This window comes from Bombyx mandarina, chromosome 04 (genome assembly GCF_030267445.1).
Source record: "Bombyx mandarina strain Sakado chromosome 04, ASM3026744v2".
Taxonomy (NCBI): domain Eukaryota; kingdom Metazoa; phylum Arthropoda; class Insecta; order Lepidoptera; family Bombycidae; genus Bombyx; species Bombyx mandarina.
The window spans coordinates 1,097,384-1,158,331 of record NC_143211.1 but is presented as its reverse complement, the minus strand read 5'-3'; the positions used below and the strand labels follow the sequence as shown (position 1 = coordinate 1,158,331).

The 60,948-nt window shown below is 37.0% G+C and overlaps 7 protein-coding genes and 1 long non-coding RNA gene across 15 annotated transcripts in view; 4 read left to right on the top strand and 4 right to left on the bottom strand.

Moving 5' to 3' along the window:
* Nucleotides 1–605: 605 nt before the first annotated feature.
* ncm (pre-mRNA-splicing factor nucampholin) lies at nucleotides 606–6,492 on the top strand. The gene is made up of 5 exons (XM_028183678.2): nucleotides 606–1,891; nucleotides 2,355–3,012; nucleotides 3,974–4,112; nucleotides 4,725–4,821; nucleotides 5,483–6,492. The coding sequence occupies exons 1-5, from the start codon at nucleotides 847–849 to the stop codon at nucleotides 6,382–6,384; spliced, it is 2,841 nt and encodes a 946-aa protein (XP_028039479.2). The 5' UTR covers nucleotides 606–846; the 3' UTR covers nucleotides 6,385–6,492.
* A 1,024-nt stretch (nucleotides 6,493–7,516) lies between these two features.
* LOC114249941 (uncharacterized) lies at nucleotides 7,517–13,350 on the top strand. The gene is made up of 3 exons (XM_089740181.1): nucleotides 7,517–7,904; nucleotides 8,558–8,799; nucleotides 13,195–13,350. Exons 1-3 carry the CDS (start codon nucleotides 7,610–7,612, stop codon nucleotides 13,348–13,350), a joined length of 693 nt encoding a protein of 230 aa, XP_089596307.1. The 5' UTR covers nucleotides 7,517–7,609.
* Nucleotides 13,351–13,376: 26 nt separating this feature from the next.
* On the bottom strand, nucleotides 13,377–15,258 carry LOC149503063 (rRNA-processing protein UTP23 homolog). Its single transcript, XM_089740178.1, has 2 exons — nucleotides 15,124–15,258; nucleotides 13,377–14,124 (listed from the first exon to the last, which is right to left on the bottom strand). The coding sequence occupies exons 1-2, from the start codon at nucleotides 15,241–15,243 to the stop codon at nucleotides 13,480–13,482; spliced, it is 765 nt and encodes a 254-aa protein (XP_089596304.1). The 5' UTR covers nucleotides 15,244–15,258; the 3' UTR covers nucleotides 13,377–13,479.
* On the bottom strand, nucleotides 13,377–15,393 carry LOC149503062 (anaphase-promoting complex subunit 13-like). Of its 2 annotated transcripts, none has more exons than XM_089740179.1 (3): nucleotides 15,258–15,393; nucleotides 14,752–14,965; nucleotides 13,377–14,124 (listed from the first exon to the last, which is right to left on the bottom strand). In XM_089740179.1, exon 2 carries the CDS (start codon nucleotides 14,962–14,964, stop codon nucleotides 14,752–14,754), a length of 213 nt encoding a protein of 70 aa, XP_089596305.1. In that variant the 5' UTR covers nucleotide 14,965; nucleotides 15,258–15,393; the 3' UTR covers nucleotides 13,377–14,124. The 2 variants fall into 2 exon arrangements, with proteins under 2 accessions (XP_089596305.1, XP_089596306.1); XM_089740180.1 differs by having other exon boundaries at nucleotides 15,220–15,359.
* A 1,566-nt stretch (nucleotides 15,394–16,959) lies between these two features.
* Rab5 (RAS oncogene family member Rab5) lies at nucleotides 16,960–42,224 on the top strand. 6 transcript variants are annotated; one of them, XM_089740176.1, is made up of 6 exons: nucleotides 16,960–17,168; nucleotides 21,520–21,780; nucleotides 24,208–24,280; nucleotides 36,127–36,343; nucleotides 37,353–37,473; nucleotides 38,350–42,224. In XM_089740176.1, the coding sequence occupies exons 2-5, from the start codon at nucleotides 21,533–21,535 to the stop codon at nucleotides 37,454–37,456; spliced, it is 642 nt and encodes a 213-aa protein (XP_089596302.1). In that variant the 5' UTR covers nucleotides 16,960–17,168; nucleotides 21,520–21,532; the 3' UTR covers nucleotides 37,457–37,473; nucleotides 38,350–42,224. The 6 variants fall into 6 exon arrangements, with proteins under 6 accessions (XP_089596302.1, XP_089596300.1, XP_089596303.1 ...); XM_089740174.1 differs by having other exon boundaries at nucleotides 16,961–17,168; nucleotides 21,530–21,780; XM_089740177.1 differs by lacking the exon at nucleotides 16,960–17,168 and adding an exon at nucleotides 17,247–17,443 and having other exon boundaries at nucleotides 21,530–21,780.
* Nucleotides 42,225–42,833: 609 nt separating this feature from the next.
* On the bottom strand, nucleotides 42,834–55,015 carry LOC149503060 (reticulocalbin-2). 2 transcript variants are annotated; one of them, XM_089740171.1, is made up of 7 exons: nucleotides 54,109–55,015; nucleotides 53,791–53,938; nucleotides 51,154–51,304; nucleotides 49,900–49,977; nucleotides 48,177–48,297; nucleotides 47,524–47,647; nucleotides 42,834–46,691 (listed from the first exon to the last, which is right to left on the bottom strand). In XM_089740171.1, exons 1-7 carry the CDS (start codon nucleotides 54,302–54,304, stop codon nucleotides 46,523–46,525), a joined length of 987 nt encoding a protein of 328 aa, XP_089596297.1. In that variant the 5' UTR covers nucleotides 54,305–55,015; the 3' UTR covers nucleotides 42,834–46,522. The 2 variants fall into 2 exon arrangements, with proteins under 2 accessions (XP_089596297.1, XP_089596296.1); XM_089740170.1 differs by having other exon boundaries at nucleotides 51,148–51,304; nucleotides 54,109–54,816.
* Nucleotides 54,930–60,948, bottom strand: part of LOC149503058 (enhancer of mRNA-decapping protein 4) — a 6,397-nt gene continuing 378 nt past the window's right edge. Inside the window, exons 2-8 of the mRNA XM_089740169.1 lie at nucleotides 60,084–60,219; nucleotides 59,149–59,302; nucleotides 57,712–57,877; nucleotides 56,977–57,124; nucleotides 56,267–56,438; nucleotides 55,779–56,002; nucleotides 54,930–55,126 (exon numbers count right to left, since the gene is read on the bottom strand). Coding sequence (XP_089596295.1) covers nucleotides 54,946–55,126; nucleotides 55,779–56,002; nucleotides 56,267–56,438; nucleotides 56,977–57,124; nucleotides 57,712–57,877; nucleotides 59,149–59,302; nucleotides 60,084–60,219 — 1,181 coding nt within the window. The 3' untranslated portion in view covers nucleotides 54,930–54,945. The remainder of the gene's footprint in view (nucleotides 55,127–55,778; nucleotides 56,003–56,266; nucleotides 56,439–56,976; nucleotides 57,125–57,711; nucleotides 57,878–59,148; nucleotides 59,303–60,083; nucleotides 60,220–60,948) is intronic.
* On the top strand, nucleotides 55,683–57,410 carry LOC149503059 (uncharacterized). The gene is made up of 2 exons (XR_016325750.1): nucleotides 55,683–56,466; nucleotides 56,551–57,410. It is a non-coding gene; the product is annotated as an uncharacterized LOC149503059 (long non-coding RNA).

Sequence of the window (60,948 nt, the reverse complement as noted above, 5' to 3'; positions counted from 1 at the left end):
GTTCATAGATTTAAGAAAACTGTCAAGGAACGTTTGTGCAACAAGGCATATTATAAAGTTAAGGATTTTTTACTAGATGGCACTACGTGGGAATGAGGCGTTCGCTCCTGGCCTTTTCATTTTTCATTATTATTATTATTTATTTGAATTGTATTTTTTTGACTTGTTTTTTTGTATACTGTAAATATGTTTTCTTGTTTAAAAAAAAAGAAAATAGTTGAGAAAATACAAAAAAAAAAAAAGCCCGCTGAGTTTGTTTCGCCGGTTCTTCTCAGGACTGTGGCTTTTTTTGGAACCGGTGGTAGAGTTAACATTTTCTTTTACATTTTGACATTCAACAAGTGTGTTTTTGATGACATCCAAGTTGAAATAAATGATTTTGAATTTGAATTTGAATTTGAATTTGATAATGCTTCCAGAATAGCTATGGACTCACCAGAGAAGACTGAAGCTTGAGGGGGGCATTTAAAATTGAGAATCATATTGTATTTGGGAATCCAGACAGCGGAGCCAACACAACCCTGATCTGACAACTTAGAAGCATCAGTGTAAATGATGAGCCAATCGGGCCAATGCCAAAACTCCTACTACCGCCCTACTACTACATACTACTGACACTGACATGACAGTAAAATATAAATGTCAAAACAAAATGGCTGTTGTAATAAGGTCAAGCTGGGTGGAACTTAATGCACGTTCTACTTAATCATCGAAATAAATTTCATGATTTTATATAAAATAATAAAAATGAATAGTTTTAATAGTATTGAGCTCTAGAACATTATTAAGTTCTTTTACAAAAAGTTCAATTGTAGGTCTAGTAGTGCCAAAACAAAAATCATAAGAATGGATACTAACACCAAGCAGAAGAAGAATAAATACGAGGAAGATGATGAAAGGCGTAGATCAAAAAGGTCGAGACGGGCTAGATCTAGATCTAAGTCACTTGAGGAACAGCAGAATAGGGAGTATAGAAGTAAACGCCGGCGTTCCAAATCACGCTCACCCCATTACAAGGCTAGGGAAGATAAACGAGTTAAAGATACACAAAAAGAGCCAGAAACAAAAAAAGATGCCCCTACAAAGCCAGAAAGACGCGCAAAAGATACTGACATGTTGAATACTAGAACGGGAGGTGCATACATTCCACCAGCCAGACTGAGGATGATGCAGGCGCAGATCACGGATAAGTCCTCGATAGCTTACCAAAGACTTGCCTGGGAAGCTCTCAAAAAGTCAATTCACGGTCACATCAACAAAATTAATGTCGGTAACATAGGTATCATTATAAAGGAATTATTGAAAGAAAACATTGTCAGAGGTCGAGGTTTGTTATGCCGTTCTGTTATTCAAGCCCAGGCAGCCTCGCCAACATTCACTAATGTATACGCGGCTCTAGTATCAGCAGTCAATTCACGTTTTCCTAACATCGGGGAGTTGCTGCTGAAAAGATTAGTGATTCAATTCAAAAGAGGTTTTAAACGCAATGATAAGTCAATTTGCATTTCCTCTGCATCTTTCATTGCACATTTAGTGAATCAGAGAGTGGCACATGAGATTCTGGCTTTAGAACTTCTCACTTTACTAGTTGAATCACCAACAGATGATTCAGTTGAAGTTGCCATAGCATTCTTAAAGGAATGTGGCCAAAAATTGACTGAGGTATCATCTAAAGGTGTAAATGCAATTTTCGAGATGCTAAGGAACATTTTGCACGAAGGTCAGTTAGACAAGAGAGTTCAGTACATGATAGAAGTAATGTTCCAAGTTTGGAAGGATGGGTTCAAAGACCACCCGGCGCTGATTGAAGAGTTGGAGCTTGTGCCTGAAGAAGAACAGTTCACACATCTATTGATGCTGGATGACGCTACAGATCCTCAAGATATCCTGAGTATGTTATATTCTATTAAACTATCCATAAAAAATAAACCATAAAACACTTACGTAGATTATCTGTACAGTCTGTCAATTGAATTATTTGTTCCCCTAAGTTATTTAATAGCTATTGAGGGTATGCACAAGAGTTATTGTAACACTTAAAATGCTAAAAGTTTTGAGTGTATGTAACACACTAAACGAGTAAAGTTATAATTTTTAATTATCCAAAAATGTAACTTGAACAATCTCAATTTTTATTCATATACATTTTGCTTTAAGTTTTAAGATAGTAGTAGTACACTGTATTAGTGAATTCAATATGCATTATTTTAGCCTATTTTTATTTTCCAGTGCATGTATTAACTCATTTATTTGAATGTTATAAACAATTAATCTTAATGCTCCATTTAAAATAAATGTAAAATGAGAAAATTAGTATAAAGGAACAAAAATAACAATTTTTCCAAATGCTTCAGATGTTTTCAAATTTGATGAAAAGTATGAAGAGAATGAACAGAAGTACAAGAATCTTTGCAAGGAAATACTCGGTTCTGATGCTGAGTCCGGTGATGAAGATGGTTCAGGAGAAAGCGGCAGTGAGGAATCTGATGAAGAAGATGAAGAACAACCAAAAAAAGAAATGACTATTATTGATAACACAGAAACAAATTTAGTGGCCCTCAGACGCACTATATATCTGACAATTAACTCCAGTTTAGATTTTGAAGAATGTGCTCATAAACTAATGAAGATGCAGCTAAAACCAGGACAAGAAGTGGAACTATGCCACATGTTCTTAGACTGCTGTGCTGAACAGAGAACATATGAGAAATTCTATGGCTTATTGGCCCAAAGGTTTTGCAACATCAACAGAATATACATAGGACCTTTTGAGGAAATTTTCAAAGATTCATATGCAACAGCACACAGGTTGGACACGAATAGACTCAGAAATGTCAGCAAGTTTTTTGCCCATCTGCTGTTTACAGATTCCATTAGTTGGGAATCTTTGGAATGTGTTAAATTGAACGAAGAAGACACAACTAGTTCTAGTCGGATATACATAAAGATTCTGTTTCAAGAACTGGCTGAATACATGGGACTAAAGAAACTGAATGACCGTCTACAAGATCCGTTTGTATTAATTTGTTTTAGCATTTTTTTTGTTTTAAATAACAAATAAACCCTCAATTTGAAATGAAAACATGACAAATGACAGTGGAAACTCTTTGAGAGGATAGCTAAAAGCACAGACAAGTGATTTCATATTGCTGAGAGCAGTGACAGTTGTTATGAGAGGTTCACATTAATGATTGTTTATTTTAACAACAATTGCTACATTGCTATGCTCATGGGTGTGATTTAATACTAGCTTTACCCCGTCTTTTGAGTTAGGAGATGGTTTCGGAACCAGTGAACAAAGTTTACGGCTTACCAAAAACTATCTTTATGGTTTAATCTTGCGAACTTTATTTAATACTAGCGAACCGCCCTCGCTTTGCTTCGGAAACATTAAATTTTATTATTGATAGCTGAGTCCCGCGATGTTAACCGCGGTTATTGTCGTACCGCGGATGAAGCCGCGGGGCGAAGCTAGTCTAAAAAAAGTAGCATAAGTTACTCCTTATATCATCAGCTACCTATCAGTAAAAGTCCCGGCAAAATCGGTCCAGCCGTTCCAGAGATAAGCTGGAACAAACATACAGACAAAAATTTAAAAAAAAAATTATTTTTACCGTATATATATTCATATGCATGTAGTAAAAAGAGGCTATTTCAATATTACAAACAGACACTCCAATTTTATTTATATGTATAGATTATTTTCGAATACTTAAGTTTTCGTGGTTACGGACGACAGAGTTGTTATTCGTGAACATTTTAGTAGCTCACAGCCCATCTGGTGTTAAGTGGTTACCGGAGTCTATATCTAAAACGTAAATGCGCCACCCACCTTGAGATATAAGTTCTAAGGTCTCAGTATAGTTACAACGGCTGCCCACCCTTCAAACCGAAACGCATTACTGCTTCGCGGCAGTGCTTACTTAGCTATTTTATTCGAGTCCACTACGTAATTTATGCAGTTTTGTTTCAGGACGTTACAAGAGGCGTTTGCCGGACTGTTTCCCCGCGACAACCCGAGAAACACGCGGTTCTCTATAAACTTCTTCACGTCCATCGGACTTGGCGGATTGACTGATGAGTTACGCGAGCACCTCAAACAAATGCCCAAGGTATACCGTTCTATTTTATACTGTACTTTATACTGAGTCGGAATCGTGCTAAGAACAATTTTAAGTAATTCAATGATAAAAACATTCAATAAATTTAAAAATACAGTAGGAGTTGTTAGGCTCGTACGACCTCTTCATTACAAGCTTAGGTAGGCAGCATTACTATATTGTGTATTATAACCATATTTACATTGCTCGCGTTGAGCAGTGAGATCGCAGTCTAACTATGAGCATGTGATAAAATGAAACAATTTAAAACCACGAAAACGGATATAATTTTTTATACAATTTTTTTATGTAATAACACTAGGTGCTAGTTAACCAATGAAATGTTTTGATTTTTAAAGTAACAAAGTTTGAATATATGTACTTGAATGGATACATTGATTTTATTAACCATGGATGAAATATAATACATTGATGCCTAAAGTTACAACATCTGTATGTACTGCCATCGACATATAGATGGTAACAACCTTAGTACGACCCGACAACTGAAACTGAATTTATTACAATATTATCTACTGTTTGAGATGACTTCACTTTTGGACCTTCAATTAAACAAAAAATTGTCACATATACTAAATAGAGTATTTATTACTTCCGTTACAGAATACACCAGCGCCACCAACAGAGATCAAAATAGACAGTGACTCCAGCTCTGACTCCAGCTCAGACTCGTCTTCTTCAAGTGATTCCAGCTCAAGCGGTAATATTGTGTTGTATAATGCATCTATATATACATAATCAAAGTACTATAATATACTAGGATACCTATTACATATAAGACATGTTGGATAAATTTTTCTTGATAAAATATATCCTGAACTTAACGCACAATTGTTTTGTTTTATGGCAGAAAATATTTGTTTAAATATACCTAGAGAACAAAAACAGGATAAAAGTCTCAGAATGTGACATATTTCAAATAATTTTGCAATAGTTTTAATGCAAATTTTTACTAGTCGAACACATTTCCTACTGTGTGCTTGGTTTTTTTTATTTTTTATTGCCTTTGTAGGCAGACGAGCATACAGCCCACATGATGGTAAGTGGTCACCGTCGCTCATGGACGTCAGCAATGCCAGGGGCAGAGCCAAGCCGCTGCTGGTGCGAGTTTTTGAACGTTCTCGATAGCGTAAAAGTTAACTTAAATTCGTATGGAATTGGAACGTTTGCCGCTAGGGGCGCTGTTTCAACGAAGTTAACTATTACGCTATCGAGAACGTTCAAAAACTCGCACTAAGCACATTGCTCTCTGTTCATATTAATTTGTATCTTAATTATTGTTTACCATTGCAACTCTGTAGATGATAACACCTCAATGTCGGTGGACTAAATTAAAAATATAGCATTTACAATATTTACAGAATCTGAGGAAGAAACACAGAAAAATAAGAAAGAAAAGAATAAAAACAAGGAAAAATCACCAGAACCAGAAAAACCCCAAGACAATAATGTCGAGCGGTGGGGACATGAGGGGTTCTACGATACTTACGGGAGGGACGCGCGGCGACACGACCCTCGTGACCGCGGCGACGGGGGGCGGGGGGGCGCCCACCGGGATACAGACCAACAAGGAAGACGCGCCAGGGACGAGAACGGGAGAGGTCTGAGAAGACGAGATGAAGATCACGAGCAAGACCCAAGAGATAGAAGAGCTCCAGAAAATAATGACAGGAGGAATCGAAAGGATGGTGAAAAGAGTCGTGATGGGAACAGTCGTAATTATTTTGATAGAGACAGTGAGAGAGAAAAAGATAAGAGAAGTCGAAAAGATGATGACAGAGTAAATGACAGGGAAAAGGATAAGAGACAGACCAGGAATAGTGAAGAAGATAGTAGAAGACGGGACTCTGAATACAACAGAAAAGGTGAAAAAGAGAAGGAGAAGAAACGAAAGAACGCCCGGGACGACGAACACAAAAAGGAAACATATCACAATGATGAATATTCAGCTCGAGACGAGACCGAGTCCAGGAGAACTAAGGACAAGAGAAGTAGGAATGCGGGAAGTGACGACGACAGGAAACAGAGAGGGCACAGTAGTGACGAGGGCCGCCGCGAGCGTCGCACTAGGAAAGACAAACACAAGAGAGGCGGCAGGAGGAAGAGTGATGCTTCTGACGACGACGACGGCTGGGATATCAAATGCAGGCAGAATGCACCGAATGAGGTCTCCGGGAGGTACTGGGACTGCTCAACGAATAAGCGATTGGAGTCGCCGCAACGAAGCCAGAAAAAGCGGGAACGGTCCAGGCAGCGCTCCTGACCCTCCCCTTAGAACGATTGCGATCAAGACAAATGATGTATATAAACTGTCATGTTAAAATTGTCTCCAGCCGGTGTAGACTATTAAGTACTATGTTTTGATATAAGATTTTGTTGTTTTATTGTTCACTAGTAAAACCAGGCTGCTTCCTCTGTAATTATCACCAAATATGAGGAGTACAATTTTTTTAAACTTGTGCGCCACCTGTGTTAGTAGATGGTACTATGACAGAAACTCCCACCACACCAAGCTTAATTACAATTGGATGAATTAATGATGAACGAATCAGTGTATGATGCAGCGGGAGTCGCGATATGTGGAGAGCGAGGCAAGGAGGAGGATGACCAATGTGTCGTTGCGGCGTAGGCAGCTGTATTCACATTTCATTGCGCGTTCACGAAATGCGAATATAGTAAAACAAGTTTTATTTATTTCTTTAGTAAATAATTATTGTTTTGTTTAGGAGACCTCTTGTTGGATGGTTAAGTTTGAGGGAACTGGGTTCTGTAGGAGATGAGGGGCTATTTAAAAAGCACTCTGCTTCATCTATACTAATATTATAAAGAGGAAAGATTTGTTTGTTTGTTTGTTTCGAATGGGCTCCGAAACTACTGGACCGATTTGAAAAATTCTTTTTCCATTAGAAGCCGACATTGTCCCTGATGAACATAGGCTACTTTTTTTTAATTTATTTTTTATTTTATTTTTTTGGTTTCATGTGTGTTTTAATGTTTCCGAAGCGAAGCGAGGGCGGGTCGCTAGTGGTTAATATAATTATATTGGAAATACTTTGAACACTATTACACCATGATAATATTTTATTTTTACAAACCTCTTAGATGTGTCAAGTGTTGCCGGCCATTACTTTCATATTCAAACTCCAACACCTCTGTACGATTAAAATAAAGCTAATATACATTTCATATTATTAGATTCTCCAACTGAATATGTTAATTAATATTAATACCTTATTTGTAGTTTTATCATTGATCATAGATACTTAGTCATTAGCTTTCAACTCAGTCTGACACTGAATTGTTATCAATTTTATTTTTAACTAATAACGATTACTAGTGAAAAGGTATAGAAAGGAAATATAAAGGCCACATGACTTGCGAAAACCCAAAGTATTATATGGAATTTTATGTTTTTACAAAGTTCGTCCATAAATCTTAGATCTTAGACTGAACTTACTTCTTGTGATTGCAGCAAGTGCTATGCCGCGATGCTCGATTCTAAAAGTAACTCTGGGTCAGTGAGCTCGGCGGCTCTCAGGGACAAGGCCGCGTCGGATCCGTCTTGTGCCCCTCAGAATGTAACCGAGGCTCAGATAAAGCCACAGATCTCTGCACCCTCGTATTTTTATTCTTTGAAGGAGAACGAAGCGTTGCCCTTCAAGAGGCCCGAGAAAGAACCGCGACCAAAACTACTGCTGAATAGCGTCGTGAACGAAAACGATGTTGTGGCCATGATCGCCGCGCATGACGCGGACAGAACTGAAGGTCTGAAGAAACACATAGGTTTGTTCATGACTATAGTAAAATTATAACGTTTTTGTCCGGGTGTGGCCAACAGATATCCTGGGCTGGTAATACGTAGATGTTTATTTAGATATTTCGATAGAGCAGACCTGTTGAGTGAATGATGACCGTGATTTGAAATAATTCAGATTTTTTTTCAAAAGGCCTCGGCTTGACCCACATCGATCATTACCGTATAATATCGCAAATTCACCGAGATAACAATTAATTACTGGTTATAAATATACCAAATATATAATATACCAAATATTGGAAGCAGTTGAGCGATCCATTTCGGAGGTTGGGACAATTTTATAGGACTTTACAATACAAACAACCCACTGAGTTTCTCGCGGGATCTTCTCAGTGGGTCGCGTTTCCGATCCGATAATAGAATCGGCGAAGCAATGCTCTTTCTAGGGCCAGTGTTAGTAATTCTCTCAGGTTGAGCCCGTGAGCTCACCTACCGGTCCGCGCGAACTTGGAATAGCCCCTTAGGCTACCAACCATTAGGTAGGAAAATAAATTGAAACCACACGTTACGTTGAGGCATCCATTTAACATCAAGTGGGCTCATCTGCCAACCTACAGAATAAATATTGTAGTATTAGATTCATAATATGGCTGCCATTTCATTATTATCTGTATTACAGGTAAACTTTTAGTCGAAAAGCAAATCGTGGTCAATTATAATTTGTCAGAAAGAAAATTTGTCACGAATCTGCTGTGCGAAACGATAGACTATGCAGCCCAGCGCGACTTCTCGGCGTTTAAGCTAGCTTGTTTACTTACAACCTACGTCACTGTTCATAGTTACTTCAAGTGGTATTATTGGCAAGCCCCAGTCTCTGTTTGGATGTATTTCAAAGAACTTATGATACGGCTTACAATTGAGGTGATGAACAAATTTATTTTAAAACACTTTCTTTTCGAAGTCATATTTTCTTGAGCGCGATATTGAGTGATTTCTGCTGCCCATTAAATACGCCACTTACAAAGTATCACCTCTATCACAATAAGTTCTTAAGGTTTTCTTTAATTCTAGTAGATCTAGTAGCCTACCGCCAACTCAGTCTTGTGTCTACCGTTTCTCTTATAATAAGCGATCTCTGTTTTTATCTCAAAGAAATCAATTTTTTTTTCCTACCTTAGCTGGTAGCCTAGAGAGGCTATTCCAGCGGATCCTTAACAAGTAGGTGAGCTCACGGGGCTCAAGCCTGACGACGATGCTAACACGAACCCTAGCAAGGGTCGTGCTTCGCAGAATCTACCACCGGATCGGAAATGCGACCCACTGAGAAGATCTGGCGAGAAACTCAGTGGGCTGTGTCTGAGAGTTAATTTACTCGTCGAGCCCTTCGTCGCAAGCGACGGTTTCGACGAGAACGGTGACCGGTGCTTGAAGTACCTAGAAGCACCGTTAGAGAGAAAGAGAGAGAATACACTTTATTGCACACCAAAACACAATTTACATTCAAAAAAACAATCAAAAAACAGATAAATTTGTACAATAGGCGGTCTTATCGCTAAAAGCGATCTTTTCCAGACAACCGTATAATTTATAGAAATTCTGGAAAATATAAAAAAATATAGCAGGTATGTTGCGGTGTACTATAGATAATACGTTATAGAAAATATATACATACAATAAACAAAATATATACCGTTTACATATAATATGAAATATATACTTATTATTATATACCAATATACATACTTACATACAATACATACTAATATACTTACATACACATAATACATCAACAGTATGGAAATAATAAATGATGATGCAAACAAACAGCACTAAGAAGATAAGTAGTGTTCCTTCACCATTCTTTTAAAACAGTTTAAAGTTTGAGCACTTCTCACTGCATCCGGCAGAGCATTCCACAATCGAACCGCCTGGACGGTGAATGAATGATCAAAGAATGATGATGAATGCGCCGGCATTTTCAGTCTCAGGCTATCCGATGATCTCAGGGAAAAATTATGCGTATCACGTAGGAACTCGAAACGTTCTTTGAGATATATGGGGGCATGGGGGTTAAAGAGAGTACAGTATAGTAATGAAAGGATATGAGTATTGCGGCGAAGGCGAATTGGTAACCACTTGAGTTTAGTGCGAAATTCAGATACATGATCATATTTCCGTAAACCAAATATGAATCTTATGCAGAAATTTTGTAGCCGCTCAAGTTTATCAAGTTGTGTTTCAGTTAAATCAGTATAGCTGGCATCGGCGTAGTCAAGAATTGGAAGAAGGAGAGATTGTGCAAGCGCAGTTTTAGTGGCAGTTGGAAGAAAATTTCGTAACCGTCTCAAAGATCCAGCTGTTGCAAACACCTTCCGGCTAACCTCTTTTATCTGAGCGTTCCATGAAAGGTTTTTATCAATTAAGATTCCTAAATTTTTCACAGTATCGCTGATAGGAATTGGTACGCCATCAAATAAAATAGCCGGAAGCTGCGACCATTTCACTTTCGAGCACAATCTTGAACTGCCGACAACAATGACCTGTGTCTTCGACGGGTTCACCCTCAATCCATGCGAATTACTCCAACGGGATAATATTGATAAGTCATTATTCAGCGTCTTCATCGCGTTGGTCAGTTCTGACAAAGAAGTTTGTGTATAGATCTGTAGATCATCTGCATACAGGTGGTAGGAAGAAGTCAGTTGTATAGAAATAGAATTTATAAAAATTGAAAAAAGTAAAGGGGATAAAACGCCACCCTGCGGTACACCTACGTGCGTTTCACACCATGAAGAATAGGCATTCTCACAGTGAATACGCTGTCGGCGACCAGACAGGTAACTTCGAAACCAATCAACCACGGTCGGAGATATGTTAATGGAGCTAAGGATGGCTAGAAGTATGTCGAAATCAACGGTGCCAAATGCATTACTGAAATCCAGCAATGCCAACACCGTCAGTTTCCCACTCTCCATGCCAAGTCTGATGGCATCCGTAATATTCACCAGGGCTGTGACTGTGCTATGACCAGGACGAAAGCCGGATTGGTAAGGGTTTAAAAGCTGATTCCTTGTAAGAAACTCATTGAGCTGGTTGTGAATCAAGCGTTCTAAAACCTTTGAAAGGAACGGTAAAATGGAAATTGGACGGTATTCTGAAAAGGATATAGGATTCGACTTTTTTGGCAGTGGTGTAATTTGTGCTTCTTTCCAAGCCTTTGGAAAGATGCCGCTAGATAATGAGTGATTGAGGATATGACAGATAACGGGAAGGATTTGGTCCAGGATAGGAAGGATCATATTACGGGCGACACAGTCACTTCCAACTGCATTGGAAGTTATAGATAATATGCTCCGCTTAACATCACAAGCCGTTAGGTGATTAAAAACAAATGGAGAGCAATTTGGGACTGGAAGAGATGAAATATGATTTAATGTTTTTGATTTAGTTGTCCCATCAAAATCGGACGACGCACAGAAATGTTGATTTAATAAATCAATACTCGAATGAGATAAATGAGTGTTATGTTGTGATTTTCCAATCCCCAGTGATCTAAGAAATTTCCAGACTTTAGCTGGATCTCCATTTTCGACAGCACTATGGATATGTTGGCGTTGTGCATCCCTACACACCCTGTTGCAGTGATTACGGATGCGGTGATAATTTGTGCCATTTTCGAGGGTAGGTCTTTTCTTATATTTTAATTTAGCAGCCGCCTTCTTGATTAAGATACTTTTAATTTCATTAGTAAGCCACGGCGCTGGCAAATGTTTTATTCTTACTGGTCGACATGGTGCGTGCTTGTCATATAGACCAGTTAATTTTGCATTGAACTGATCAACTTTCTCATTGATTGAGGTAGAACACGTCAAAGCAGTCCAGTCAATGCTGCCTGCATCTTCTCGAAGACTTTCAATATCCATACCGTTAAAACTGCGCAGCAGAAGAATTTTTGACTTAGCCTTAGGAGGTCGTACTTTGTATGAGACGAAAATGAGATCATGATATGAGAAAGCGTCAGCTGAACATTGTCCATGGTCAGCCACGTAATCAAGAGAAGTAACGAAAATAAGATCAAGAAGTGAAGGAGCACAGTTTGGAAAATGATGTGTCGAGTTCAACGGTAGAATAGTTAAATTTACCGATTCGATCATCGAGTGAAATAAAGTACTGCGAGAATTATTTTTAAGGAGGCATGTGTTAAAGTCACCCATGATAATGGTATGAGTATATGAAGGCATTATGTTTTCTAGCAAAGTTTCAAAAGAAGTAAAAAAATCTATACTTGACGAAGGACAATAATAAACACCAAGTAGCATCTTCGTGTGTTGAAGTTCTATTTCAAGAAATAAATCCACCGTTAGTGGATCGGGAGGATCCGAGATGACGTGTTTTGGGCGACGTCGACTGCTTTCCGTTCTTTCCGCAGGATCGGGAATGTAGTTACCGGCGGCCACGAAGAGAGGGTTCTCGTGTCGTGCCGCTTTATCGAAGTGGTGCCGCTTTATTGAAGTGGACCAAGAAATCACAGTACTTCCGTATACTTAATGTAAACACGTGTCGAAGACGAACCGACTAACCAGTGGCTTAACAACTCGCGTCCAAACCTCGGATGAGAGAGAACTTAACTAAAACGGTGGTGCAAGGCGAACTCGTACCCGCCGGACACGTCACTGGGCCATGACTGATGTGGGTGGGAGGGTGCGTTCATCCATTCCGAAAGGGTTGGCGGTGATAAGCCCGCCGTGGCTGGTACAATATCCTGCATATTTCCGCCACGAATAATAATAATATAACTCTTTATTTGACACCACATGTACAGAATAAGCATATACCTAACACAAATAATAGACGGTGACAATAATTGGGGAATTATCGCTGAAAGCGATCTCTTCCAGGAAACCTTGCAGGGAGAGGAATACCTAAGCAAATTAGCATGGACGGTGCTATATCTTAATAAACTTACATAATTTAAACTTATATACACACATGAAAAATAAATACAATATAAGATAGACTTAAATAGACATTAAATACTAAAAATATGCAAGTAAATACAAAATAAGTAGCAACTTATACAGTTATATTGTAGGAGCCATATTATTGTGCAAGGTAGTGTGATTTTATTCTGAACTTGAAAATTTTCGGGCGAGGACAATTGAAGATATAGATCTTTTAGTATTAATCAGTTCCGGTAGGCGTCAACACTAAACGTCTTTGGCAAATCAATGGCGTTCTATCTATATAATCTAAGACGTCGGAGACAGGAGTTAACAAAAAAAAATATTTGATCTTATTATTTTACTGAATTCCCAGGATTCACCAGATGGAGAAGCAATATTTGAGCCAGACGAATGCTACGACATACTGTCACACTTCCACACCATGTACATTAAGAATCTACCACTGATACATGTTCTTACTTTTGGTGTTCGAAGACTCAAGTTTTTGTGGCCTTTCAAACGGAAATAAGTTTGTTTGAAAATTAAAAACTTCAGTTCTCTTGGTAGATTCTGATTTATTAAAGCTCTTTTATTTAAATCAGCAAATATCAAATCAAATCAAAGAAATAAAGAATAATTTTAGTTCTTAAATAATACATTACTGACTAATAACACTTTTAAGTTCATTTTTTAAGTGCTTCGGAAGCTTATTTTTCTTCCTTTTCCGGACTTTTCCTTCAGTCACATTTTCTTTTTTTGTTCCTTGTCTGCTTGGTTTATTTTTCTTTTTCTTACAAGACAAAGGATTAGGGTTATGGGGCTTTTTCTTCTTAATAGGGACATTCAGTTCTTCAACCTTTTCTTCAACACCTAATTTCTTTTTCATCTTCTTCAAAGTTTCACTCTGATTCTCAGTGATAAAAATATGTTCATTGGTTTCCAGAGCTTGACCTGCTTTTTCAAAGCTCACACTACTTGGTTTCTCTAATGTTGGTGACTTATTATGTAGATATAGAAGAGGAACTCCAGGTTTTTCCCTTAATTTGGATTGCAGATCTCGATCCTGGGTAGCTAAGATATAATGCTTTTCATTTTTCTTACCAATCATCGACATTATGCATTTAAATCCAGCCACTGGTTCTTTGTGCCCACATTCATGAATACCAAACTGTTTTAATATTGTGAGAGCTCCATGTGTTTTCTTTGCTAATTTTTCTGTTTCTATAATTATACATCTCGTTGTCAGTAGTTTAGCCTGGCTGTTTAGGTACTTGGGAATTTGTTCTCTGATGTTAATATGTTCCTGAAATGAATAATTGAAAATATTTTAATAGGCTTAATCATACCCCTCTGTAAAATGTTTAAAAGTGCTTTTTATGCAATTTTTATTGATGGGCAGGATAGGTACTTGAGGGGCAACTTTAGTTAATTGGTAACAAAACTTTAAACACAGCAATATGTACAGCACCCGCACTGACTTTTACCGGTGGTAGGACCTCTTGTGAATCCGCACGGGTAGGTACCACCGCCCTGCCTATTTCTGCTGTGAAGCAGTAATACATTTCGGTCTGAAGGGTAGGGCAGCCATTATAACTATACTGAGATCTTAGAACTTATATCTCAAGGTGGGTGGGGCATCTGCATTGTAGATGTCTATGGGCTCCAGTAACTGCTTAACACCAGGTGGGCTGTGAGCTCGTCCACCCATCTAAGCAATAAAAAATAAATAAATAAAACTGAGAAATGAGGCAGAAATAGGTAAAATATCTACTGAGTATACCTGCTCAATTACCAATTTATTTCATTTTCATTTTCATTCCACCATATTATTCAAACTATGTCATTCATAGACAAATACAAGTATTACCAGCTATAGCAATGATACAATCATTCAATTGCTACAAATGTCATTTTATTTGAGGTATTTTACCTAGTTTTGATTACTGCTCGCTGGTTCGGGGAAATTCTCCTGCCAACGCATGCTCTGCTCTTTTAAAGTGAGATGAGAGTCGGCGCTGTCTGCCTCAGGGTCCGGGAGCTCATCCAGCGGAACTTGAATGTCCTCGTGAGGAAGTTGTTCCGCACGCCAGTCCTCGTCAACTATGTCTATTAGGCGACCGTTACGGCGACACTTACTGTCCATACTGTATAACATTTATGCAATATTAAATAATAATTAGGAGAAATCGTGAGCATTTTCGGAGCAGTAATCAAAACAAGTCTTCTCTTTTACGAATTTCAATAGCCTAAAGGGTTATCAAATATACAATTATCGGTAGACAAATTAATCGAGAAGACTTACTTTGAATGCAGCGAAACAAAATGTACCATCGATAAGGACTTGGTACGGCTGATGAAATCCATAATTGTTGTAATAAAACTTTAGATATTTCTGTACCTTTTTGTAACGTGTTATTTTCATTTTTTATTACGAACCTCGCTTTCGTGAATTGTCTTTTTTTAGGTTTTTACTTTAGTGTTCAATCTATGATTAAGTTATGATCTTGTAATGTAAATATATTTACTGCATCCACTTTGACAATTGGGTTGTTTTGTTATAATTATATTAATCTAACTAATTTATATGTAAAGCTGTGATTGTGCCGCCGTCAGTGTGACCAGATTTTATTTGACGAATCTACTGCTTGTGGAGGTTAAAATCTACTGAATTCTACCAAAAGAGAACCAGAAATACTAAAAATCCATTATACTTTTATTTTGCTGTCGTCTTACAATGTAAAAACATGAATGTTTCCTTGATTAAACAATAAAATAATAAAAAGAAACCACAATTAATTAAATAGACCAATGCTTTTTTTTTTAAATTAAATTCGAAAAAAAAAAAGTTATACTTAAACTTCTTTATCTTTATGTTGGGTAACATTTTCTTAAAGTTGTTTTGAGCCCATTAACTTGATAATACTTTTGTCAGGATCAAATATGTGACACCAACTGTCTTAACCCCTCTTTTCCATGCATGATTGCAGCAACATCCTTCGTATTAAATCGATTTCGATCTTGATATTTAATCCTATTAATATCAGAAATTATTCTTTCTACTTTGACCTTCGACAAAGGTAGTATCGTCATTTGCTTCACAAATCGGGACAAATCGCCATACATTGGTTTGCTATTTGCATCACAGATTTGGCCGACTTCACCCCAAAACCTATCCACCATAAAAGTTTGAGACGTCGAACTAGAAGTTGACCATAAATTAGACACAGAAACATCTAATTTTGATACCCTATATTCTTTGTCATTATTTTGCATGTTTTCTGTTGCAACTACAAGGATATCGTGATGAATGGGACATCGCGATATCCTTGTGTATATTTATATTTCACTTTAAGCTCCATTATAAAAATTCTCAATGAAGGAATTCCCACTGGTCTATCACACTATGCTTAAAGAATGAAAATTAAATAGTTACAATTCATTCGATGAAAGGGCGAATACCCCGAATTTATCTGTTAAGCCAAAAAAGGTATTGGAATAACTGAAAAGCGTGGATTCTACTAAAATATACCAAATAATTTTTACCTATAAATTCTGTTGCCAGTGCCTCAAAATCTACCAAAAAAGTAGAAATCTACTAAGTCTGGCTTAATTTATGGCCGTACCTACCTACGCAAGTTTTTCTTAAAGGGTTTTATGACCTGGTGACTAAGACCTTTAGGTCAAGTCGTATTTTAATTTATATTCTTATTTTTATGAAAAATGATAATATGGAGTGAAATGAAATGAAAATGATTAATTTGAGAAATTAATCAACTGAGATGAAATTAACTAAAATGAGGTGAGATGACTGAGACAGACTTTTTCAGTGGACTTTTTATAGGATCCCGAGAAGTTACGTCCAGTGGCTTTGTTTTATTTTCCCACATTTGTGCACTTTCACACATATTAAATAACACACCGTTAACAAACCACCGTTATTACACATTTAAACTTGAAGAAACACTAAATAGACAAAATAAAACAAATCACACAACTTCACTCCTTGCCTTCGAAATTGTGTTTAAATTTTCAGAGAAAAAGAAAATCTCATTAGTTAATGGGCTGCAAATGTCTTGTTTCCTTTATAAAAGTATGAAAAAGTGACATTGATTGAATGTCATAGTGTGCCATAGACAATTTCTTGTGAAACATCTTGCTCGCTCTCTCGCTTCCATGTTTGTTCGTGGTCATTTTGGATTTCTGTTCTAGATTTTCCAGTTTTTCATTTACGATTAATGATTATATTTGTTTAAGTGTGTAATTAATGATAATTTCGGTGTCACGGCGACTTCGTGAAGATCTGTCGCCCAAGAAAAAGTTCAGAACGGAGCTACAATAACAGGGAGGGTACGTCTTTCACATCCTTTTAATCAAGTAAATGCGTCATTTTATCGAATATTGTTGAAAGTGTGCACGAAACTTAAAGTCTTCGGGTAATTGTCTGGTGGTAAAGTCGGTCATAATTGCATTGTCTCGGTGATGATCCCATTTGAGTGATTTCGTGACGTTCAGCTGATTTTAGGAGGGCGTTGATTTAATAATTTTGTTAACTGTTAATAGGAAACACTGTGATACGAACAGAGACAGTTAGTGGTTAGTCATAACAACAGACACGTTACGGGGTTCGTATCCGATAAAAATATTAAAATGTACACATTTTTCGTAATACGTGAAATGTGCCGAGCGCCTTACTGATAAGTGTCAGTGTAGGATCTTTTGTTTCTTTGTGATTTTGCGACGATTAAATGTTCGAGATAACGTTGTTTACCGTTTTCATCCGATTTTCAACTTCGCCGTCATTGTGGCAAAGAGGTTTTATTGAATTGAAGAAAAAAATACAATGGCACATTAATTCCTTGTTCATGATCAGTGAATGCTTTTTTTCTCGCTCATTAGTTGTCGATGGTCTCGAATTGTGTTTTTGTTGGTTTGTTAGTTGGTGAGTTTTTAACTGTTTTATTTTCTTTGTTAATGCTTAGGCTATCATCACTATTATGTCTATTAAGAAAGAGAAAGTGAGGCCTTCATTATCTGTAATTCAATTAACTCAGTCATATTAGCAAATTGATAAAGATATGAATGGATAGTAGAAATGTAAAATTGCATTGTTCAAAATGAAAATAATTTTCCATTAAGTAATTACAAGTATTAGTCTGAAAAATAGTTAATTTACTAAATTTATATTTATGTACAAAGAAAAGTCAACGCACAAAGTGTAAGGGAAGTATTCTCAAAAACAAAGACATTTTATAGTGTTGATGTTTCCCAAGGAGGCAAAGTAACTGATTTTTTTGTGCAATGTTGCAATATTAACAATCAATAAAAAAATCAGCTGATGTGTGTGGTCCATTGTTTTGTGTCATGAGGGTCAGGGGAATTTCTGACTTTGCTGTCGATTTATGCTACCATAATCACAAGTTACATTTTATTCAGTTAGATTGGTCTTACGAGTAGAATGCTTAATGATCTCAACATCACTCAGATTTGATTCCTGGGTGGTACAAGTTATGTTTGTTAAAAATATTTAATATAATCTCGTCTTTCATCAATAAATACATTTTTTCTGTGATCACCTTTTGTGTATGGTCTAAGAAGCTCTTTTGATTTAACTACTCTATTTATTTAAAATTATGGGTTAATGATCAGCATGAGTAGGTGGTTCTGTAATAGAAAAAGCACTATTGAGTTGACAACTTGTGTGAATTTATCTATATTTGTAGTGTAAAACTGCTATGTTGCATTTCTAAGTGGACAGGGATGACGACACCAGCCAATACTTGTAGCTACTCTTTACTGATTGTTCTTTATCTCTCATAGAGACATATCAATGACTAGACATTGATTATACAGTAATTTTCACCTTGTAGCATAGATTGTGGAATTATGGACCTAGACTGGTGCACCATAGCAAAATTTAAATTTAATGTTAAGCTATTTTATTGTTATTGTTATTGTTACAGCAGTGACAGTGTGATTGTATAATTATTATTACATTTACTGTGATTTGTAGATAGATCTGCTTGGCTGTGTCCATGATTAAGGGTGACTACTTATTATTTATGAAATGTAAATATCAGCAATTACATATTATTTAAGTTGGATGGAGTCTTAAGCTCTATCACCTAATGTGTTTTACTGTCATAATTATGCACATATACAAATAAGAAAAATGCACAAAAATATTCGATATCATTGTGGCCTAGTGAATACAAAGCTCCATGTCTTCATATCAAGCGTTGTGATTATGCCGGTGTACAAATGTCGCTTGCAGGTACCAATTTTAAGAGATTCCATTAAAATACATGCTTAACTCATGCTCATGATTGACTTTCACAATGAAGGCATCATGGAATACTCAAGTCTTGAGATGGCTGTCTGCATTCACATGTGGATATCTATAGGTAACAACTTAAAATCAGATGGGATACCGTTCACCCGCCGTTCAAACAATAATAAAAAAAAGAAAAATTAAAAACATGCTAAAACTGAGATTCTAATCTATAAAAAAATTCATAAAACTTAGGTGTTATAATTCTCTTATCATTGTGAATGATATGATACCAAAAAGAGCTATTAACCTAAATTGAAATAAACATGTAGATGAACTGAATTGTCTGTATTTTATTGCAAAAAACTCTATGTTAACAAATTCAACAACACTAAGTCTAGTTTTTATCGATGAATTGAATGTAAAAAAAACTTGTTCCACTAACCATAATACTAGGTACCGTGCTTAATATTGCTATTGGTATTGAAACTAATAATAAGCTGAGTTTTTTATTAAATTAAGTTAGTTGTCTGGTGGACTGCCCTCAGTTGTTACTACATCAGAGTACGTAATGCTGTGGAGCATATTGAACATGGTAGTTTTAAGTTAATGAACATAACAGATGTTCAAGATATTTAAATGAGAGCTGAATACACCACATCAATTAATACCAAAAAAATAAGAAACTAAACCACAAGATATACTAGTATAGATTACATACTGTACATGTATATTGAACACATAATTTTGGAGAATACATAATGAATGGGAAAATATTAAATTTAACAAAGTTTAAGGCAATCAATTTTATCACAGTGAAATTCTAGTCTGGGCATTGTTCGGTTTAGTCAAACCAGCCACAAAAAGAAAACATTTCTAATATAATCACTAAGGTATTCCTCTATGACACATTATCTGTGTATCAACATGTTTGTCTGTAACCAGGGGCTTCTAACCTTGAAATAATAGGCTTATGTAATTTGAGCTAAAATAATACTAATTCAGCTGTCTGGTTGGTATAATTTTTGTGTTGTTTTTATCTTTTTGATTAGATATTGAAGTTAATTTGATTTTAATGAGTTATTTAGTTAAAATATTATCAAGTTATAAATAGTTAACATTTATATCAAATAAGGAAGTGTAATAAGAAAATTGAATTAGGAATTGTTTGCTATATATATAGTCCAGTTCATTAATTCGTTCGCCTTATTATTTTCGGAGTCACACGACAATACGCGTTATTATATTCTATCTAGGGGTGAAATGTTATTTCGATTAAGCTACATTTTTTAACTTTACAGAAAAGCCATTTAAAGTTTTAAATTTGGAAAAAAATATCATCATAAAACACTTCTTCAGCTATTTTAATGGGGTAAACTTCTCTAATTGAAGTTCAATTAAAAACATCGAATTGTCGATACTAATACTAAATAAGGCGGACCTTTAATTAGACCAAAGATAAATGTCGCGTAATAAGCGAAGTGTCGCTTATACCAAATAGTCTTTCACTCCTTGATTATACGTATGCTTATTGTTTAAAAAATCAATTATTTTTTCAACATGTATGTAATATAAATTTTGGACAGGTTTATCAAACTCAACGAACATTCGATGCTAATTGATATATTGAGAAGTTTTCTAGTTTTTTTCAATATGTAGTAGGCTTATACTTGCAAATGGACTCTTCACTATATGATAAGGTGTAATATCTCAAGAGGTGTCGTTCGAATCTAATTATACTAGGTATTAAACAGAGAGGTGTTTATTTTACTTTGTTGCAATGAAAATAGTTTTTAGAACCATTGTGTTTTGCAACCAGATGAAATGAAAAAAAAAACGACACTAAAAAAAGATAGACATATATATAGGACTTAGAATGCGGGCTGATGGCATACCTACTATATAAGTTTTCACTTCTACTCGGAAATGAAACTTTGAACTGAAATGAGTAACAATATACATCTAATATACAGATGTACCTATATGTTTGTCTCTTCTCATTGTAGGCGATGAGATAAAATATGTACTTCGGAAATTTTCACTTTTATACCGTGTGAATTACACGTAGGTACACGTTTTTGTTTGGTCTTGAAGTGTTAGTGGTTATTGTGTTGCTTCAACGAGCAAGGCGGTGGATTCGCATTTTTTAAATTTTTTTTATTGTTTAGAAGGGTGGACGAGCTCACAGCCCACCTAATGTTAAGTGGTTACTGGAGCCCATAGACATCTACAACGTAAATGCGCCACCCAGCTTGAGATATAAGCTCTAAGGTCTCAGTATAGTTACAACGGCTGCCCCACCCTTCAAACCGAAACGCATTACTGCTTCACGGCAGAAAATAGGCGGGGTGGTGGCATCTACCCGTCCGGACTCACGAGATGACCAGATAATTATCAGATCGCATAATTGGATAATAATATAATGAGAAGTTCCTTACAGGATATGGCGACAAACAGGACCGGAGCCGCACAAAGGCCCAATGGCGCTCCACAGACAAAAGTCTGCCAGTTCAAGCTGGTGTTGTTGGGCGAGTCTGCGGTAGGCAAGTCCTCGCTGGTGCTCCGATTCGTCAAGGGACAGTTCCACGAGTACCAGGAGAGCACCATCGGGGCTGCGTTCCTCACCCAGGCCATTCGATTCGACGACACCACCGTTAAATTCGAGATCTGGGATACAGCTGGACAGGAGAGGTCAGTTGAGAGAGAGCGAGAGAGCATGCTAAAAATAATGACGTCATACTTCTACTTCTCCCTGCACCGGTCTTACGCAACCGCCACTCAAATTGTTATGGTCTACCCACTAATAAATATTGTAAAAAAGCTGCCGAGCGCGAGCACACAACGCAAAACAGGTTATAAAAAATTTTTACCTTTACTCTGAGTCAGTCGAATAAAAATTTAAAACAATTGAAAACCGCGTTGTATAAAATTAATTCGACGATGCAAATTCCATCCTGAGATACGGAGTCAAAGTCTAAATTACGTTGCTGCATGGGTAATCCTCTTATCGGTCTAACAACTGCTAATTTCTTATCCGATCCAGGCGTTGGGAAAACGCAAAGTCGTCATCGCCCGAAACATGTCTTGTCGGTTCTTGCAGATCCACTTTCGATGCTTTTAGACTCCTCAAGCACCGGTCACCGTCCTCGTCAATCGTTTCGATTATGACGAAGAGTTCGACGAGCGAATTAACCCATAGACACAGCCCACTGAGTTCCTCGTCGGATCTTCTCAGTGGGTCGCGATTCAGATCCGGTGGTAGATTCTGCGAAGCACTGCTCCTGCTAAGTGTAGCGTAAGCTAGTGTTAGCAATTTCACTCAGTTGAGCCCGTGGGCTCACTCACCTGTCCGGACGTAGCTGAAATAGCCCCTAAGGCTACCGGTGATAAAGAAGGGGGAAAATTGCTGGATTGGTATTGATATATTATTGTCCTATTGCCCTATAATGTAGTAATAGTAACAAAGGATGACTCGATCGTTGTAAAAATGTGTGTAGCCTTTCCACTGGTGGTACAGTGAGCCCGGCTGTGTAGGCTCCACCGTCCACTCTATATCTTCCGCTCATTTTGGTTTGAACGATGAGACAGCCGATAAACAATACAATAGAGACTTACACCCGTATCTTTAGACGTTTCGTAAAATAGTCCTCCACTCTTAACTCATCCGATGATGCTCGAGAATTCCCTCCAAACTTACTCGAGTTTGGTATTTTTAGTCGACCATTACAATATTCCTCAACTGTCCTCGAGTGAGGTAATAATGATGAAAATTTGATCAAGCTAGCATCAAACCCATAGAGTTCTGTAGTCTATGGTCATTGTTTAATGTCAAAGTCAAGCTGCCGCTGTCTGTTTGACACTAGATGAACTTGTTTGATGTTTTGGTTGCTGAGTTATTCGTAAATATGTGTGCGTGCGGTAAATCTGAAAGTGTATTATTTATTTTCTAACCTATTATTATTTTAGATTTCGGATCCGGCTTTGTATTTTTATTCGCCGCTTTTGTGTGATTTTGGTTGCATCGTGTTGTTGAAGTGCTTTTCCACAACCACCAGTTTATTATTATATAAATAAAACTTATAATCGCATTGACTTTATTTATCAGGTAGTAACCAAAATATGACTCTTATGTAGGTAAATAAAATAAAGAGTTTCAAATGTCTAAACTCGAACGTTCCTCAAGGCTGGTTTTCTATCAATGTCCAAATAGTATGTGGACCGCAACTGGAAATATATGATATTGTTGTGCAATGGCCTGGATCTGTGCATGATTCCCGCATATTTTGATAATTTAAGTTTGATAATATTTATTAATAAAGTAAATAGTTCGAGTTTAGACATTTGAAACTCTTTATTTTATTTACCTACATAAGAGTCATATTTTGGTTACTACCTGATAAATAAAGTCAATGCGATTATAAGTTTTATTTATATAATAATAAACTGGTGGTTGTGGAAAAGCACTTCAACAACACGATGCAACCAAAATCACACAAAAGCGGCGAATAAAAATACAAAGCCGGATCCGAAATCTAAAATAATAATAGGTTAGAAAATAAATAATACACTTTCAGATTTACCGCACGCACACATATTTACGAATAACTCAGCAACCAAAACATCAAACAAGTTCATCTAGTGTCAAACAGACAGCGGCAGCTTGACTTTGACATTAAACAATGACCATAGACTACAGAACTCTATGGGTTTGATGCTAGCTTGATCAAATTTTCATCATTATTACCTCACTCGAGGACAGTTGAGGAATATTGTAATGGTCGACTAAAAATACCAAATTCGAGTAAGTTTGGAGGGAATTCTCGAGCATCATCGGATGAGTTAAGAGTGGAGGACTATTTTACGAAACGTCTAAAGATACGGGCATTAGACCTCGTGTTGGTTCATTTGTGTTGGTCATAAATGACACTACCTACCTACCTACTCTTAATGTCTCTTCGCTTGTGTTGACCACAAATGAAGCTACTCTTAATGGAAAGATTACAGCTCCATATTAGCTCTGAAGGTGGTATAATTATGCGCCTATTAGATATAAACAAATAAATGTATTATTTGTGCGTTCAGTGGAAATAAATAACTGGTTTGTTTTCTTTCATCCAGGTATCACAGCTTAGCGCCGATGTACTACAGAGGAGCCCAATCCGCTATTGTAGTATATGACATAACTAATCAGGTAAATATGCTTTTTTGCTTAGTAGACGCGTATTATGTGACCGTAATCTTATTAAAGGAAACTCTAAAGACATTTCGTAACAGTCTTTTGAATTGAGTTAATTTTCGCGACTTGTAGGTGTGTTTAATGCATTTTGTATCTAACATACTTAAACTATTTTGTTGGTGTTTGGTGGAACACACCTTTTATATCAGATCGCATGACTGGCGATTCGCGACATAAATAATGTTATATGAAATGTATGCTTTTTCACTACAGTGCAAAGTATATAGTGCTTACAAAATGATAAAAAGTAGCTGCTACTGAAGCTTTATGCCCGTGCTTCGGGACACCAGCTCCCAAATTTTGGGGCTTGTAATTTTTTAATTAGATAATAGGAATCGCCGTACCTACTTTAATGTACCGTAGTGTACATACCGACATTATAAGATACGATTTGATAATGTTAAGTTATTTTTAACCTGTACATTTTAAAAAGTTATGAGTGTTTAGTAGTAATAAAAATGGTTAGTCATTATGGTTAGTAGGGACAGTGATGGATTTAGGTCTGATGCCACCCCAGACCCTGTTTATCGCGCCGCCCTTAATGTTAGAAAAAAAATTGCTTTAATATTTTAAACATTAAACTGAACTCATTTTCAAAGGAGACTGCTGTCTTCTTTTCGTTACTGAAATTTTGGGCTCCCCAAATCACTGTGTTGGGATATTTAATAATAGTAATCATGGGAAATTGGTGTGCGTTTGTAGATGGAGGTGTATGGGAGTTTTGTTTATCGATGACTTGGTCTGACCAGGGTGATGATAATATATGCCGGTGCCAAAATACGCGCGCGCCACCGGGAAATATACCGGTTTTTCGCCATGAATCAACCGATTCATGTTTTGATTTATGTTCGTTGACTGTTTAAAAACATTTCTGTTACATATTTTAAAAGATTCGAGTTCTGTATGTATATTCAGACATTTATTAGTTTTGAAGTTGATAGCAAAAAAAAGTCAATGCTGTCAATGCTTAGCAAGTTTTTTTTGGCAAAGTTTTGTGACATTTTTAGTTATGATTTTTTATGCATAAATGGGTGGGCGAGCTTACAGCCCACCTGGTTGTTAAGTGGTTACCGGAGCCCATAGGCATCTACAACGTAAATGCCGCCACCCGCCTTGAGATATGAGTTCTAAGGTCTTAGTATAGTTACAACGGTTGCCCCACCCTTCAAACCGAAACGCATTACTGCTTCACGGCAGAAATAGGCGGGGTGGTGGTACCTACCCGTGCGGACTCACAAGAGTTCCTACTACCAGTAAAAGTTAAGTACTAGTTCAGTAGGGGACTAGGTCAATAACACGTCGGTGATGTTTGCCGGCCGTTTAGCGACTCTGTCCCTAATACAACACCGACTTCATCTCTCTCGAACGCGCCAATATCTGATGAGTGCGAGCAGGACGAATGGCAAGATAAATAGTGTTTTCACCTTTAGCAACGAAGCGTATCGAAGATTTAACATTCGTCCTTCAAGTCGTAACAAAATGAAATTGTTACGAAATTGAAACTTTTAATTATATAAGGCAAACCAGCTGTACCCGTCCGCTTCGCTGGGCATTTAAAATTAACATTTTTATTTCTCAACCTCGCAAAGATTCTCATCATTAACGCCCCCACAACTGGTGTAGGGAGTTGCAACACTCATATAAATATTAGCCTATCCAATAAGTACATGCATTTTCTACATGGATACCAAGTCTCAAGTCAATCGGATGCACGGTTCAGTAGTTATAATGGAACATCCGTAAAAACCACTGTAGATTTATATATTAGTATCTGATATTATTATCAATTTTATTTTGCATCTTATGAACATAAAACTGCAACAGAAGTTTGTCGGTAGATTGACGTTTTCTACAAAATAAGAAAGAAAGAAATCATTTATTCGCCAAGCATAGTGAAAATGAGTTATTACATAAATTAAAAGCAGCGTGTATGCTTTGTCATTATTTGTCATGCGAATTTTAGTGCAGTGCATAATTACATTCGAAGCATTTATTATTTACATCATTTTAATAACGGGTAAAATTCATTGAGACGGTTCCTTTCACGTATAATCTATTCATTCAGATCGAATAATTCATGTCTCGAGGACCGTATTTATGTTTTTGAGGTCTATCTGCCCCAGTAACCACTTAACACCAGGTGGACGGTGGGCTCGTTCACTGATCTATCCAATAAAGTTCCGTCCCGCCAGACAGCTTATCAGTCAATAACTGTTGGCCAATTACCTTTATTTGTGTTTTGTAAGTATTCATTGCGATGTTTTATTGATGGACCATTGTAATCTTGTGTTTTTTATTGGATTAGATAAGTAGACGAACTCCAGTCTGCCTGGTGTTAAGTGGTTACCGGCGCGCATAGAAAGATCTAGAATGCATAATTTGAGCAGAGGCACGCACTTTGCGGCGACAACGGGACGTGGTAGTCGCTTTTTTTATTGCCCTTGTAGGCAGGCGAGCATACGGCCACCTGATGGTGAGTGGTGACTTTCGCCCATGGAATTCAACATGGACTTCAGACTTCGCATGGAGTGAGAGCTCGTTTACCAGTATAAAGATAGCAATTTCATAATTTATCACGGATGAATATCTTCTTACAAGTTACAGATCAAATACAAATGTTTTTTTTATTTGCAAATACGAATGTGCGACCCTCGACTCCTCGAAGCAGTGTCATCCCTTGTGTCGAGACAAGATTTGACGAGATTTGCTAGTTTATAATCCATTATATCGCGTCTTCAACACTGATGTTCTTTTCTACCTATTCGCTGGTAGCCTAAGAGGCTATTCCAGTTCGTCCGGACGGATAGGTGAGCACACGGGCTGAACCTGAGAGGATTTGCTAACACTGGCCCTAGCAAGAGCAGTGCTTGGCAGAATTTACCAACGGATCGCAATGCCACCTGGTAAGAAGATCCAACGAGAAAACACAGCTGTGAAACAATGGCGCCTCCTGGTTCCGTAGGCGGGCCAGCTGTAGCCATAGCAATGCAATGAAGACCTCAGTCTTTTGCCCAAACGTGTGATGCACATAGTGGCGTTCTCGTTAATAATAAAAAAAAATATAACCATTAACGTCGTCGACAGTACTACTATTACACCCACTATAATAATATTAACACCATTGTGTTGAGTGTGCGAACGAAATGAGTGATTTTGTTTATTCATCACTTTTTATCTCGTTTTATTTTTATCGAAACACACAATTGTCTTTTGTGACAGATAAATGATTTCGAGGAGTTCGTTAAACTGGCAAATCGCATAATGTTATGAGCGAATGAGAAAAAAAAAAAAACTGCAATGTGACGTGTGAAATTTCGGTTAACACGGGTCAGGGTCTAGAGCGTTCGCACAGAGTTGCCTCGTCGGCCACCGCCCACGTTTCGATAACAGCTTTAATTATAAAGTGTTAAACCAGTTTTATCTATTAGAAAAAAAAAAACGAACATATTCAAGTTGGACGCGCTTATGTCGGATGAACTAGACGATCGTTGACCGATAAAATACCTACCGCGTTATCGGTCCAAAACATCAACGCGAGAGAGTGTAAGAGAATATTTATTATCACGAAATAAATACAAACTGGACAATATTAATTTTGTTAAGCAATCGTCGTGTGAATGTCTTAAGAGTCGGGTTAAGGGATTGACGGGTAATAACAGCATTCTGAGTATTGCACCGGTATACTAAGATCTCCAAGCGGAGTTTACCAGGAGTATTTTTGTTTATTTGATTGAATGATTACTAGTGGCCCGGAGGCCTTTCTAGTTTCACTAAGGCAGGTGATGAGCAAGGGCTCAGCTAGGAGGGGTGGGATTTGCTAACAGCTACCCGAGCGCCTCCAAAAGAGACCTAACAACTTACGTAGCTGCTACGCGAATGAAACTACCGGATCGGAATCTCGACCCGGTAGAAGTAGGACGCGTATTGTAAGCCATTCGAATGATGGGACGAACTTTGTGCAATTAAGATTTCGACATTCATTTTGTTATGTCTATTGGCGCTTACGACCACATAATACCAGATGTCGTCTGTCAATATACATCAATAAAAATGCTTATTATCGCTAATCGAAGCCATCGGCTCCTATTAGCTTTTTTTCCAAAAGGTTTGTCATTTGACATGACCATACCATCGCCTTAACGCTTAGCACATTGGATACCAAAAAAAAACATAATATACATTATACCATAACAGAGCAATCAAAAGGTTACGTGTTCAGATAACGTCGGGATCATCAGTTTAGGGAAACGACAACGGAACATCTTCCACCGACCTGATGAAATTGCTCGGTAGACCGACGGTCCGAATGTTATTGGGTGGATCTTGTATATGCTAGCAAATTTCTTCTTGCACATCTCGTTAGCGCGTTTCAGGCGTTTCTCAAATATCTTCTCTTCTATGATAACTACCCGCTAGGATAAGTATAAAAACAAATATTTCAGAATACAGCGGATTGTATATATTGCGGGTTGTAAATATGTATAGCTTTCTATACGACCAGTTGTCTAAATATATGCGACTTACGTTGGGGTAAGAGGTTTCATCTTCGATTGATATTGTATTCAATACCTATATTTAGTGCCATTTTGATAACTCGTGTTTTCAATAACTTGTGCTATATCTATATATATATATATATATGTAAACGAATCGCATTGTTTTCAGTAACAAAGTCACATTGACGCTCTTAATATATAACGGCGGAAGGACGTAGGCTCAAACCTGATTTGCTGAAGGCACCACTTATGACGTCAATGTGACGTAACACGTGACGCATCTACATTGCTGAGTTTTTTTTCTGTGGATAATTGGTTTACGCTAGTAGTCAGTGCGATGGCACGTAATGCAAGACGTCCTTGCGATACGTCATACCACCATTTATTTTTATTGCGTACATGTTCGATCGAGCTCACGGCCCACTTGATATAAAGTGGTTATCGAGTCCGTAGACATTATAAAGCTCCCTTTGCTTTGAAGTCTTCGTGGCCCAAAAGATAAGACGTCTGGTGCATTCGTATCTAGCGATGCACCGGTGTTCGAATCCCGCAGGCGGGTAATGAAATACGTACTTAACAAATGTTCAGTTTGAAGGGTGGGGCAGCCGATGTAACTATACTGAGACCTTAGAACTTGTATCTCAAGGTGGATGACGCATTTATGTTGTAGATGTCTATAGGCTCCAGTGACCACTTAAGACCAGGTGGGCTGTGAGCTTGTCTACCCATCTAAGCAATAAAAATAAAAACCACCTTGTGACAGGAGATGGTAGTCTGATCGTATGTACTTATTGATAGTTTTTTTATTGCCCATGTAGGCAGACGAGCATACGTGAATGATGGTGAATGGCTACCGTCACCCATGGACTTCAGCAATGCCAGGGGCAGAGCCAAGCCGCTGCCTATCGTGACCTGTCGATTCCCGTTTGTCATAGAAGTATCTCAGAGATTGCTGCTGCCACGTGCTCGTCTTTTACGACGTTTATGGGATGAAATAGGGTGTTACTATTCTAGGCCAGACAGACAGAAAGTCGAGATATCGTTTATATATAAGTCTCTTACATGTATTTTCCACGTCTATAACTTGGTTCGTTGAATGTGGAAACGTTTGGTAGCATAATGAATATCGTGTGTATAGGTGTGTCTTGTGAGGTCAAGGGCACCCGTTCCGACTTCCCCGACAGACGGGCCGGTACTGATAGCGTCGTTATCACGTAAATGTAGCACACACGGTCTAGTCAATGGACCGATATCGGCTGTCCGCCCGCTGTGGAGTTCAAATTCATTTATGTCGAAGGAGAGACGCGGTCCTAGCTCTCGTAAGCTGTTAATGGAGCTTATGAGTAGCTAACGCGATGCTAACTTCCGCCCTAACTCTTACAAAGTGGACGTCAGCATCAGTCAGTATAATATATTTATTTAAATTATTTTTTTATTGCTTAGATGGGTGGACGAGCTCACAGCCCACCTGGTGTTAAGTGGTTACTGGAGCCCATAGACATCCACAACGTAAATGTGCCACCCACCTTGAAATATAAGCTCTAAGGTCTCAAGTAAGTTACAACGGCTGCCCCACCCTTCAAACCGAAACGCATTATTACTTCACGGCAGAAATAATATGTAATAATAAAATAAATTGTATTCACATAATTAAGTAATCCATAGCCGTTTCAGGAACAAGTCATAATAATATCGAGAGGTAGCCATTTTTTTGTTTAAGCGACTTTTTGCAACTTTACAGGACAATCATTAATAAGTTAAGATTTGGAAAAAAAATTAAAACAAAAAAAATCTTCAGCTATTTGAATAGAGTAAACTTATTTGAAGTTCAATTAAGAACATAAAATTGTTGATGCTGATACCAAATAAAAGGGACCTTTAATTACAAAGACAAATATTACCCCTATCATCAATTTCACCCCTCGATATAGTCGCCCGAGTAATTTGGTTATTATACGACGGTAAAACATCAATTAGGCCAACAAACAAACATATATAATGACTGCTCTTGACCCCTAAGTCGGGACTGTCACACACACACGAGGTGTGGTCCAACTATTTGTTGCCGACGAGTTTTGTTTACGAACTAGCGGCCCACTCCGGCTCCACCCGGGTCAACAAAAATATCAATGATATTTGATGTTGTTTTATTTCTTAAATAAAAGAACACTCATTGCGGCATAACTATAATAGTTAGAGATATGCTGTCGTGACACTTTTTGTAAATAATAATGTGCTCTACAAAGTCGTAGTACATTATTTTATTCTATCATCAATAGTTTTCGCAGGGCACGCGACGTAAAGAATATTTTAGGTAATTTTTTACACCTTGGGTTACATTATTGATGTTTTAGTAAGGCTCCCTAATTTTTTTCAAAAAAGATTGTAGCCTATGTCACTCGGGAATAGTATAGCTTCCAAACATTGAAAGAGTTTTTCAAATCGGTTCGGTAGTTTCGGAGCCTATTCAATACAAACAAACAAACAAATCTTTCTTCTTTATAATATTAGTATAGAAAACTTGTGTTAACCCCTTTGCCGTGTCTGTCTATAATCTATATTAAGCTAACTACTCTGTAATTTTAAAATGTCTCTAAAAAAATTTTACGAGGGAAAATATCCTATCCTATCCTATCCTATCCTACCTACCTATTTTAATTTAACCAATTTTCTTACTTCAATTAATTTATCAAAAATACAAAACTAAACATCTCTAAACAAACTATTTTACAAATATTAAAGAAAGTTTCATAAGAAAAACAACGGGATTTCGTTGTATCATCAGATAAAACTTGTAACAAGCTATTAGTTGAAATAAATATGAAATATTATGTAAATAATTTATGAAAGTCCTGATTCAGCGCGTTACACTATTTTGATGTTGTTTGTACATATAAATATATGATTGTAATAATAAGAACTGGGAACAAATCACGCACGGTCAACCGGTCCTAATTTAAGATTCCCTGGGTACCAGAGACTGATAAACATCCGGTTCTTTTTTAAATGGCTTAGGGTTTATGCACGAGCTCACGGCCCACCTGATGTTAAGTGGTTACGGGAGCACATAGACGTCTACAAAGTTAATGTCGCCATCTACCTTGATATATGAGTCTAGGGTCTCGGTATAGTTACAACGGCTGCCCCATCCTTCAAACCGAAACGGATTACTGCTTCACGGCAGATATAGGCGGGGTGGTGGTACCTACCCGTGCCGACTCACAAGACGTCTTACCACCACTAATTACGGAAATATAATTTTTAGTACTGGTATATATGTATAATGTATTATTTTATTTGTATCAAAATACAGTTTAGCTTTGTAAAACTATAGCAATTGAGTTGCTCTTATAAAGAGAAACAACATTTAAAGCTATTGCTTCACCATTATTTTTATATCTTTTTATATTTTAATATTGCAAAAATGCTCTTTATAATCATATGTCTAATGTTCTAATGTTTCAATAATCGAAATTCTATTTATGTCATCTATAGAAGAATGATATAAATAACATATTAACCTCTTTAAGGATTAATCGTATAGAGGTTACATATGTTTAAATATAATATATACATATATAGATAAACGACCACTTAAGGAGCAAACAAACCCGTTCATCACACGAATGTTTGCCCGATGTGGGAATCGAACTCACGACCCTCGGCGCGACAGTCAGGCCCTCTGACTAGTACACCGCCAAGTCATATTAGACACTAGCTGGCCCGGCAAACGTTGTTTTGCCATATAAATTATTTCTAGGAAAGATAAATAACCTAGATACCGACTGCAGCGCCATCTGCCGGGCTGATTTGTAAATCTAAACCATTCTCGAATCCACTTGAAGGTACACAGAAAATTTCATTACAATCGGTCCAGCCGTTTAGGAAGAGTAGTGACAAACACACGCACAGAAGAAATATATATTATAACTAGTCAGGTCATAAGTATTGTCACACAGTAAAAACTTTTCTTTTAGAATGCTGGCCACAAAAAAGTTTATTGAATTCGAATTTCGAATTGTTCATGAAAATAAAAATGTATACTTTTAGAATTTTACTCATTTTTAAATATGGAGTGAACGCTTAAAGAAGACCGTGTTGCAGTTATTGCGTTGCATCGTTGCGGTTCCGCGCCAATTCAAATTTTTAAGATACTGAAAAATTTGAATATAACCAAAAGATTCGTTTATCGTACCATCAAACAATACAATGAAGACTCTAGTGTAGATGACAGGTCAAGAAGTGGTCGCCCTCGGTCTGCTAGGACTCCAGCAGTGATAAAAGCTGTGAAGGCGCGAATTCAAAGAAATCCCAAACGTAAGCAGAAACTGTTGGCCCTTCAGATGGGGTTAAGCAGAACCACGGTGAAAAGGGTGTTAAATGAAGAAGTTAGGGCTTCGGGCATATCGAAGAAAAACAGGAAATCGTTTGAATGCTCGTCTAATGGACCTGAGACTGAAGAGATGCCGCGCTTTGTTGAAGCGGTACGCGGGAAAAAAATATCGGGAAATTCTTTTTTCGGATGAAAAATTTTTTACCGTAGAAGAGAGCTACAACAAACAAAATGATAAGGTGTACGCACACAGTAGTGAAGAAGCGAGCAACCGTATTTTGCGTGTCCAACAAGGTCATTTTCCATCCTCGCTCATGGTATGGTTGGGAGTTTCTTATTGGGGCTTAACAGAGGTACATTTTTGTGAGAAAGGTGTAAAAACGAATGCAGTTGTGTATCAAAATACAGTCCTGACGAACCTTGTGGAACCTGTTTCTCATACCATGTTCAATAACAGGCACTGGGTATTCCAATAAGATTCGGCGCCAGCTCATAGAGCGAAGAGCACACAAGACTGGCTGGCGGCGCGTGAAATCGACTTCATCCGACACGAAGACTGGCCCTCCTCCAGTCCAGGTTTGAATCCGTTAGATTACAAGATATGGCAGCACTTGGTGGAAAAGGCGTGCTCAAAGCCTCATCCCAATTTGGAGTCACTCAAGACATCCTTGATTAAGGCAGCCGCCGATATTGACATGGACCTCGTTCGTGCTGCGATAGACGACTGGCCGCGCAGATTGAAGAACTGTATTCAAAATCACGGAGGTCATTTTGAATAAACTTTAGTGTCATAAGAATCTATGTTTTGTTAAGTTCATTTTGGTATATGAATGGTTACATAATGAATAAACTTGTTTCAATTAATTTACATTAAACATGTGACAGAATTTATGACCTGACTAGGTATATTAAGACTAGCTGACTCGGCAGACTTCGTAGTGCTTCAATAGATAAATAAAAGACGTAAACTTTTGTATCAAATAAACTTAAAACAAACAAAAGGAATCCGTCCGACGGGGGCCACATCAAAGGGAAAACAAAATTGTCATTTTTATTTCATTCCGCTGCATTTTCATATTTATCTACCTCTTAAACCTTCTCTGGACTTCCACAAATAATTCAAAACCAAAATTAATCAAATCGGTCTAGCCGTTTTAGTGTTTTAGCGAGACTAACGAACAGCAATTAATTTTTATATGTATTGATTATAGATTATAAGCATTAAAACGTGAATGCTAAGTGTGTGTGAACGTAATTACCCACAAACATAGTTTATAAGCGATATATATTTTTATCAATGTAAACGACCTGAGTCTGGTTACGTCGGGTGTATCTGCTATAATAAATACGACAATGAGTTCGTTGGTTCGTGATTATACGTACAGCGTCAGAGCCCGCACGGGTAGGTACCACCACCTATTTCTGCGGTGAAGCAGTAGTGCCTTTCGGTCTGAATGGCGGAGCAGCCGTTGTTGAGACCTTAGAACTCATATTTTTTTTTTTTTTTATTGCTTAGATGGTTGGACGAGCTCACAGCCCACCTAAGGAGTAAAGTGGTAACTGGAGCCCATAGACATCTACAACGTAAATGCGCCACCCATCTTGAGATATAAGTTCTAAGATCTCAGTATAGTTACAACGGCTGCCCCACCCTTCAAACCGAAACGCATTACTGCTTCACGGCAGAAATAGGCAGGGTGGTGGTACCTACCCGCGCGGACACACAAGAGGTCCTACCACCAGTTGAATCTCAAGGTGGGTGGCGGCATTTATGCTGTAGATGTCTATGGACTCCGGTAACCCTTAATACCAGGTGGGCTGTGAGCTCGTCCATTAATATATTCAATAAATAAAAAACAAATGTTCATAGATCAGAGAGGGAGACAAGCCACATGTGTTGTGTTTCATTCTTGTTTGAATCGTCACGAAACATATTTCAGTTTGGATCACGGGTGAACATACAGGGCGTTAGCAAGAGTAAAGTGGTTACAATATGTTGGCTGACTCGATGGTGGAGCACCTATTTAATTTATTGCCCCTGACTGATGAGCCGAGAGTCAATTCCCACCTCGAGCCAAATATGCGATAAACATGTTTACTCTTTGTCTGGATTTTATGTATGGTATGGTTTTATCTATACTAATATCTAAATCTACAGTGGTTTTTACGGATGTTCCGTTTTAACTATTGAACTATGCATCTGATTGACTTGAAACTTTGTATCCATGTAGAAAATACATGTTAGTGTTGGACTCCCCAATAAAATGACAAGAAATAATAATGTTAATTTTAAATGCCTAGCGAAGTACGGGCGAGTACGGTTAGTTAGTTATATTTATAAATAATAAAATACTACTTTTATTTCTTGCTTTTACATGGTACAATTTCAAAGAAAGAACAGTGTGTATATAGAATTTTTCACTAATTCAATTTATACTTTAATATATTATTATGTAGTTTTGTTTCAATATAGTTTTTATTATATTTAATCGTGGTGTATAAAGTATTTATGTCAGTCTCTGGTTTCAATAGTTCAGAGAATGCTAGTTTGGGACCAGATGATCGTGTGGTACTCTGATGACAAGTTTCATTTGAAATTAATTTTGTTACTAACTTATTAGAAATCTCATCAATAAATACAATATAAGGTACTCGCCTGCTTCGCTGGGCATTTAAAATTAACATTATTATTTATTGTTATTATTATTAGGGAGTCCAACGCTCATATAAATATTAGCCTATCCATTAAGTACATGTATTCTCTACATGGATACCAAGTTTCAAGTGAATCGGATGCACGGTTCAGTAGTTATAATGGAATATCCGTAAAAACCACTGTAGATTAGTATATTATTAGTATAGATATATATATTATAGTGCTAATAAACAGTTTTCAGAAACTGAAATCAGATTGTAATTTTTCTAGATAATCGCGATCCAATTTAACATTTCTTCTTGATTTATTATTCCAGGACACATTCGGTCGCGCCAAGAACTGGGTGAAGGAACTCCAACGGCAGGCCTCTCCGTCGATAGTGATCGCTCTGGCGGGCAACAAGAGCGACCTCGCAGCCAAGCGCATGGTCGAGTTCGAGGAAGCGCAGGCCTACGCAGACGAGAACGGGCTGCTCTTCATGGAGACCAGCGCCAAGACGGCCATGAACGTCAACGATATATTCCTCGCTATAGGTACCTACATCATATCAATTCTCAGCTATCAATATACATGGTGGTAGGACCTCTTGTGAGTCCGCACGGGTAGGTACTACCACCCTACCTATTTCTGCCGTGAAGCAGTAATGCGTTTGGGTTTGAAGTGTGGGGCAGCCGTTGTAACTATACTTGAGACCTTAGAACTTATATCTCAATGTGGGTGGTGCATTTGCGTTATAAATGTCTATGGGATCCAGTAACCACTTAACACCAGGTGGGCTGTGAGATCGTCCACCATCGTAAGCAATAAAAAAAAAACATTTGAACTAACCCATAGACACAACCCAGTGAGTTTCTCGCTGGATCTTCTCAGTGGGTTGGGATTCTGATCCGGTGGTAGATTCAGCGGAGCACTCGCTACTTTTGCTAGGGCTAGTGATAGCAAATTCTCTCAGGTTGAGCCGGTGAGCTCACCCACCGTTCCGGTCGTTATAGGTAGGGGAAAAAAAAAGAAGAAGCCACCAATATTTTCAATTGATTTTATTACAGTATTGTTTGTAGTGCATTAGAAAATAATCATTTTAAAATATCCGTTTCAATTATTGCAAACATCATGTCGTCTTCTCGCATTCAAACTGTATAATCTCAAAACTTACTAAATTTTACAAGAGAGTGTTTTAAAGGTTGATGATATTTTTACATATGACTTAAGATATTTTTAATATTAATCATGTTTCCAACATTTATTTTGTAGTTTTTACCAGTTACATTATCTGCCCTTTAAAGTAAGATAAAATTATGTATAAATTTTGTTAATAGCAGTCAAAATATAGGTAAACTAAAAAAAAAACTAAAACTAAACTACGTTCTTTTGACAGTATTTAGGAGAAAAATACTGATGATACCAAATTATTCCGCATATTAACTCAATTTCGAATATTTTTGGAAATTGTACACTTTTAATGCGAATAGACGATATTTATTCAACTTGAGTTGTTGAAGGAAATGTTGTACACAAATGTTGAAGTGTATTTGTTCGTTACAGCGAACAAGTTACCAAAGAGCGAGGCGGGGGCGGCGGGCGCGGCGGGGGGCGGGCGGCGCCTGGCGGACGGCGAGCAGCCGCGACCCTCGCAGTGCTGCAAGTGATACGCGGGGGGACACTCGTACGTACCGCACGCACGCACCGCACGCACACACCGCGTCACTCGCTATACTTTTTTTAAAGTGATTTCATGACCTAGTAACTAAGACCTTTAGGTCAAGATTTGCTATACAATACTCAAACGTGCAGTAGTTACGCGGCAAAAAAAAATATCGAAACTACTGGCTACACGGCGCGTGACGTCATTCGGAGCCACAGTAACAGATGAGCACAGATCGCTAAAACACAAAAGCCTGCACCGTGTACTGTGATTGGTGTAATGTTTGGCATGAAGAACGGTTAAAGTAATTTTTTGGTTAAAATGGTCTTGTTCCGCCACAAGTAGTTCAGTAAAGCAACACGCACGCCACAGACCACGTACGAAGCAGACACGCATTTGCACACATATAAACATATATTATTCTATATAATATTATGTCAACATTCGTTATGAACTTAATAAATATTAGTGTATCTTCGCACATACTCTGGCTGAGTCTAGTACTGGCATTCGGGGTAAAGATATTTTGTTTTCCATAGATACATAACATCTGTAGTAGTAACTTCAAATCAATTTTAATTGTATTTATTATTTACACGTATTAATGGATTTTGGATGGTTAGGAATTTTAGTACGATACTCAGCCTAAAATTTTATAATAATACAATAAGTTTCATTTCCAGTCGAGTAGTTATTGATGCTTGAATTAATAAATAAATAGACAAAACTATAGAGTCTTGTGATGTCCGGCTAGGTACACTTGGCACCATTAAATTTGATTTTTGTAAGAACGCTCGACAACAACGGACCTCTGTACGGAGCTAATAAGATTAATATATATTGTTATTATTAGATTATTTTATATGAATTAAATTGAGTTTTTAATAAACATTCCAGCTGGGTGCGGGGGCGGCGGCCGCGGCGTACGCGCTATGATACACAACACACACACACATGTATAAATATATAACATATACGCGTTAAATTTATTTATATATTTTATTTACTAACAGCAATAAAATATATTATTATAATAGTACCATAAAATTATCTAGGATAAATAAATTAAGATAATTAAAAAAGATTAATAAAAAAATACTAGCAATTTAATTCAATAGTGGCACAAGGTTCAGTTTACAGCGGACAATCGTGGTTTTCAATTTCTAATATAAAAAATATATATATATATTTTTTTAATTACCAAAAATATAAATATAATTACCGACCGAAAAGTCGATGTCTGAACATCCAATAAGTGGTTAACATTAGAACATGGATACATTTTTCAGAATCTATGATGTTAATTTTATTTCGGATTTCTGATAAATGACTTAAATCTGTTGTCTGTTCTAGATATATAAATTCTGTATTAACATTTGCGACCTATCGCCTATTAATTTATTTTTGGTAATTAAAAGTTAACAGTATAATTATTATATTGACTGAAAACCAAACAACATATTATGTACTTTAAGGCGCTGGTAATAAGGACTCAATATGTGCGCGCACTAATAATATCACTTATGTACATTCTTGTATTACTATTGATTTCAGTCAGAGTATTGCGTCTACTGAGTAAATTTGGCTTTAGCATTTATGTTTTTGATTATTTTTTTTACATAATTGTTTTTACGTTAAAAGTATATTAATGTGATCATCATTAATGAATCATAGTTGGGTACGGACGCGTTGGCGTAAAAAAATAATATAAATATATATTATATATAAAAAAAAAGTGAAACATTCAATGATACTAGTTTTTAATGGAAACTTATTTGTAATTATTAACGAGGTGTAATAAAATATTAATTTTATTATTAAAAAATATATAATAATAAAATGTAAAAAAAACCGTATATCTAATTTTTATTTCTGGCAAACGCATACACGGTATGTATGTGTGCATTACCGCTTTTAAACCGACCGGTCTCTGCTTGGTATTTAATTAATAGATATAAGCGACCGGCATTTAGTTGTATGAATATAAGTATCACACAATGCTATGTTTTAAATGATAGAAGAAACATGACTTATTAAATCGAACATCTAGAGACACTAGCGACATCTATTGATCACAAACGGAACTGCTGTGTCGTGATGGGCAGCCCTGCTATAATCATAAGAACTTGCTAATTTCTGTACGAGGAAACATTAACCACTTGGCGATATAATATTAGAACTACATGCGTTATGTAGTGGTTTTTCTTTCGTTTTTAACTTTACAATAAACTGATTACTATCTCTACGCTCTCGTGATATCTGTACTACACGCTTCATTTAAATCTTGCCCTGTTAAAATTATATACTGCTTTGATGTAGCTGAATTTCTATAAAAACTACGTTAATTCCCCTTGAGAATGGTACACTGGGTTTGTGCCCGACTCTAAAGTATGTAATTTCCTTTCTGCGACAGCCCTAAAGTTTACCTTTTACTTTTAATCTAAAAGCGAAACCAATTCACGGTATTCGCTATTACCGCCTATGTCACTCTTCATTTAACACATTACAAAAGAGTGATACAACAAGACCTTTTAATAAAAGTAAATTGTACCTCTGATCGCATTTTTTTTATGTCCTTAATAGAATTTGTTTGAAACAATTTTACAAATTTGTTACATAACCGTTAAAAAGGTATTGAGATTGCACACAACTGTAGGGAATTGTAAATGGTAATCGCGCGTGGAGTTAGCGTTGATTTTTCCAAGGGGTGTCGCGGTCGCAGCTTTGTGTTATTGTAAATAACGATTTTGTTCAAACAAAACTTTGGCACGGTCTTTATCCTACACTCTGTGTAGGTCAATGTGTGTTCGAAGTATTCCTGCATCGAATCTTATGCTTGTCCACTGCTCTATTTGTCTTGTGTCGCTACTGAATTCAGTCAAGTAAATAGTGTTTGTCTAGCATCTATTACGCGTAGTAGTAATCGATAATGTTTTTTTTTTGTTTGTTGTATAAACTACAATTAACTGTTATATAGGCCTTAGTTGGGAAAAATATACAACAATTTGTTTCTTGTAAAGCACGAATATATTATATGATCGTATCACTTTCCCTCACATTGAGATGTGCTAAGTGAGAAATCTTCTCTTTTAATTATATATTTTAAATACGAAATGAAAGGTGAAGTTGTCGCCTTTAAAAAAAAGTCAATATTTTTCCCAATTAAAAGCATAATATATAATAATATGATAAGTATATATGTTCGGAATAAGCCGGAAGTAGTGCAGTAAATTCTATGGAATGCATACATTATATATTATTATATAATCATACCATAGTTTTTTAATCATTAGTTTATTTGTCTATGGTCCTGACCCCCGACCATAGAGAATCAAATTTTAAGATCATATACATGAAAATCGCGGTGAAGGTGCATTTATCTTTAAATCGTTATGTCATTAATATTACAGTAAATTAAAAATAATTTCAAAGTTTGGTCCTTGTAATCTTTCACTTTAACTAAATTTTAATAATCATTGTTCATAAGCCTTTGCTTGTTCGCAATCTATTTGTGAATCACTTTTTGTTTGGACCAACTAGATAAAAGGAACACTTTGCTTTAGGTCTTTAGATTATCTTTGCGCGTAGCTCGTAACTATGGTTTTAATTTTTTTCTTTTTTTGTTTGCAACACGGCGTTGAGTCAAACGTCTTTCAGAATTTTCCGTTCGTTTGTAACGAATTATCGTGCATTAAAATACAATTGTTAATTGAAAATAAATCCTTAATTTCCACTTCTCATTTAGAAGTTTATGGTAAAATTATTACTAATAATAAATGTTATATATTATGTGTTATGTACAGTTTATAAATGTTCAAAATGAACGAATGAAAATTTTTCGTATTATTTTTTTAATTGTCAATTTTGAAGAAAGGTTTCCCTTCGTCCTTTTTTTTGTTAATCGCATTCCATATGAGGATTTTTACGATGGCGCTATGAACTATTTAGCAGATTTGTGTTTAAATAATTTGAAACGCGTCATTTTTATTATTTTATTGTTGTATAATTTTTTCATATCTTTTTAATATTCAAAGCACTCGTTTAGGAAAAATCCTTTTACTTCACATTTACGTATGGGGGAAATTTCCTTTTCACATTTAGACGCAATGTAATTTATTTCTAGAAACTGTGACTAAAAACTTTTGAATCATGCTCCTTTAAAAAAAATCGCTTTTGTAAATGAAATGTTTTAGATGATGCTAAAAGTTTTGAATAAACTTAAAAACAAGTAACACATAAGGTCCCTAAGTAAACTCCCCGTGTGTAAATGAATAAAGTTTTTGATTAGTTTCACTGATCACTATTTACACTTGCTTTAAAGATAGAAATAGTGAGGGGAAAAAAAACCTAATTTTAACCAGATTAGAGATAGGATGATTTCAATCCCTTAAAAGTTATTTAATTCTGATTTGTTGTGGCCCATAAGCGTAGAATGATCTGTTTATTTAGAATCATTTCAAAGTTGAACATCTAAAGTCTGGTAGATCTCTGTGTCGCCGTGAAGACTCCGGTTCAGGTCACTCAGACAACAGAAGGTTCGGGCGACACTGTTGGTGTGTCGAAGTTAATGGTTCTGGAATCTGTAGATTGCCGATTGTTAATTTAGAATTTCGCTTTATGATTTAAATAAACCGATGCATAGACAAACAGGAGAGTAGTAGATTTATACGCCTCACAAGATCATAATGTATGTTTTGTATTGTGTAAATATTTTGGATTTACTAAGATTATTATATTGAATAAAAAAATATTGTAAATGATACAAAAAAAAAGGGATGTCGTTTTATTTATTTGTCCTTTCTCGTTTCAATTTGTCGTGTTGTTGTGTTGATGTTGAATATATAGATTTTTGAACTTAAAAGTTATTGGAAATACGTATCTCTGCTAATCTTAAGTACTTATCGGAGGAATCTTTACCAGGGGCAGTTTTTCAAGTGATACTTGGTATCTGCCCGATGTTGACGAAGATTAGGCAAAAATGTTTTGAACTGCTGATAGGACCTCTTGTGTGAGTCCGCGCGAGTAGCTACCACCACCCTCCCTATTTCTACCGTGAAGCAGTAATGCGTTTCGGTTTGAAGGGCGTAGCAGCCGTTGTAACTATACTGAGACCTTAGAACTTATATCTCAAGGTGGTTGGCGCATTTAGGTGGTAGATGTTTGGGCTCCAGTAACCACTTAACACCAGGTGGGCTGTGAGCTCGTCCACCCATCTAAGCAATAAAAAAAGCTAAATTTACAACGATCAATTTGGTATTGTTTTTATTGCGCACTAGAAGCCCGTTTTTGAGCTATTTCCGTAGAAACTACGTGATTTGCGATAATTCTTAATTTAAACATAGGGAAAAAGCAAAAGAGTTAAAAAATAAAACTAGCTGGAATACAATAAATATTATTTTATTAGAAGTCTACTTACATGATAACGTGTTTGGTCTCCTGTAAGTACTTACGAACACTAATAGCACACAAAGCGACAATCTAAATAGTTAGTTAGATTGTAATATTTGTTACCAAACAAGAAAATCACATTATTTTGATTTTACAGAATATTTGTGGATTTTCAATTTTGTACTGGCAACACTAATCCTATTTTTTTTCCTTCTACGATTCCATGCGTGCTCACAAACATTAAAAGTAATTATGTATATTTAATTAAAAAATTATGGCACGGAACAGTTTAAGATTTCTATAATTTCTAATTTCCATATAGAGAGGTGAAATTTGGTTAAAGCGACATTTCGCTTAATACATGACATTTATCTTTGTAATTAAAAGTCAATTTAATTTGGAATTACAACAGTTCGATATTTTCCATCGATCTTCAATTATTTTCACACCATTCAAATAACTGATTTTTTTTCATGTCTTTTGTTCAAATTTTAAATGTTAAATGTATGTATCTCTTGTAAAGGTTCAAAAAAGTCTCTTAACCTAGATAACCTTTTACCCCTCGATATTTAAATGACTGCAATTTTTAATCAGGCCATCTTGTATCATAATTTAATAAAAAAATTTATATGGGGTAATGTTATAATAGTATTTCGGTTTATTTGCTTGCACGTTGCGGATCATAAGTGGCTGACTAGTACTACATCTACTGCGTTAGACATTTGTGCACAATAATTATAAATTAATAAAACTAACTTAAATTTTAAGAAATGCATATTTTAAACATTCATTCATAGATTTTCCACCTCACTTCGTAATTTTAATTTAAAAAAAAACAAGTATCAAGAAATGTTCAAAGGGCTCTTTTAAAAAAATTTCAGTTATTAGTCAGCCCATAATAAACGTCTTTAAGAACTTTAATTGCTTAAAGGTGTTTACGTAAAGCAATTAAATTAAAATAATGACTTAAATATATTATATTATTCATTACCGATGTTAATGAATAAAGAAGGCTGTGTAAACGAAATAAGAATGTTGACAAATGTTTCGGAATAATTTTTATTTATTGCTTAAATATGTGAACGAACTCGTGACCCACCTGGTGTAAGGTGGTTTCCGAGCCTATACACATCACAACGCCCCCACCTACGTTGAGACATGAGGTCGTAGTCTCAATTGAAATGTATAATAGCTGCGCTGCTACCCTTCAAACCAGAATGCATGACTACTTCGCGACAGAAAGAGACAGTATTATGATATATACATGTATTTCTTGGTAGTGACTTATCAATGCCTTTGGCGATACGACTCGACGCTCGTATGATAGAAAAGAATACCGCTGCCCATTTTCTGATCAATCACAATACAACACTCTCAATATTAAAACAATTACATTTTAAAAAGTTTATCAAAGTCCTTATTATTCATAAAGTATATTTAATTAGAACCTAAAAGTAGAATGACTCGACAATACATTCTTATTTAGTTAAAATAATTATGTTAAGTATCAAATATTCGAGAATTTGTTACACGATACATCCTCTCCGCATTACTACAGCACCCCTCGTCCCCCCGCGCCCCCTGACGCTCTGGGATGAGCCTCCCCTCGCGGTGGTCCGTGAGCTCCATGGCGTGTTCCTCTTAAAATTAGTTTTGAAAACAGTGCGCGTTACGCAGCGGCGCTTTGTTGTGTTTCTGGCGTTGCTGATGTCCACGAGCGACCGTCGTAAGCTCGTTCCCCGTCAACAACGACGGACAAAAGTGAGTTCTCGCATGGGACGAGGGGACCACAAGGCGTCTTAATATCGAGCGTCACGAACGACACGAAATTGTCTCTCATAGCGTGACTAACTTTGAAAATGATCCTCTGTGTAACACTGCAAGTCTATAGAAGACATTTAAATACGCTTTTATTAGCTTCAGACGTATGTATGTAACGGAATCTTTGAACACGATTTTGACCCCCTTCAAAACGTCCGATTAACTCGAAATTTGGTATACTTATTAAGGACTGACAATTCAATATTAAAAAATATATATTGAAAAAATTAAAATTCAACTAAAAAGTGAAAAATAAATAAAAAAACGATTTAATTGTAAAAAAAAAAGCGTGGGGTACATGGTATCAGTAATTATAAATATTTTATGAACAGATATGAGTAGAAGGGTAGTTTTGATAATATCCTGAAAAGCACCCCAAGTTTTTTTTACAATAAAATATTTTTTTCTAACACTATTTTCAAATTCAAATTTATTAAAATTTATTTTCTATTTTGTAGTTGGATTTTCTATAAAAGCGTAATTTTCTATTTTGTAGTTGGATTTTCTATAAAAGCGTATTTTTTTACACTTTATTTTATTAAGTATATGCATTTTCATTGACCAGCTGTAGATTTTTGAATCCTAAGATTTTCTAGAATAACATCTACTAGATTTAGTCCCGTTTAACAGTCTTCTAGCCTTTGAACAAGTTTATGGTTCAATTATCAAACTAGTGATGTCTGTCTGTCTGTATTTGAAGTACATAATATTGTTTGTTACGAAAGTATGATCACTGGGCGGTATCAGCTTTTGGTTTTAAAGTATTTACTGAAATTACACACCGGGCGTTGGGAGATTTGGGTTGTTTAGCAGTAGGCAAATATGGGCTATAAATGTTGCAAATTACCAAGAGCGTGGCCAGAACGGTGTGTTTTAGCGCGCTATATCGACGCATTTTAAACTGAGTCAATAAGGCAATAAATGTCACTGACAGTAGGAATGTGCACGCTTACTGCAACCCGTTATCGATATTTAGCTCCCTGGGCACGCGGGATCGATGCGTCATCGTGACCATTACGATCTATAAAGTTGCTCTATGATTACGTCGAAACAAGTATTTTAGCTTACAAATTAAAAGCTTTTATTTTCAGATAGTGAAAAATTATTCTTATTAATACTTAACATAATTTAGCATACCGATCGTATCTATCCCGTTATCGATATGTACCTCTACAATTCTTGCGCACATTACACCTCTCCATAAGTCCTAAGTGCGAGTGAGGCAGACAGATAAATATGATTTATGACCTCAAGTTCATCAGTTCATAATGCATCTACTATAGTACAACACTAGGCACAACTCTAGTGAAGCGATACAACAACAAGTCGTCTGTAGCAAGCGTTTATTTATTTCCTATTGTAGTGCTGTGTAGTGCCGAGAGTAGTTTTACGACATTTTTATTTCAGTGTGCTTAGTGCGAGATTCTTAACGCTCTCGATAGCGTAAAAGTTAGTCAATTTAGTACGCAGTTGGAACAGCGCCCCTAGCGGGAAACGTACGCAAACGACGATCCATACAAATATGAGCTAACTTTTACGCTATCGAGAGCGTTAAAAAATTCGCGCTAAGCACACTGATTCCTGTTCGGATGGTTATTGTTATCATTACATAGTATAAAACAAAGTCGCTTCCTCTGTCCTTATGTATGCTTAAATCTTTAAAATTACGCAACGGACTTTGATGCGGTTTTTTTTAATAGATAGAGTGATTGAAGAGAAAGGTTTATATGTATAATAACATCCATTAAATAGTGGAGAAATCAATAATAAATTACAGTTTCCGAAGCGAGGGCGGGTCGCTAGTTAAATATAATTGAGATTAAAACGATGAAATGGAGTTAGGCGGGCGGGCGCGGGCCGCTCACAGCTCGTCGTCGAAGTGTTCCCCGAGCAGGTCGCGCGCGGCGTCCGACGCCTCGCTGCCCACGAACACGTCGTGGTGCCGCAGCACCTCCTCGAACGACAGCACGTCGTCGTGGTCGTCGTCGGCCGACGCGAACAAGTGCTCCACTTCCTCGTCAGCTATTTCCCTGGCAGATACGGTCCTTTACACTCTGCGGTCTCTCCCAGTACGCGATGCGAGGGGACAGCCCCTCGAACACGGAGACACGCGGCATGCATTCATGATATATACAAACCTTTCTCGCGTTCTCATATTTTGGTGATAAATTATACGAGGTAGTACTTGCCTAACGATCAAAATTCGACCAAAATCAAGATTCGACGCGACCGTAAGGACAATTTCGTTTTTTTTTTTGGACGAGCTCACGGCCCATCTGATGTTAAGTGGTTACCAGAGCCCATAGACATCTACAACGTAAATGCCGACACCCACCTTGAGACATGAGTTCTAAGGTCTCAGTTTTTACAGTACAACGGCTGCCCCACCCTTCAAACCTAAACGCATTACTGCTTCATGGCAGAAATAAGCAGAATGGTCGTACTCATCCGTGCGGACTCACAAGACGTCCTACCACAAGTCAGTACAACGGCCAGTAAGTCATTCACATAAAGTTCCATTGAAGCTCGTCAACGGCTGTTCAACACAGAACTAAAGAAAATTTGACAAACTGTAGAGAAAATGGCTCAAACGTTTTTATATCGCTGCCTTGCATCATGCACTGAGCAGTTAGCGCGGATGGTTGCTCGGACACGTGAAGTTTTGTATTGCCCGTGTAGGCAGACGAGCATACGGTCCACCTGATGGCGAGTGGTTACTGTCGCCCACGGACGTAAGCAATGTCAGTGACAGAGCCAAGGCCGCTGTTTACCGCGTGGAGGGCACGAACAAACAAACATTCACAGTTTGTAACCAAGATTGAGCTAGCACTACTAGTATTGATGAACGTATGGATGGCTCACTCGTTGTCAGGGATGACCCAGGCGCGGACCTCCGCCGCGTCCAGCGTCCCATCCCCGTTGAGGTCCAGCTCGTGGTCAAACTTGTCTTTCTCCGCCACCACCCACGCCTTGTCTTGCTGCGAGCCTGCAACACGTCACAGTGGCCCGGTGACAGCAGCAGGCGCACGTCACGCAAAACGCGCCGGTGCGTGTCGTGCTGTTGTAACCCTAGTATGAAGGCTATTTGGCCGACAGCCCTAATCAAGCTGCACGATCAGCATTCCCCCACAGCCAACCTGGTGTTAAGTGGTTACTGGAGCCCATAGACATCTACAACGTAAATGCGCCACCCACCTTGAGATATAAGTTCAGGTCTCAGTATAGCTACAACGGCTGCCCCGCCCTTCAAACCGAAACGCATTACTGCTTCACGCAGAAATAGGCAGGATCGTGGTACGTACCCGTGCGGACTCAGAAGATGTCCTACCACCAGTGTAAGAGTAGAGTCCTCCTATTACGTCCGCCCTGCAAATAGATAGTCTTCTCCTATCCTCTGACCTGAGCGGTTGATTCCCACCTCTGAATCAGTGCCCGTGACTGTCATCGGAACCCCATAACTTAGTATTTCTTTTTTTTTTTATTTAAGTGGCGAAACCCGCTAATCCAGTGCGTACCTCTGTCGGCGATGAACTCGCTGAAGTCGACGCTGCCGTCGCGGTTGGCGTCCTTCTCCCGCAGAGCCTGCTGCACCAGGAACTCGTGCATCTGGGAGTGCTCCTCCGGATTCGTGAACACCTGCACGATAAGTCGATACCAAAGTTTGATAACTGTTACGCCGGTAAGAATAACGCCATCTATCGCCGAATAGTCGAACGAACGAGGATCTAGTGGCAACTAGAACGCTCGAGAATTACAACGCCATCTATTGTCAGATAGCGGAAACACAATACTCGACTTGTGTGGAATACTCTCGATAATTCTAGGGATGTGGTATCGGCTATAAAATTGTTGCAGAGATGACACGCAGTCAGTCTGTCATCGTAACTACTCGAAGTGAAACAGCGAACAGATCACCTGAAGCGAAGCGGAAGATAAGAATTGAGAGTTTTAAAGTATTTGTTGAGTGTTTTAAGTGTACTAAGTGTTGAATACAGTTTTAAGTTGTACTTTGGTGGAAGCTTTATTTATCCCGAACCCCAGCGCGTAGCATTACGTTAACGTACGCGCTCGTGGAAGCGGCCACGTAATCTAAGCTTAGGTACAACTGACGTTTCAAAAATATTTAAACCAAATAGGTACTTCCAGAGGCACTTTTGTAGTCACTACGTGTAGTCCTAGGACAGTCTAGTAGTAGTCAGCTATCTATCATCATACAGTACAAGATATTTGACAAAAGATTGAATTCGTCTGAAACCTGAAATAACGTTGTTTTCAAAATAACTTTACGAAAGTATTCACAAAATCTCACTAAACATCTTCCCTTTGTCGCTTCCTAGCATGGCACATAAGTTAACTTTTTAACTAGAAAAAATTTACCGGATTCGAGATATTTGACATCAATTCAAACAAATATAATTACGTAAGTAGATATAGATGGATTGCGTGAAAGACGATATGGGTAAGAGAGGAGTGAACGAAGAAATGATATATGATAGAGAAGTATGGAAGGGGAAAACACGTTGCGCCGACCTCAGGTGACTGGGAGAAGTGCAGGAGAATGACGATAATTACGTAAGTAGAGCTAAATATATAGTTACGTATATAAATATTTTCTATTATAAAAATTGGAATGATAGACACATATGCAATCCTACATAATTGTGCAATATATTACTCTCTAAATGCAGATTAATATTTCTTTTTATAGTTTAGTTAGCGTTCGATCAGCTTATGTACAGTAGTATTATTATGATCTTAAAACTTATATCAGATTGAACTAAGATTGTAAATACTACATACACACATACATACTACATAATGTATTGGTGCATATTTATTATTTGTTTATAATTGAACTTAACATTGGTGCAACATCGCGTAACCGATGCTACAGGGCGTTGTGTATTAAGTGTGTGTGTGTGTGTGCTCGCTAGTGTCGGTGACCCCGCTACGTACAGGGTGCTCTGACGTGTGCAATTCAATTATATATTTTTTTAAATATTAATTGTATATTACTGGAGTCTATTTAACATTGTTTCTAATTTCCGAAGAAAAGCTTTTAGATCAGCTTGGTATGTGTCGGGATGTTATTTAGAGTAAGATTAATGCTTTCCGATTAGTTTCGTTCTAATGAAACGCTCCTTTTAAAATTTTCGATTAATTCAGTGGTACACAATTAACAACTAGGACTGTAAAACAAAAGTACGTGCCGATATTAAATCATAATGTAATAATTACCTCAAATTCATCAAGATTCAATTTCCCGTCGCCGTTCTTATCGGCGACCGACCACATCGCTTTCTCTTCTTGTAACAGCTGTTGGAAAAATATTTTGTCTGCACAACAGTGACTAATCAGATTAGACGAATTACTCATCATTACTGAAGTTTGTTACCGGTTTAAGGGGCGGAAAAGCCGTTATGTTGTCCAATTGAATTTCGACTCTATGTTTCAAGGTGCATAGCGGTATTCACATTCTCATCTAAATATACTATAGGCTTTGAATAACCACGTACCAGTTTCGTCGGTTTAAAGGGCGGAAAAGCCGTTATGTTATCCAATTGAATTTCGACTCTATGTTTCAAGGTGCATAGCGGTATTCACATTCTCATTTAAATAGACTATAGGCTCTGAGTAACCACGTACCAGTTTCGCCGATTTAAAGGGCGGAAAAGCCGTTATGTGGTCCAATTGAATTTCGACTCTATGTTTCAAGGTGAATAGCGGTATTCACATTCTCATCTAAGTATACTATAGGCTTTGAATAACCACGTACCAGTTTCGCCGATTTAAAGGGCGGAAAAGCCGTTATGTGGTCCAATTGAATTTCGACTCTATGTTTCAAGGTGCATAGCGGTATTCGCATTCTCATGTAAATAGACTATAGGCTCTGAGTAACCACATACCAGTTTCGCAGTGAGTTCATTTGCGTTTGTTATCTACAGCGATAAAAATTTATGTTAAAATGAACGTTTGTCTTGTTTGTTAGTACGTGATTTATGCGCTAGCACCTCCTTCTTTCATTAAAAAAAATACAATTTTATATCGCATTAAATAAATTAAAATCTGGGTGAAAGACGAAACTAAAAAATCAAAAGTGAACAAAAAAGAAATCCTTTAAGACCAGTTCATTTACCGAACGGTATTCCACTATGAATAAATTCGGCATACCGGTTTAAATGCTACGTAGATACATATGTAACACTTATTCTTTGCCTAAATAAAAAAAATAAAACAACATTTCAATTTGCGTGATTGACGTTGACCACGTATACCGTTGTGACGTAAATAAAACGTCAGAAACTGTTAATAAAAATGTAAGATCGACACCAAAATTCTCCAATTATTACCAAGAACAAGACCTGGCTGTATGGACTAAAGTCTTGCCTTTCCCATTAGGGATAAATGAATACCATCATGTAAGATCGACAATTAAGGCATCCAAGCAACGTCGTCACCCGGTAGAAGTGTAAGTAATGTCCGCACCCGTACCATGCCAGAGTCTCCCGTGTCTTCTGGTCCGACCTCCTCCTCGGTGTCCACTCCGAACGCGTCTTGTAGGTACTCGGACCAAGTCACAGACCCGTCGCGGTTCTCGTCCGCTTCTGACATACGTTCTTCTGCCTCTTCTCTGGATAGCTTCCTGTTGTTAACAGCGGTATAAACATATAGCAATCATTATATAACATGTGTACTTGAGGTTCTCTATTAATAACCCACTACCTATTACCCCTCACTCTCCACCACCCAGTGGCTGAACAAAACCTGTGTCCGTAAGCATAGTAGTATAGGACACTGGGTTATTTGGATCTCAATTCACACCCGATCCTGTAGACCGAATGGTAAATAATCGATGTCGCCCAAAACACGTCATTACGTATCCTCCCGATTCATTAACGGTGCTTCTAGATACCACAAGCACCGGTCACCGTCCTCGTCGAGCCCTTCGTCGCAAACGACGAGTGAATTAACCCATGGACACAGCCCACTGAGTTTCTTGCCGGATCTTCACAGTGGGTCGCGTTTCCGATCCGGTGGTAGATTCTGCGAAGCACTGCTCTTGCTAGGGCCAGTGTTAGCAACACTCCGGTTTGAGCCCCGTGAGGTCACCTATATTTTAGGGCGAAGCTGAAATAGCCTCTCAAGGCCCCTAACACTGACCCTAGCATGATCTCAGTGATTGGTTCCTATCCTGCAACCTGGAGGTGACTGCTATGCGCCACAAAACAGTTTTTCTACTGATGAGAGATTACAATGGGTGCAGAAAAGGAAGAACATAACTTTCATATTTATTTTGTGCTAATCTTTGCCGATTCTGACAGAATAGCTATGGATAACATAGCATCCATTTTTGCAGTGTTCAAGGAAGTAAGAATTCAATAGCATTTAATGACTATAATACAGTTACCCCCCTGTCTGCAAAGCTAAAGTAATGTAAATAATAGAATTTTATCATATAGTGAAATTGATTAAAATATTCCAAAGCACTTAGTGAAATTTGTGTTGTGTTTAGTGAAAAGTGGTTAGGAAAATAAAAATATATATATATATTTATCTTATTTTTATCTATCACACCTCTTTCATACTAAGCTCATTTTAAAAAAATTAAAGAAAGAATGGTCTTCATGTATTACAAATGTTTTGTCAAACTTTGAGGGGCAAGCTAAATTTCCTAAATGTATAAAATCAATGTATTCTGTATTTGCCATTAGAATTCACTAAAAAAAAACTAGGTTTTATCTGGACTAAAAATACTTAATAAAAAAATTAATATTCAAATCAAATCATGTTACTTTGTTTTGAAAATAGTCCTAGGATATGCCTGTGTTCAGTTCTTTTCGATTGTAAATAATATATTTGCTGAAAGCGAAAATGTGGGTGTTGCAACTTATCATAAATTAACTAATTAAATAAACAAACGAATCTATTATTTTTGTTATCAGTTAACTGTAAATGTACCACATGTGAGTAGTTAATGTAAGATTCCATGCTGTGGGTGTTAGGTAATGTTACAATAAACAATTCTATCTTCTGTATTGTTTACTATTGTGAGAAGAATGTTTATTGTTTGAAAATTTTGTATCTCAATTTTTTTTGTATTCAGTCCAACACTTATGAATTGAGATCTGAGTATCGAGGTAGAGACAAATGAAATAGCAAGTCTCTCTTAACTCAAGTGAATGCCAGTCTTCACACTTTAGGTCTCAAGTAAACTGATTAAGATGGTCAATGCCTGAGATAACAGGTTAAACTATTGAAGGAACTGGAATGGTGATTGTGAGATAACTCCCATCGGCATGAGACAATTTCTGCAGAACTAATATTGTAGGTCCAAGTAATGGATCAAAGGAATACATTTTTTTATTTCAAAACTATCAAATATTGTTTTGTATTGACATTAGGACACATGAATTTTGAGTGTTATGAATTTACTTAGATTTAACCTAATTTATTATTTCATTTAATTACTACAAGAATAATGAATAAAAAATAATCTTACTGAAATTCATAACTAAAATATTCTGTGGCAATGAAATACAAATGTAACACAGGAAAAGTGGTGGAATAGAAAGACTAAGACACATGATAGCAATAGTGATTCTTAACTGTACACAGTTACTATTTATTACATTTAGGCTTAAATAATATATGTATTTTGTAATTTATGTACGTTGCAATGGATATAATAACTTTTTAAAGCATTCGAATACATGGGTTCTGGTTTTGGGAGGGTCTCAGGGTTGAGGCTGCATCCTTTGACATTTCATCGCATGTTAAAACAATATTATCATTGTTGGATTTAAAAAATAGTCTTTTTTGATTTTATTAAGATAGCAGTTACTGCCCTGCAATAAGCCAAAAGAAAAGTTTCTTTTTGCGCAGAATGTTCTGTGAGTATATGTAATAAATGAGATCAGCAGGATTGTTTAAATCAGATCTTGTTTGAGACACAAAGAAAAGCATGCTACATCTATACACCCATAGTTAATATTGAAATTTATATACACTGTTTTCAATATTATTTTTGGATATCATTGATTTTAATATTATATTAATAATTTTCTTTAAATCATATAAATTATTATTAATTATTTTATTAAATATAAATCATTAGTTATTCTCACTTACACAAAAGAGTTTAGAATCCATTTCTTAAGTTCAATTCGGTCAATGTTCTGATCGTTGTTGAGATCCATCTTGGGTAGCATTAGAGCCAGGCGCCGCTTTGCCTCCTCAGGGCTCAGACGATCAAACTCCTCGCTCTCCTTCACGCTGCCTATGGAGTAAAAATACGTGACCACCAGGATGCACGGCACAGTGACCAGCAGCGCGTGTTTAACGGACATGACACGCGGCTTCCTTTGCGATTCTTATCGTACACTAACATTGCAACAGCCCGCCGAGAGCCGCTACGTCACAATCACCAAGAAAGGTAATAAAACGCACCTAAAATGGCTTCGTGATCAAATTCCGTGTTGTGCCCAGAGTCTCCATAGTGCTCGTGGTCCCTGGACCGGTAGCTGCCGTCAGATTCGCGCTCCAAGTTATCAACACTATGTCCGTGTGCGGCGGCCGACGAGAAATACAAATTATTAAACAGAAGAACAATTAAAACACATCTGTAGGCCATCTTATCAAACATATGCAAGAACTGGTTCGATTTTAATCTCAGCTTAATACTTTTGTTATGCAAATTTCATTATATATCCTTGTTTATTTTTATAGGTTCAATGAAACTGCTAAGAATACCGAATGACAGGACTAATTGTTGATTGACAGATGGGCGGATGTTTAGTTTAGTTTGTTCTCTTTGTTGTTTTAATTTAACTGAGAGGCAGAGTAAGCTAGTCTAGAAGTGCCAAGTAGAAGTTTACAGTAGTTCCAAAATCCTAGGAAAGACAAATTAATTTATTACAATTTTAGTTAAGAAAATTATAGTTGTGAAAATCTTTAATTGATTTTATAGTACATGGAGCTTAGTTTGCTGCTTGTTTGTAACAGATAGTTCAAACTCAATAACGTATCAGCAATATAAATCACAATACAGTAGAGGAATTCATTGTACATGCAAACTTTTTTAAATAATAATTTTATATGTTCTAGTTGAGTATTAACTACAATGGAAGCTATACTTTTCTAGACAAATAAGTACATATCTTGTGCAAATAATGGATCGAAGATTTATTGATTCCATTTGAAAAACAACACATGTTATTTTATTGTGCATTACTAATTCGAAGAAAAATAAGTAGAAATGACGTAGTCTGTAGTAATAAACAACATTTATTTCAACAAATTATCTGCAGCCATAACGATCAACGCCACTCTGCGGCTTGCAACATGGTTTGGAAATGAAGAAAGGAACTTCGTGAGATGTCTGCGAACTTCTCCTACGACCAGGGGGAGGTATGCTCGGGTGTCAGGGTGAGCCGTGTTCAAATTCGTTATTGCATCTTCAATGTACCTGTAGAAATGTATTTTTTTTTCGTATATATTTGTAATGTAAGTTTACGTGAGTTTTCTTATTTTTTTATATAGGCCATGTGTTAGATAGCTGTCGAATTGTGTAGATGTCACAATGTGCTTGCCGACACTGGTCTTGAGACATACGCTCAAGTCTCAGTTGTATTGTCTGGCGGATATCCTACCCTTCATACAGCAATGCATTGCTGCTTCGACGCCCTTCCAAATTAATTTTCAGTAATTACGCAAATTTATAAATCTTTAGTTTTAGTAATTAGTATTATTTTCATAAGCATCATGATCAGCTTATATCAGTCCACTGCTGGACATAGGGCTCGATCCAGTTGTACGCCACTTGCCTTGCCAGCCACTCTGCATAGATCGTCACTCCAGCTTCCTGCACCACATTTGCCAATTTGTGGTCTCTACTCAAAAACACGTTTATCCCAACGGTTATCGATTCTGCGGCTCATATGGCCAGCCCGTTGCCACTCAGCTTACTAGTTCACTGTGGTATGTCGCTAACTTTTATTTTCTGTCCGATCACCTTGTTTCAGATTCGATCCTTTACAGAAACTTCAAGCATAGCCCTATCCATAGTTCCTATAAAAAAAGTATTTAGTTTAGATGTTCGTAGAGAAAAATCATTGTACCTGCATTTGAGAATTGTGTCGTGTACCATATCAGTAGCAAGTTGTTGGACAAGCGACAATAGAACTGGCTGCCGCAACTGGCACGGGGGCGTGAACACGTGCAGCGGCTCCGCGGCGCGACATGCCGCCATCACTAGCGACAAGTCGGCAGCAGACAGCGCGCGCTCAAACGAACCGTTCACATCTCCGTCATTCATCTGTTTCTTAATCTCGGCCGACTTCATCTGTTGATTTGTACGATTCTACGTTAACTACCCAGCCCAAAGGGTTTTCAGTGTAAATGTTCAAATAAATCCAAACAATGCTGTCTTAGTTATCTGTGCAATGCTGATAAAGAGATGTGAGAATCATGTGTTGTTTACGCAGACGACTGCTTTATATCTCTCATAGAAGACGCAGAAGAATTTAGAGATTATTTGTTTTTGTTATTTGAAAGAATTGTCCGATTTTAATCTATCCGACGAGCGCTATAATATTGATAAAAATACCAATTGGTCTATAATGGAGTGTTCTGGATCAGCTGGTTGCGGCGGACTTGTGACTTTATTAACATAGTCCTCGGGCGTCGCTAGCTCAACGATATCATCTGTCGGAAGAATTTGCGCGTTGAACATATCTAGAACTTTCTGACGCCATTGTTTTAGTTCTTTGTGGAGAAATCTAAAAAGAAACAAAGAGAAAGATTCCTGTCAGTAAAATTTTAATTGAAAACATCGATAACACATGAAATAAAATCAATTTACCTACTACAAAAAGAATGGTTGGTTTTCAGAAAGTGCCGAAACAGTGCAAATCACTATAATCTATAGGAATAGGCACACAGCCTTAAGGAATTTAAAATTTATGATGATCTCAAACAGAAGGACGACATGCGCAGAACAACTCTGACAGTGCAGTAAAGAATGGAAGGAATGTACCTAATATTACGTAGTATTGTTTCTAAAAGATAAGCTGCCAGCACGCAATGGTAGGTGCCACCATCGTACCTAGTAACAATCAGACATTCTAGGGAGGCTAGTTGTGCCAATTAATTGAGATAATAATGTTAAATGTCAAGGTGGATATTTTCATTGAGCTTATATGTGGACTTCGTTAACAGTTTAAAACCAAGTGGGGGTAGGCTTTTCTAGCTATTCTATTTAAAAAAAAATTTATAAAAATTAAAGCTTTGTAATTTTCAAACAATGAACACACATACTCTTCGACGGAGCATTGGAGTGTGCTGATGAGATTCTTCTCAGGGTCACTGGCGGCTTCCACTATGGATTGGTGCCGTTCCAAAGCACGACGCAAAACTTTTGACGTTTTATACACGGATTTCGACAAGGAAGCCGAGTTTTCTTCCACTGTATAAAATAAAAACAAGAAGTTTTAATAAAAATGTGTGAACAAATTTATCGTGCGTTAACCATTAATTGCATATTTAGTGTTGGCGGGAAAACAACGACGCGGATGTTACGGTTACGGAAACTGAAGAAAGACACGTGGCATACCATGAACTGGTATATTATTACATTTGAAGACTTCGTGAAGTAAGGGAGCGGGATATTTCTATTTAGGTTATATTTGCCTATTCGTTGTTTACAGTCACAAGAATCATCCATGACTATTAATAAAGCTGTTAATAGTACAGTAGGTGTCTTTTTCATCTGTAGTTAGACCATTGTTAGTGTAAGTTTAAATTTTATCGTGTTGTTATTTAAATACGCAAAGACAAAAGAGTTAAGTACAATTTTCTTCTCTGTTTATCAATAGATTTAGTTTACTGTTATCATTCAATTATTTTCCGAAATACTTTTTTTAATGTCAATAACAGATTAAAAGACAATGTATTTTAAATTAAATATTTAAATTGAGTCTAAAGAATGTGGTATGGCGGTGTTTACGGTCGGATCCGGGGTATTGGGTTAATCTAGTTAATCTCAAAACAGACATTCAATAAAAGCTTCCTCGATGACTTTGGTGATGTGCCGCACAAGACGCCGATGCGAGCGCTCCAACACAGGCAAGTATAAAGTTGAACAGTCACTTGAGACGCAACTCCCGATCACTTCCTTCACTGATTCGGCCGTGGCTCGTACCATCTGTTCTTTTAACTCCTGCCACAGATAAATTATGTAATTAGGACGGGTTGCTTTGTCAAGGCGTCCCTCTTTTTTGTTATGAATTTGTACAATTAACTACGCGCGATTCGTGATTTCAAAATTTTCGAATGCGATAAACTTTTCGAATTCCTAAGTAATATGGAAATTTGCCTACATGAGAAACTAGATCGTCTTCTTTCATAACGCAATAAAAATGCAAAACAAGCTAAATATATAATATACCACCACACTACACTATAACAAGTATGGTCGTAATAAAATGTTAATTTAATAGTTTTGGAACAGTTTTGTCGTGCGGTGGCGCTGAATACTAAGAACGGCTGGCGACCGAAAATAAAATAGAATTGAAATTTGCTTCAGCACAATGATAGTATAGATGATATAGATTATAATGAATATGTACCTACCTCTAATATTTAAAACTAAGTATACGATTGCTAAAAAACGACAGCAAAACTATTTAATAAAATATTTCACTTCTATTGACTGCAATCAACATAGAAATACAATAAAAATGAAAATCGACCTCATCTCTTAGAGCGGGTGGTGGCATTGATGTGGATGTGCGGATTTACGCCAGATGGTTATAACTTAGACAGGGCGTTATAAAAAATTTGGCATAAAAGCTTGAGGCCTGCCTGCTAAGTGGTTATCGGATACAATCGAGACTACATGGTCATCTCGATGCCTCCAACACTACGCTAACTCCAAATTCGTAGCTTTACAGGAGGAGCGTTTAAACGAAAAAAAGTTGATAAACCTTTATTATTGCAGATATATTTATGTTTTTTTTTGTGTAACTAGCTGATTTACTCTTGCTTCGAACCCCATCAATAATGATTAATTGTAATACTTTTAACATAGTGAAGCGATTTGCGTGAAAAACGAAAATTTCAAAACTTTGAGTTAGAGTAGTGTTCATTGGAGGCATCGATCTAATGTTGTCAGGAAAAAATAGGACAAGACTTTATCACTTCATCACCATTTTAACAATAATAATTTATAAATTAAATGGCTATAGAGCAAGAAAGAGCAACTTGCGGCCCGCCAAGCATTTCTAAGATTGAATTTATTTTATCGACTTTTTCCCATCAATTCGTTTTTCTGTTCTTTTCTTCTTTGTTTTTGATAAAGAAATAAAGTTTCGTAAATTATTAAGAAGAGTTAATCTACAAATGTCCGGCCCGCCAAAAAAAATATTAAATTTAAATCGGCCTATTCATTAAAAAGGTTGCTCACTCCTGGTAATGAGTATTCTAACTAACCTCGCTCTGCAAGAAGTTGACTAGAGCATTGCTGATTTCCCGGTCCATGGAGATCCCGCGCTTAGATTCAATAGCATCCAGTAAAGTTTTGGCGCGAACGTTGATGGATTGGTCTTTCATGCTGGAAGCATCTGCTTTGTCTAGATCTTTAATTCTGTACAAATTATGTTATTTGTTTTAATGTGTTTCAAACATACCTATACCTCAATTAAGTCGTTGAAATTCTACATCATTCGAACTTGATCTTCCCTTGACAGCAAGTAGGTAAGTGACGTGAAGGAATCCTCGCTAGTGTACTCACTAAAGTGTATCACTAAAGTGTATAATATATACTTAGATAATACTTATTTAACAATTGTCACGGCAAAGGGACACTTGGATTCTCTAAATTTCACTAGTTTCCATTTGGTAAAAGAAAGCACGCACCACCTGCCTTGAATTGATGATACAATGTCAAAAACTAGTAACCTTGAAATTTAAAAACAATTGTGTAAACTTTCAAACCAATCAGATGTGCGGACGTATAATATAATAATAGTAACAGTGACCGATGTGTTCATTCATTAAATAAATTAAAAAATACACCGTTCAAAACAGAAGGTGCTGATCATACTGAACATGTGTTTCAGTGCTTTGGAGCGAGCTGCGAGAAGTGACAAGAACATTTTAACAAACCCATCATCAATCAAAATTAACTATCTTAATTTCATAACTCTCCAAACTTCAAATTTTGTAACTAAATTGAGACCTTAGAACGTATATCTCAAGGTGGGTGGCGCATTTACGTTGTAGATGTCTATGGGCTCCAGTAACCACTTAACACCAGGTCGGCTGTGAGCTCGTCCACCCATATAAGCAATAAAAAAAACAAAAAAAAACTCCAAGATTCAAAAGTGTTAATAAAATTCAAGTATAGGAAATCACTCAATAGGTACCTTTGTGAAAAAGCATTCTTCACTAGTTCAGAGAAGACCTGGTTGTGGGCATTCTCTGCTTTCTTAATTGTGGCTTTGGAGTTGCGTATTTCTTCCTTAAGGGTGGTCAACAATCTGCACTGCTCTAGGAACATATCTGTGTTTTGAGAAACGTGTTTAATATTTAAAATATTGTAAGTAATTAAGGTTAGGTTGCGTCGTTAGAGGTGACTAAAGGATTCACCGGAAAACAGGTAGCAGCGTTCTCTGAACGTTATACCAGGGAACTGTGATCCCCAGTGGGCATACTCTTGGATTTATTGTCATCTCGTACGGAGAGTTACTAATATACCGATTATTTCGCCCGTGAAGCAGTCATACGTTCCGCTTCGCGTAGGACAGTTTTTTATAATACAACTAGCTGTACCCGTCCGCTTCGCTGGGCTTATTATTTCTCACCCCCACAAAGATTCTCATCATTAACGCCCCCGCGACAGGTATAGTGAGTCCAACAATTAGCCTATCCATTAAGTGCATGTATTTTCTACATGGATACCAAGTTTCAAGTCAATCGGATGCACGGTTCAGTAGTTATAACGAAACATCCGTAAAAACCAATGTAGATTTATATATTAGTATAGATTGACCTCATGTTTCAATATGAATGGCAGTATAACGTTGTCTAATGTCGAACGATGTCTAAGAGCTCCAGTAACCATGTGAGCCGTGAGCTTGTTCACGCGTCTCCCCATTTATATAAGAAATCACTAAATTAGTTCACAATAGCTGCATTCTTTTTTAAATTGTAATAATTCCATTTAGTTTTAGGCAGCAAACGCGGCCTATGTGATATAACACAACATGATGAGTAAAGCAATAGAATAGG

What these genes read in the sequence shown, in the direction of transcription:
- ncm (XM_028183678.2), top strand. Translation starts at nt 847, where the DNA reads ATGGATACTAACACCAAGCAGAAGAAGAATAAATACGAGGAAGATGAT. An exon ending in AGATCCTCAAGATATCCTGA is followed by an intron (nt 1,892 to 2,354) that starts GTATGTTATATT and finishes CAAATGCTTCAG; the next exon opens with ATGTTTTCAAATTTGATGAA. An exon ending in AATGACCGTCTACAAGATCC is followed by an intron (nt 3,013 to 3,973) that starts GTTTGTATTAAT and finishes GTTTTGTTTCAG; the next exon opens with GACGTTACAAGAGGCGTTTG.
- LOC114249941 (XM_089740181.1), top strand. Translation starts at nt 7,610, where the DNA reads ATGCTCGATTCTAAAAGTAACTCTGGGTCAGTGAGCTCGGCGGCTCTC. An exon ending in AGGTCTGAAGAAACACATAG is followed by an intron (nt 7,905 to 8,557) that starts GTTTGTTCATGA and finishes TCTGTATTACAG; the next exon opens with GTAAACTTTTAGTCGAAAAG. An exon ending in TGATACGGCTTACAATTGAG is followed by an intron (nt 8,800 to 13,194) that starts GTGATGAACAAA and finishes CTGAATTCCCAG; the next exon opens with GATTCACCAGATGGAGAAGC.
- LOC149503062 (XM_089740179.1), bottom strand. Translation starts at nt 14,964, where the DNA reads ATGGACAGTAAGTGTCGCCGTAACGGTCGCCTAATAGACATAGTTGAC.
- LOC149503063 (XM_089740178.1), bottom strand. Translation starts at nt 15,243, where the DNA reads ATGAAAATAACACGTTACAAAAAGGTACAGAAATATCTAAAGTTTTAT. An exon ending in TTTGTTTCGCTGCATTCAAA is followed by an intron (nt 14,125 to 15,123) that starts GTAAGTCTTCTC and finishes TATTCATTTCAG; the next exon opens with GAACATATTAACATCAGAGA.
- Rab5 (XM_089740173.1), top strand. Translation starts at nt 17,567, where the DNA reads ATGTTCGAGATAACGTTGTTTACCGTTTTCATCCGATTTTCAACTTCG. An exon ending in GATACAGCTGGACAGGAGAG is followed by an intron (nt 21,781 to 24,207) that starts GTCAGTTGAGAG and finishes TCTTTCATCCAG; the next exon opens with GTATCACAGCTTAGCGCCGA. An exon ending in CGATATATTCCTCGCTATAG is followed by an intron (nt 36,344 to 37,352) that starts GTACCTACATCA and finishes TGTTCGTTACAG; the next exon opens with CGAACAAGTTACCAAAGAGC.
- LOC149503060 (XM_089740170.1), bottom strand. Translation starts at nt 54,304, where the DNA reads ATGTTTGATAAGATGGCCTACAGATGTGTTTTAATTGTTCTTCTGTTT. An exon ending in TGGATTCTAAACTCTTTTGT is followed by an intron (nt 51,305 to 53,790) that starts GTAAGTGAGAAT and finishes TGTTAACAACAG; the next exon opens with GAAGCTATCCAGAGAAGAGG. An exon ending in GAGACTCTGGCATGGTACGG is followed by an intron (nt 49,978 to 51,147) that starts GTGCGGACATTA and finishes TTTTTCCAACAG; the next exon opens with CTGTTACAAGAAGAGAAAGC.